Source organism: Saccoglossus kowalevskii, chromosome 19 (assembly GCF_978046115.1).
Source record: "Saccoglossus kowalevskii chromosome 19, keSacKowa6.1, whole genome shotgun sequence".
In the NCBI taxonomy this organism is placed as follows: domain Eukaryota; kingdom Metazoa; phylum Hemichordata; class Enteropneusta; family Harrimaniidae; genus Saccoglossus; species Saccoglossus kowalevskii.
The window spans coordinates 33,022,077-33,094,165 of NC_140659.1; the positions used below are offsets into that span (position 1 = coordinate 33,022,077).

Genomic DNA, 72,089 nt, shown 5'->3' on the forward strand with positions numbered 1-72,089 from the left:
GCAAGTCAGAGATATGGCACGAGAACCAGATTCATTGAAACAAAATGGCCACCAGTTGGTCATTTTGAATCTTATCTGAAAAACAAAATTATTTGCATCAAAGTCCCATAATGTCTAATGTATATATCGAGTTTGAACAAAATTCATTTGTAAACAGCCGAGAAATGCTTGATTTTTAGGATTTTTCAGCACAAAAATGGCAGCCATTCGGCCATCTTGAATCAGATCATAAAACAAAATGATGTGCATCAAGGTCCTATAATGTCTAATGTATAATACTAAGTTTGAACAAAATCCATCTGTAAACACCCGAGAAATGCTTGATTTTGATGATTTTTAGCACAAAAATGGCCGCCATTCGGCCATCTTGAATCAGAACGTGAAACAAATTGACGTGCATATGTATAATATCATATATGATGTATGTGTGAAGTTTGATTGTGATTGTCCAGGCATTTCTAAGATACAGGTCCGGATGCACGCATAGACGCACGCACGCACGGACGTCAAAACATAAGTCCCCGTTTTCGGACTGCGTCCGAACGGGGACTAATAAAGAGATCACAAACAATTGCTACCCGGTATGTTTAATCTTAATCTCTTATGCAGTGATGAACATTGCTTGATAACAATCAATAATTTTTATTCGTTTTAGACTCAACAACTGGTCACCCATCATTGCACCTGTCTGTTACCTAATATACAAACAGTATCTCACTTTTGTTTACTAGACACAGAAATTAATACAATTCAAGTACATACTGACTTTGTGGCAATATGTTTTATGACAAGAATATCACAGTCTGACATAAAATGGAAACATTCAGATAATACAATAGTAACTTGTTTCAGCTTTAATCTTATTGATGAGAAAACGGAATGGGGATCAGCTGTTTGGTTTTTCTATCCCCACTCGCATTCAGTGAACCAAATAGACAGTATGCATTTCATCAATGAATGCTAATAAGTATGGGTTTCCTCCCAACTCAGCAATTTGAACTCGCAACCTGAAATAGAAAATAGAGATTACATCAACATCAGTGAAAATAATAATTGACTTTGGTATTTGAACGTGTGATGGTACTATTTTGAAGTTAATTTTTAAGTTTGACAGGCATGACTGAGAAAAAAGACCATCATGACTGTTTGTATCAGCATTGTACAAAATCAGTACAGGCATCTCAGAAATCACTTGTTGGGTACCACAGGAAAGTATTCTGGGATTCCTGATGTTTATCATGCACTTCATTTATAAAATATTTTGAATACTACACACAAGCTAAATCATTAGATAATATTGAAGATAATATAAATGACAAAATGTGAATGTCACAGTCCCCGTCATTTAATTATAAAATAATACATGGAACATCTGCAAACAGTTGAATTAGTATGTATTCTATGTGGGTACAACTCATCATAAAGTGGTTTCCCTTAATCTAGTATTGTACTGATAACTGACAAATTCCATTGACCCATGTCCAAAATCTCAGATTACACAAGTGCAACCAAACTATGTCTCATGCATGTATACATGCTCAAGAAACTGCATTCATAAATCTGAGTAAACCTTGATGTACCTTTGTTAATTCAGGTCTACAGTTTTCACTGAGATTTGTAATGGTACATGTACCACCCATTTATCCACTAGCCCTTACAACAATGTGTCAATGTGCCTGGCCAAGATTTATAAACAGTAACTTGCAAAGTGTTTTCACTGATCTTCAACTTTGTGACCCAGTATTTCAGTGATGGCTCTTTATATTGGAATGCAATTTTTACAGTTTAAAGATATAATATACAACAACATTTCTGACCACTTTTTAGCTCCACTGTCATCACAGATGACCCAGCGGAGCTGTTGGTATAGGGGTCTCTCCAGCATCCCGCATGAAGTTTTCCTTTAAACAACTTCTTCTTCAAAAGTACTTGACCAATTACATTCATATTTGTACCAAAGGTACTTGGGGTGGTCCTCTGTCAGATTTGTTAAATTTGTGTCAAAATATGGAATTTTGGATTTTTAGTGAATATGTTTGTCATTTTGGGAAAAATGTTATTTTCGACAACTAGTCCAAAACCGTAAATCCAAATGCTTTCATATTTCCGGCAATGATACGTGGGGTGGTCCTCTGTCAGATTTGTTAAATTTGTGTCAAAATAGGCAAATTTGGATTTTTAGTGAATATTTTTGTCAATTTTGGTAAAAAATGTTATTTTCGACAACTAGTCCAAAACCGTAGGTCCAATTGTTTTCATGTTTGCAGCAAGGATACGTGGGATGGTCCTGATTTGTTAAATTCGTTTCAAAATATGCAAATTTGGATTTTTAGTGAATATTTTTGTCATTTTCGGTAAAAAATGTTATTTTCAACAACTAGTTTGAAACCGTGAATCCTAATGTTTTCATATTTCCAGCAATGATACGTGGGGTGGTCCTCTGTCAAATTTGTTAAATTTGTGTCAAAATATGCAAATTTGGATTTTTAGTGAACATTTTTCTCATTTCAAGTTTAGCCTCAATAATGTTTGTCCAATGAAATGCACTATCCTTATGAACACTACAAAAGTTCATAATTGCAACTGCAAGCAACTGTAACTCAAGTGCAATGTTCTCTGAATGACTGACTATGAATATTACAACCACAATGCCACTTTACTGATTCTTGTTCCATGATAATGAAGACAGTGGAGCTATTTCGACCGTCGCTTGTTTCAGGATTTCAGCATTAATTTTTCATAAAACCAAACAAAAACCAGACAGTAGTCCATTTCTGTCACTGATTCAGATCAAGGTCATGACATCACTGAAAACCCTAGCATTACAATCTAAGCTAATTATTTATTCTGAGCATGTTCAGTTGTTCTCTCAGTGTTGTAGGGAGAGGTAATTTTGGGTGAAAATCATGAAAAAGACCCACTTAGGATTTTCAGATCTGGTAAAAAAATTACGTGCATATTCAACAGAGACTTGTTCATCAACCTGCCAAGTTTCATCGATATCTGCTGGAGAGTTTCTGAGAAAATGTTAGAGATGTCACGGATGGAAACCGGAAATAAGAAACTATCCTCCCTTTTTCAGGCTGCGTCTGAAACAAGGACTCATTAATGTATTTTCTTGGTTAGATTATTTTTTACACTTCGTGCCCAATAATTACTGTAATACATGTTGTATGTACTTGTATATTATTTCAATACTGTAATACATGTTGTATGTACTTGTATATTATTTCAATACTGTAATACATGTTGTATGTACTTGTATATTATTTCAATACTGGATTTATACTGAAGAAACCAAGCTGTTCAACCACCACAATTCACTATATACTTACTTCTCTTCCAGATCCAAAAGTACAGACTTAGTATAATCAAACGAGCCAACCTGTAAAAATAAATTATATTATCAAGACATATGATGGTTCATTAGGCCACACTGATTTAATTTTATGGATGACATCCAAAACTAATGCGAGAGGGCGAAAAAAAAAAAAAATCGGCAAAAAAAAAAAATGCTGCTAAAACCACAGGATTACGGAGCTATTATTACGAATTTAACCAGTGTATCAAAAAAAACAACAAGTCTTTATTTGTAGGAGGCACATGTTGATGTACACATTTCGTACTGTATTACTGTCACAGGTATCATCACCTTTGACTTTGAAAAGGCAAGAGGATAAGGCAGATGTTAGCATTGCCAAAAGCATACACATCAACTCAATAATAAAGAAAAACTTACTGTGTTGTCTTGAAAAAAACATTAATTAAAAATGAACAATAAGTTTGTCAACAGCAACCTGGAAATTCACTTCTTTGACATTCAAACTACAGCTTTTAAAGTGACACTTCAGATAGACTAAGTGTAGACACAAATGCTCTAGAACTACTTCAACTATGTAACAATATATAAGAGGCTCGATATTGAAAAGAAAACACCAATGTCACCCCGTAAGGGGACTTCGGCCAAGGAGCTTCTGCTGCTTTTGTTGCAGTTTTGTCGACTTCAATGCGGACAAAGCAACCGAACTGATTTGTCGCCTGACCGACTTTTAGGCCACCATACACCTCCACTCCTCTCCCATTTCTCTCATCATTGCAGAAGAAACGCGGGACAGCCACTCTGAATAATATGTTCTCAAAGTTGTCTGGGCGAAACTCGCTTGCCGCCACCGACCTCTCGTACAGCTGTGTAAATGTCTCCCTGGCCAAAGTCAATTGCGTACCAGTCTACAACAATCCCTCCGTTTCACCTCTGAACTTTTATGCTCGCGTATTTTGGTGGTGTGGTCGCCATGTTGGATCATTTATGGCAAAATTTGCATGTTTTGAGGCAATCTCTTTCCCATAGGTCTTTGTGCTTTACGTAACGCGCATCTAACTGTGCGGAGTTTGGTTTTGAGGTAGTGTAAAACGAGTTTTACGACAAGTCGGCGCTTTGCAACAATATGAGTCGGCAAGTTACGGACAGAAAACCGATCTGTGGAGACTCGTCGTCGGAGATTTTTTTTTTTTTTTTTTGAGAACATGCGAAAACTAATGCGCGCGCGGATGTCATCCATAAAATTAAATCGGTGTAGCCTTAGGTCAAATTTGGGGAAAAGAGATGAATATAATCACATAGTATCTCTTAGTACTAAAGTGTGGTATGTGAGAAGGCATGTGATTGGCAGAATGTTTGTTTTGTTTTCACCCACTCTACTTCAATCAATGAGAGCATAGCTCAATCATGCTACAAGATGCCTGTCAATCAATACATGAAGAAATTCATGGGTCAGTTGCCAAGCTGCTGCCAATAATGCATGTCTCTTGATGCGAAAGAAGAATTCATGAGATGTTGTGAAACCTAGACATTTTATCCAGGATTACATATTTCTAAAATGGAAGCTGAAATCGTCATGGTTACCTTATCTAAGAACTCTATACAGTACTTCTTTATGTCGTTATCTGTTGTGCGTTGTTTCAATATACTCATGACTTGTGTATTTTCTGGCTGTGTTTTGATTGCATGGATAAGAGGGAATGAGAATTTGCCTTCTGTTAAATCTTCAGCATAACTTTTATTCTCTTTGTACTCTGGGGATTTCAAATTTGCATAATCATCTCGGATTTGGAAATATAGACCAAGATTTTCCCATAATGGCTTGAAATCACTGTCAATAAATAAATAAATAAATAAATAAATAAATAAATAAATAAATAAATAAATAAATAAACATCATAATCAATATTTGTTCCCAAAGCCACCATGTCACTTTTTTTGGAGATACAGTTGTAAAATTATAATAGTTATTTAGTAAATGTGTGAACGGAGTTAATTAAAAGGCCTACCATTTATTCTCACTGAATATCTGCATTAACCTAATTCCTAGTCCAAATAACCCACCAGTTTCTAGAATTAAAACGAAGTGAACTGTAAATATTCTTGTAATGTTAGGCATGAATTATGCAGGGTTGCATGTGATTTACCAGTGAGACACATGATTTACCAGTGAGACACATGATTTACCAGTGAGACACGTGATTTACCAGTGAGACACGTGATTTACCAGTGAGACACATGATTTACCAGTGAGACACATGATTTACCCGTGAGACACATGATTTACCCGTGAGACACATGATTTACACGTGAGACACATGATTTACCAGTGAGACGCATGATTTACCAGTGAGATGCATGATCTACCAGTGAGACGCGTGATTTACCAGTGAGACACGTGATTTACCAGTGAGACACGTGATTTACCAGTGAGACATTATTCATGCTACAGTGATATGCGTGATCTACCAGTGAGACACGTGATTTACCAGTGAGACATTATTCATGCTACAGTGATACGCGTGATCTACCAGTGAAACACATGATTTACCAGTGAGACACGTGAATTACCAGTGAGACATTATTCATGCTACAGTGATACGCGTGATCTACCAGTGAAACACGTGATTTACCAGACACGTGAATTACCAGTGAGACACGTGAATTACCAGTGAGACACGTGAATTACCAGTGAGACGCGTGATTTACCAGTGAGACACATGATTTACCAGTGAGATTTGTGATTTACCAGTGAGACACATGATTTACCAGTGAGACGCATGATTTACCAGTGAGATGCATGATCTACCAGTGAGACGTGTGATTTACCAGTGAGACACATGATTTACCAGTGAGACGCATGATTTACCAGTGAGATGCATGATCTACCAGTGAGACGTGTGATTTACTAGTGAGACACGCAATTTACGAGTGAGACACGCAATTTACCAGTGAGACACGTGATTTACCAGTGAGACACGTGATTTACCAGTGAGACACGTGATTTACCAGTGAGACACATGATTTACCAGTGAGACACATGATTTACCAGTGAGACACATGATTTACCAGTGAGACACGTGATTTACCAGTGAGACACGTGATTTACCAGTGAGACACATGATTTACCAGTGAAATTTGTGATTTACCAGTGAGACGCATGATCTACCAGTGAGACACATGATTTACTAGTGAGACACATGATTTACCAGTGAGACACATGATTTAACAGAGACACATGATTTAACAGAGACACATGATTTACCAGTGAGACACGTGATTTACCAGTGAGGCACGTGATTTACCAGAGAGACACATGATTTACAAGAGAGACACATGATTTACCAGTGAGACACATGATTTACCAGTGAGACACATGATTTACCAGTGAGACACATGATTTACCAGTGAGACACATGATTTACCAGTGAGACACATGATTTACCAGTGAGACATATGATTTAACAGTGAGACATATGATTTAACAGTGAGACGCGTGATTTAACAGTGAGACGCGTGATTTAACAGTGAGACGCGTGATTTACCAGAGAGACACGTGATTTACCAAAGAGACACATGATTTACCAGAGAGACACATGATTTACCAGTGAGACACATGATTTACCAGTGAGACACATGATTTACCAGTGAGACACATGAATTACCAGAGAGACACATGAATTACCAGAGAGACACATGATTTACCAGTGAGAGAAAGCCACAAAGGTTTTTTCTAGGCAAGCATAAAACAGCATGAATAACGAAAATTACAGTAATTACAATTTCTGTTTTTTGTAACTATTATCTGTAACTATGACTGGAGCAGACCTAAGACACAGTTATCTGTACTCACTTTTACAACTATGACTGGAGCAGACCTGAGATACAGTTATCTGTACTCACTTTTACAACTATGACTGGAGTAGACCTGAGATACAGTTATCTGTACTCACTTTTACAACTATGACTGGAGCAGACCTGAGACACAGTTATCTGTACTCACTTTTACAACTATGACTGGAGCAGACCTGAGATACAGTTATCTGTACTCACTTTTACAACTATGACTGGAGCAGACCTGAGATACAGTTATCTGTACTCACTTTTACAACTATAACTGGAGCAGACCTGAGATACAGTTATCTGTACTAACTTTCACAACTATGACTGGAGCAGACCAGAGATGCAGTTTTTTGTACTCACTTTTACAACTATGACTGGAGTAGACCTGAGATACAGTTATCTGTACTCACTTTTACAACTATAACTGGAGCAGACCTGAGATACAGTTATCTGTACTAACTTTCACAACTATGACTGGAGCAGACCAGAGATGCAGTTTTTTGTACTCACTTTTACAACTATGACTGGAGTAGACCTGAGATACAGTTATCTGTACTCACTTTTACAACTATGACTGGAGCAGACCTGAGACACAGTTATCTGTACTCACTTTTACAACTATGACTGGAGCAGACCTGAGATACAGTTATCTGTACTCACTTTTACAACTATGACTGGAGCAGACCTGAGATACAGTTATCTGTACTCACTTTTACAACTATGACTGGAGCAGACCTGAGACACAGTTATCTGTACTCACTTTTACAACTATGACTGGAGCAGACCTGAGATACAGTTATCTGTACTCACTTTTACAACTATGACTGGAGCAGACCTGAGATACAGTTATCTGTACTCACTTTTACAACTATGACTGGAGCAGACCTGATATACAGTTATCTGTACTCACTTTTACAACTATAACTGGAGCAGACCTGAGATACAGTTATCTGTACTCACTTTTACAACTATGACTGGAGCAGACCTGAGATACAGTTATCTGTACTCACTTTTACAACTATGACTGGAGCAGACCTGATATACACTTATCTGTACTCACTTTTACAACTATAACTGGAGCAGACCTGAGACACAGTTATCTGTACTCACTTTTACAACTATGACTGGAGCAGACCTGAGATACAGTTATCTGTACTCACTTTTACAACTATGACTGGAGCAGACCTGAGATACAGTTATCTGTACTCACTTTTACAACTATGACTGGAGCAGACCTGAGACACAGTTATCTGTACTCACTTTTACAACTATGACTGGAGCAGACCTGAGATACAGTTATCTGTACTCACTTTTACAACTATGACTGGAGCAGACCTGAGACACAGTTATCTGTACTCACTTTTACAACTATGACTGGAGCAGACCTGAGATACAGTTATCTGTACTCACTTTTACAACTATGACTGGAGCAGACCTGAGATACAGTTATCTGTACTCACTTTTTCAACTATGACTGGAGCAGACCTGATATACAGTTATCTGTACTAACTTTCACAACTATGACTGGAGCAGACCAGAGATGCAGTTTTTTGTACTCACTTTTACAACTATGACTGGAGTAGACCTGAGACACAGTTATCTGTACTCACTTTTACAACTATGACTGTAGCAGACCTGAGATACAGTTATCTGTACTCACTTTTACAACTATGACTGGAGCAGACCAGAGATGCAGTTATCTGTACTCACTTTTACAACTATGACTGGAGCAGACCTGTGATACAGTTATCTGTACTCACTTTTAATCACCATATCTTTGTATTCTTCTTCAGTAGGACATACATATGCATCCCTCCACCATATATCCATACCTTGACCTTCATGTAATGACAATAATTGTTCTGAAAATAAAGATACAATACAATCAATTTAATGTATGATTGTACATTGTGCGACAGAAACCTGTACCATAGTTTATAAAGGCATAAACTCAATTCAAATATTATTGTGATTGGCTCAAGAGTTGGATTGGCCCAAGATATGCCAATATGCTTTCATCTTATCCATATGGGATGCAACCTGCCCACTAAATCAAATGTTAACTCATTATTATTAATTTATTTTCACTATTGTTTCACAGAACCATTGCTGGATTGGAATTCTAACAGCCAATTTGAATTTATATACTTTTATATTCATAAAACATTTAGTATTGACACTAGGTGAGTGAGGTGTTAATAAATACCATATTGGACACCATGGCAACCATCTTATACTTTAACTCATCAAACTGTTCCAAGATATCCTGGTAAGCTGTATGTTCTGCGGAGTAAGCCATTTACTTTAATACTAAGATTTTACTCATTAACCAATGTTTTATAAATTAATAAAGTCATAGAGAATGGAGTGGTTGCATTTTTCATTGCTGTGGGAACTATCAGTTGACATTGTATAAGGAAAACGCATATTTAGAAAAGCAACATGAGTGAGTTACATACTCATCATCCAGACTTTTATAAGAAGGCAAGGGACCCTTACTTGTACAACACAACCTGGTTACCAGGCTACCAATATTTATTATAATAAACAAGCAGTCTCTCAGCTGAGATAGCTCCGCTGTTAGGAATGCGCAATTAAAGAATTGAAGACATCACAGGTTTGTACATTGTCCTAGATCATCTTTGTACTAAGTTTCATTGAAATGGAATAATTAGTACTTTAGATATCAGTGTGATAGCTTAAAACTGGTTAATTATGCAAATTATTAATTAATATGTACAGATTGTAACCCACAATTATTCAGGTCTGTCTATTGTCCTACAGCATCCATGTACAAAGTTTCATTGAAATGTGATGATTAGTACTTGAGAAATCAGTGTGAAAGCTGAAAATTAATTAATTATTCAAATTAGGTAATTAATATGCACTGATATTACCCTAAAAACTATCAGGTCTGCCTATTGTCCTACTACAGCATCCATGAACAAAGTTTCATTGAAATGTGATGATTAGTACTTGAGAAATGAGTGTGAAAGCTGAAAAATTAATTAATTATGCAAATTGGGTAATTAATATGCACAATTATTTACCCTAAAACTAATCAGGTCTCTGGATAGTCCTAAAGGATCTACATGTATGTACCAAGTTTCATTGAAATGTAATCCTCACTACTTATATCAAATGCTGAAAATTAATTAATTATGCGAATTAGGTAATTCATATGTACTGATATTACCATAAAAACTATCAGGTCTGTGCAGTGTCATATGACATCTATGTACCAAGTTTCATTGAAATGTGATGATTAGTACTTGAGATATCAGTAGAAAAACTGAAAATTGACTAATCATTATGCAAATTAGGTAATTAGTATTCACGGATTATTACCAAAAACTAATCAAAACCTAGCATTAGTTCAGAGCATCTATGTACGAAGTTTTATCAAAATCCAATGAGTGGTTGTTTAGATATCAGTGGAACAGTCATGCAACCGCTAAAAATTAGCTAATTATCATGCAAATTAGGTAATTAATATGCACGGATTTTTACCAAAAACTAATCAAATCTGCACATATGTTCAGAGCATCTATGTACCAAGTTTCATCAAAATCCAATTAGTGGTTCTTTAGATATCAGTGGAACAGTCATAGAACAGCTAAAAATTAGCTAATTATCATGCAAATTAGGGAATTAACGAGCATGGATTTTTACCAAAACCTAATCAAATCTGCGCATTGGCCCAGAGCATCTATGCATCAAGTTTCATCAAAAACCGATGTATGATTCTTGAGATAGCAGTGGAACAGTCGGACACACATACACACACACACATACTTGTATTGCTATATGTTCCGAGGACTTAACTTTTAATATAGTTGCGATATGAACTCGATTAAAACGCGTTCCTATATAGGGTTGAGTTTTAATTGGAGTTTAATTAAACTCAATTACAATGCAATAAAATGGAGAATTGCATTTTAATTAAGTTTAATTAAACAAGAGTTGAATATCCCGTGACTGAACATAGAAATGTTTGCGAAGCTTAGGTTTACTATCGGGGTAAGGTATGGTACAATTATATTAATATAACGTGAACCATACCTTCCCCCGATACTAAACCTAAGCTACGCAAAACGTATTAATAATCGAATTAACTATTAATATAAATTATGTTTTCCGAGAACTATGAAAAAGGTCCTCGGAAGGTGTGTATGTCCTCGAAGTTGCTATATATCTGTATTTTTGTCCTCGCAACATATAGCAATCCAAGTACACACACACACACTAACTGCAAAGACTCCCATTATGTACTTCACACATGGGAGTCAAAAACAAGCAGCCTGTCGGCTGAGATAGCTCCGCTGTTAGCAATGCACATTTCAATTAAAGAACTGAAGCTATCATTAGCAAATGAACAATATGTATAGTATCAAAGCAATCGGACTTGCTGTATTCAACAAGCATTCGAAAATATCAGTTTTTACCAAAAAAGACAAAATTAATCATTAAAATTAGAGAATTGAAGATATCATCATAAATGAACAAAACTGAGAGAGGTTTACCTGTAGTACCTATATATGTAATAGCAAAGCAATCAGACTTAGGGTTTTCAACAAGAAGTCGAAAATATCACTTTTTACCAAAAATTACAAAAATATTGACCAAAATTAGAGAATTAAAGATATAATCACAAATCTAAGTGTAGTACTTGTATGTATAATATCAAAACAATTGGCCACACAATTTTCAACAAAAAGTTGAAAATATCACTTTTTTCAACAAATGATAAAAATAATCACCAAAATTAGAGAATTAAAGATATCATCATGAAATGAACAAATCTAAGTGAGGTCATCCAAGTTACATATACACCAAATTTCAAATCAATCAGGCATGTGGTTTTCAAGAAGAAGTAAAAAAGTAGCAAGTTGACTCAGACGATGGACGCCAACAGACAATCACTCATATGATAAGCTCCGCTTGACAAACTGGAAAGAGGAGCTAAAAAGAATGTACCTGTATAAACTTGTGTAACTTGAGCATTATTCAAATTAAGTAGTTTTTGTAATGCAAGAAAGAAAACATAGTTGGCACAGTTAATTGTATGTGGAATGCCATATATGTTGTGAGCAACTGGAATTCCACGTCGCAATTTTGAGTTGTCTTCAATGTCATCAATTCTGAAAAAAAATTAAAATATTAGAAAGAATAAGAAAAATGAACATATAGCAATGGACAAATCTCAGTAACCCCCTTCAATTTATTTATTTAAGGTAGAGATGCAGTTTACCTGACAGGTATTTTAATTAGTTAATTAGGAAACCAAAATGACCTCCCTTGTCCACAAAACTATATATTTTCGGAAAGCTTATTGTATGAATTTTAAAGTTTTGTTTTTTATGGACACTGTAGTTTGAAATATGCACAAAAATGGCTTTTTTGGACAAAAGTGATTTAAAAACAATTAGCTGCTAAACCATGCTTCTGTTTCCTGTCAAAATTGGTTTATGGGTACATGTGTTTACTATGAAGAAAGCGCCGTCTTGAAAACTGTCTACCAGTTGTCAATTTTGTAGGGCAGCAGCTCAAATTTCACTACCGGGTACTTCAAGTTTATGCATAAATTAACACCCAGGCTAGTTGTCTGTACGATTGCTGTAACACTATTCAACTAAAAACAATGCCCCGATGGCGTTTTGAAGATAAACACATTGTCAATCATTTGTGAAAATTTCAAAAGAAAAGGTCAAAGCATCTAGGAGCTATTTTTTTTTAAAGTTCTGGAATGTGCACTAAAAAGGAAGCTGAGATAATTGCTAATTTGCATAACAATTCACTCAGTAAGAAGTTTGCTAATGCTCATAATTAAAATGGCTGTTACAGTTTCAAATTTAAATGTATTATCGTTTTGTAAAAAGTTAAATACAGTGCATAATATGGAGATCCCGTCATTTATTTTTTTCACCATGTTTTTTTTTATATTATTTATGTACAGCCTTGCTAAATCTTGCTAAGCATTCAAAAGAGATAATTTTGCACCTGTTATTGAGTATGTTCCACTATTCACAATTCTACACAATTTCAACAGTCTATAGCCAAGACTTTTTGGATAATAAAAAGCAAAAAAAAAAAATGTCACTCCAAAGTGCCCACGATCCTGCATCTCTACCTTAATTAAAGACTAAGTTTTTCAGAGAAGGTAATTAGCATATTTACACCAATATTGACAGTAAAGCAATTGTGATCTAAGACCAAATACCTAACAAATATTACAATAAAGACAAAAATAATAGGGAGAATTTGAACTTTAAAGCTTGAACATATATATAAGCAAGTTAATAATGAAATTAAATCGGCACCGTATTAGAAGATATAAACACCCCAAAACTCCACTTGCTGAAAGGCTATGCAAAACATGTAAACCATTTTATTACTTTCTATAAACTTTACTCATCTGAAAGAACATCAGTGTTTGTCAAATTTGATAGAGTGAGCTAAAATTTCCATGAATTACAATGTAGATAATTGACAACAATTTACAACGATTATAAATACATCAAATCTACATTTACTGAAAAAAGTGATAGAACACATAAAAAGTGCAAATGAAAATTGAAAAATGTCAGAAACTTGCTTAACATACTGGCTCTTCTAAATACTATCTATTTTAAAGTGTCAGCCTGTATTCATTTATGACAAGAGTGGTGATTTGCAAAAATATTATGTATTCTGCTTCTCAAATTTTATCCTTGGTTGAACCCCTCCCCTCAATACTAAAACAACTCACAGTAAACTAGCATTGTGAAGCATCTGTACAACTTCACCAATCACATGTAACTTCTCTTCAGGTATATTCAACCAGTGATTAAAACCCTAGAAAGAAAGTGAAAAATATGAGAATAGAGTGATTAATATGGCAAAACCAGACTATTATCAGATCCATAGCAAGCAGCATAGTCGTACGTTCTAGGCATGTACCACGAAATCTATCCATGCATGCTCAAAATCTGGCAGAAATGCATGATTTTGTTGCATATTTAACAATAAAATCAGTTGGTCATCCATAGTTGTCCCCAACTGAGTTTAACTTTAAAACTGGGTTCAATTATATTTGATTGAAATTAAAAAACAAAGAAGAATGTAAAGATGGCAACTGTAAAATCATTTTATAGCTGAAAGTCATCCAGTCTTATATTGAATTTAGTGAGAAAGTCATTTCTCAAACAATCAAACCATTTAAATAGACTTATTAAAAATTAATACCAAATTAACTGTGTTTATTTGATGCAGCCTAATCGTTAAAATAAACTGGTGCAGAATCTAAACTAAATTAGCTTGAATAAAATTCTATTAAAATATAGATACATCTTACTTGTGTTAACTTCATGCGAATTTCTTTTCCAGGAACTTGACGAAGGTAATGAAACGGTTCAAGTAATATCTAAAAAAAATTAAAAAATCAAAGAAAGCTTAGAAAGAACTCCTGTGTGCTGAGAGTATTGAGGACACATTAAAAATTAATTCAAAATTACTTGTACATGAGATATTGATGGAATAGCTGAAAACTAATTATGTAAATCAGGTAACTAATATGAACAGAACAGAACAAAAAAATTTATGCTAATTTGAGAATTAATATGAAAAAATTTTAACCCAAAATTAATCAGGCTGTCTATTTATGTACCAAATTTTATTCAAATGTGATGATCAGTAATTGAGATATCATGTATTAATTATGTTAATTAGATGATTAATAAGCATAAATATTTACTAAAAATTAATTGGGTCTCTGCATAGTTCTCTTTAAAAGTTTCATTAAAATCCAACTCGTGGTTCTTTATATATCAGTGGAACATTATGCAAATTAGGTAATTAATATCCAATTAAAAATAATCAGGTCTCTGCATAGTCCTATAAGATCTATATAGCAAGTCTCATTGAAATATGATGATTAGTACTTGAGATATCAGACGAAAAGCTGAAAATTAACTAATTGTGCTGATAAGGTGATTAATATTTTAAAATATTTACCCAAAAGCTAATCAGGTCACTGCACAGTCCTTAAGTAACTATGTAGCAAGTTTCAGTGAAATGTGATAATTACTACTTGAAATATCAAAAGCTGAAAATTAATTAATTATACATATTAGGTAATTAATATGTACTAATATTACCTTAAAAACTACCAGGTCTGTGCAGTGTCCTATGACATCTATGTACCAAGTTTCATTGAAATGTGATGATTACTACTTGAAATATCAAAATCTGAAAATTAATTAATTATGCAAATTAGGTAATTAATATGTACTCATATTACCCTAAAAACTATCAGGTCTGTGCAGTGTCCTTAGACATCTATGTACCAAATTTCATTGAAATGTGATAATTAATACTTTAAATATCAAAAGCTGAAAATTAATTAATTATGCAAATTAGGTAATTAATATGTACTCATATTACCCTAAAAACTATCAGGTTTGTGCAGTGTCCTATGACATCTATGTACCAAGTTTCATTGAAATGTGATGATTACTACTTGAAATATCAAAAGCTGAAAATTAATTAATTATGCAAATTAGCTAATTAATATGTACTGATATTACCCTAAAAACTATCAGGTCAGAGCAGTGTCCTTAGACATCTATGTACCAAATTTCATTGAAATGTGATAATTAATACTTGAAATATCAAAAGCTGAAAATTAATTAATTATGAAAATTAGGTAATTAATATGTACTCATATTACCCTAAAAACTATCAGGTTTGTGCAGTGTCCTATGACATCTATGTACTAAGTTTTATTGAAATGTGATGATTAGTACTTGAGATATCAGTCGAAAATTGATTAATCATTATGCAAATTAGGTAATTAATATTGCAGATTTTTACCCAAAACTAATCAAATCTGCGCATTAGTTTGGAGCATCTATGTGCCAAGTTTCATCAAAATCCAATGAGTGGTTCTTTAGATATCAGTGGAACAGTCATAGAACAGCTAAAAATCAGCTAATTATCATGCAAATTAGGTAATTAATATGCATGGATTTTTACAAAAACCAAATCTAATCTGCGCATTGGCCCAGAGCATCTATGCACCAAGTTTCATCAAAAATCAATGTATGGTTCTTGAGATATCAGTGGAACAGACACACACATACAGTCAAATTTTACATGGACGTTAGGATGAGAAAGTAACCTTTAACCCTTAGTGAGCACATCATGTTAAATGCAGTTGTCAAAGTCACTGCCAAGATTCAATTGGACAAAAATGGATAACCTAAGGCATTCAACCCATAATGGATGAAAGGACACTTTATGTTACAAATACATGCAAGGTGAAAATCAAGATCATACATTATCAATACCAGTAAATTTGTCGCGCGAGAGATTGAGAGAAAACCTAACATGAACTGTTCAATATTCTGAGAACATATTTATTTTACCCCAGATTATCACACAGGCTAAGAAGAATATGAGTTTAGATACATCAACATGTGAAACATGATCAGTATTTAAATCCTGGAAGAGTATATAATATGTGGTGAAATGTCACAATGTGATATCATGTGCAAATGAACATGGTACACTGTTCACCACTGCTTCAAACAAACTATGACAGCTTCCTCAGATCACAGGTACTGATATCCTATTTGTGTACAGTCTTTAGTTTTCATGGTACGTAAATAGTAATTTGGAATCAGCCATGGTATAATGCAATACAATTGTATTCACATCAAACATGGAAAAATTGTTCTGGTCTACATTTCATTTCTTACTTTTCCATTCCTAGGCAAAATTAAAGTAAAGGTCTGATTTTATATTCAATCCTGTGTATGAGTGTCTTACAGTGTATTTAAGAAAGAACACAGTAATCTATTATGTTTTGGACCAAGCTGCTCAAATCCATTATGTCCAATAGTCTGAATGATGATGTAATTTAATTCACTGGTAATATAATATTATTGGTGAGCAATGAGACTTTACGTTGAGCTGACTAACCCATAGGTGCTTCTATTTGATGACAAAAAAAGTGCATTACAATTGCCAGAGATGCCCCTAAGTAGTTTGATCCAAACATAAATTATGTCAGAATAGTGACAGACTACAATGATGTCTCGTGTCTAGAGTGATTATGGCATACAAAATATACAAAAAATTTAGATTTTAATTAATTAAAGTAATTTGATGTTGACGTCCGAAAATTTGCATTGGGCATTGAGAATTCAAGTGCTATTAACATGGAAATATACATGTTATATATAGATAAAGTATTACAGTTATAAAGTAACATGTGTTGCATGCCAATTATCATAGTATGAATAAAACACTACCACACCCGCACCTGTTGTAACTTGCTCTGATCGGTGAAGAACGGGATAAAGTAATTCTGTTTCAATTTATCAAACGGTAATGAAGTGGGTCTCTGTGGCCTTGGTTCATCCATTCTAGCAGTTATCGATGTAATCTATGAAAACTGAGCAGCTCTGTGGTAGACAACTACTGATATGTTATCCAATATATGTGAAAGACTTTGTGAAGGCATGGAAGGTATTACAATGCATGGTGGAAGGTGAGGAGGTTGGATATGAGAAGGCATACCAAGACAATGACATCATTTATATGCAGAAACAACTGTAGTAACATGTCAGATGCCAGAGAATTACTTGGGTCAATAACCTTCTGGTTATTGAAGAATAGAATTGACTCTTGTATGAAAGACATTGCCTTTTCAGCTAGATATGTTACCATAAACAACAAATAACAAGAGACTTCATTGAAAACACATCTTTGCATTTATTTCATAAAAAAATAACAATTCAGGTTTTAAATTTAATTTGCTCTTTATGTCAATTTGAAACCTAATGTGTTTTTCTCTCCCTCCCTGTTGCTGTGGTGCAGTGCCCTCATAGGCTGTGCCTGGTGTTTTTCTCTCCTTCCCTATTGCTGCGGTGCAGTGCCCTCATAGGCCGTACCTGGTGTTTTTCTCTCCCTCCCTATTTCTGCGGTGCAGTGCCCTCATAGGCCGTACCTGGTGTTTTTCTCTCCCTCCCTATTTCTGCGGTGCAGTGCCCTCATAGGCCGTACCTGGTGTTTTTCTCTCCCTCCCTATTTCTGCGGTGCAGTGCCCTCATAGGCCATACCTGGATTTAATCCTTCCATAGCTTGTATAATAATATAATTTGCATATGCAGTCTTTTACAATAGAAACAAATTAAATAATATAGGAATGTAAAAGCACCTGGGCTTTGGCAATGTAGCAATATTGCCAGATATATTTAGAAAATTGTGGATTGAATTACTTTAAAATTTAGTAAAATTATTAAAAATATGTCTCTGAAACTGTAGATTTTGATGACCCTCTGACTTATAGGGGATAATCTGTTGGTTAATACTAATCCAAATTTGTTACCTGTGACATGTATTACTATTCTCATATCAAAACTCAAATAAAGAGTCCAGTATCATAAGCATGATTATTTGTTATGGCTTTATGAATTATAATGTTAATCCTGAATGATCTATGTACATTTTTATTATATTTATTTTAAAGGCCCTTCAGGCTTGAAAGCTCTTTGTTATTGTAGTGTTTATTATTATTATTGCGTCACTATTTTCAAAAGACTTCTTTTCAAAAATGGCTGCACCATTTTGGCTGAAAATTGAGATATACATTCTACATGTTCTACAAAGTGATTTTTTCAGATTTTTGATTAGTAATGTGGTGTGGCTGCCATTTTGGATTTGGTAAAACCCAGAAGTGCTTAATTACGCCACTTTCTGAGGGTTTAGGATTATTACATTTTTTTGTACAGTATCTATATGGACTATGTGGAGTAAGATTCGTAAAAAAAACGGTCAAGTGACTTCAGCTGCCATTTTTAATTTTCAAAAAACCTTTTCAGATTTTCAAGTAATCACATGGTTTGGTCGCCATCCTGGATTATGTAATTTAAAGTAATTGACCAATTGCCCATGATCTGTTTGTCCAATCAGTGTGCAATTTGGCAGGTGTCTACTTTACTAGTAAAGTTTACTCTGTACAAATCATGTGTCCAGGTCAAATGGTTTAGTTGCAATCATAGTTTATGTGAAAAAAGTGAAATTGGCTATTTTTGATTCAAATTTTGTTTTGCATATCATTTGCATAATCAGTATTGAAGACAAATTCCAAAACATTCATTTTCTTGGCCATATAGCACACTACCCAAATTCATCTTTCTATTCAAAAAACCCAGCCCTTCTGGGAAAGAAGATTTTTGAATGTTTTATTACATTTTTTTCATACAATGCATAATGTATACTGAATGAGCAATACATAATACATTAAGATAGTGATTTGCAAATAAAAATCTGTTTTTTTTTTTAATTGGACACATTATACAAGAGACAAACATAACAGCTGACCATATAAGGTCATGTGACTTTATAAATAGGCATATCTCAAATACTGTTGCAGATAAGAACATGCAGCCAGAGACAATATTGGTCGCACTGGTCAAGTGATATGAATAATTTATCAAATGACCATATATGGTCAAGTTAGCTTATTAATATACACAACTGTAATATTTCTTTTGTAGATATATACATGCAACCAGTACCATAGTGATGACATTAGACAAGAAATAAAGAATGACCATATAAAGTCATGTAACCTTGTTAATATGCACAACTTCCAAGGCTCAAGCATTGTTGCAGTAAGGAACTTGCAACTATTGCCATAATGATTAGATGATGAATAACCATTGTGTAACCTCTTTGATATGCATAACTGTATTAGTTGAAACTCTGTTGCAGATAGGTGCATGCAGCCAGTGATATTATAATAGCATTGGACAAGAGATATGACAGACTAATATACCAGATGGTCATATATGTATATGTGACTTTATTTGTATGTATATCTGCACTGCATTGTAGTGATACAGTATAACTAACATAACACATGACTGTATAGATTGCACAAATCAAATTTTCCAACATCTTTATCGGTCTTTTACTTGAAAGCCATTATTTGCTGCTATGTATTTATATTTTTTGTTTTATTTTTTTAGACATTTAATACCACCTTTAGAAGATATTCCTACAAATAAACATAGGCTACATGCTGATATGATGTATGTGACAAAAATATGAGACTGTACATGGGTCTGAGAAATATAGTATGGCCAAAGCAGAAGCTTACTAGTAATAGATGGCTGCTACCTTATAGAGAATTGAAGATATTGTCATGAGATGGACAAATCTGACAGAGGTCCACCCAAGGTATCTGCATACTGAGCATTAAAGGAATAGTGCTTGGAGTTTTCAAGAACAAAATTGAAAATAATATTTTTTACTAAAAATGACAAAAATATTAGCCTGTGGGAATCCTAATAAACAAGATTTAAAGTTCACAACTGGCGATTCAGCAATTTTAGGAATTGTCAACACGTCCATGTTGGCTGCATGATTTTGTAAAAAAATTAATTAACTGACATTTATTCTGTAGTTACATTTTATGTATACTATAGGGTCCATAGTATCTTTTCTTACTGATTTGACTACATTGTGTACTTGATGTTTCCCATTACTGTATTCTCCAGCTTAATCATCAGATTATTTGTAAGCATAAGATTGTAATGTGAATTTTGTTCATTAATGGAATACTGTGTGATGTCATGTGTACCGGATGTAACTTAGAATATAGTAATAAAGTGTGAAATAAAGGAATCTCATGAATTAATGTTACCTCAACTTGGAAACAGTGTGATTTTAGTATGTACATGTATATAGGGTATTTATTTTAAGTTTCTGCCCTGTATAATTTCACAAAAATAAGTACATGTTTAGAGGCTTTTTTGAAAATCTATACTTGGGTACCAGGTCTGACTTGAACTACCCCCCCCCCCCCCCCCCCCCCCGGTGTGATGACAGTATCTTCAGGGCCAAAGTGATTCAGACTCCCATATAGACTGTATGCCTCGAACTGTTTACTAGTACTTACTTATTAGTCACTTATTAGTCTGACTGTTATATACATGTACACATGTACAACCCAGAACAAGCTAAAAGTCAGTTGCTTGATGCCAGGAGAGCTGCGAAACTAATAAGTATATGTTGTCAAGTTCGAGAGTGTGTTTTTACGTACAGTGTCTCGAACATTTAACAACACGTTGAACAGGAAGTCCATCTTAGAGTACAGAAGATGTTTCAGTAACTTAAGAATTGTTATGCATATCAAAATCCTTTATTGGAACAGAACATGTTATATATTCACCAAAAAACAAAGTTGCCATGATCTAGGCAAACAGCGAATTGGAAACAAAAGAAATCATCCGATCATTTGCCTTTCGAGCAAAAAAAGGTCGAGGCCAAAAATAGGATAGGTTAATTTTAGAAGCGCGCGGGGAAAAAAAATGTGGGACGTGAATCACCCTAGTGATGAAAAATCAGTGATACATGTAATAACCACAGTCCCTGTTTAATAACCAAGAGATGAGAGACTATTTACCTCAACGATAGCTACGGTAATTGCGACCAGTGTTCCCTCTAAGCCTTATTTTCGCTCAATTTTCTCAGATTCAATTGTAGTTTCTCAGTGAAATTTTGTCTTTTGAGAAACTTTCCATGCATTTTGTATGCAGAAAAAACATTTCAAGGGGAAAATGGGCAAATTTTCACAGTATTTTCAAGATTCAAAAAAATTAAAGGGAACAGTGATTGCGACTCAATCGATATTTGATTCCAGGAAACACGGTGACCAGTGAAGACCAAAACAACACAAACCTTTGTGTATTTTTAATAGAGGACATGGACTCATTCTTATTACAGACTCCTGGGGACAATTGTTTATATGGTGTAATTCACTCTGGCGTGGGAATACAGAAAAGTCAAGGATAATTAAAAATGGTGACAAATGTCAAAACACTATTATGCTAATTAGCTTTTTCGACGGCGTTTTTGCTTGGCGGTAGCTACAAGAATTTGAACCAAAACGTTATCGGCAAGACTCTGAAGATGAAAGTGACAGCAAGGCAAATAAACATGTGAAGCAAAAAAGACTGCTTCGAGCCGTAGCGTAAAATGGGGGACAAAACCATTATTGACTTTTGAGGGGAAAGGAAATCAATCAATTTGAGGGTGTCACAATAAGCGAGGGAGAAAATAGTTTTTGTACTATGAAAAATGAAGAACTTTAATGTACTTTTTGTACTTTGGTACAACGTCATTTTTGTTTGATTACCTAATGCTTTTGGGTTCATGTGCTGCAAGTTACAGAGCACATACCTAAGCCGCCGTCCCTCAGCAAATAATTAAGCCAATGCATTTTCGGTGTTGAAATTGCGAAACTATCTGTTTTTACGTAATCTGGGAAGTTCGAATTACTAAACGAAGTACAGAACGACAAAGCTGAGAACCAACACTTACCAAAAATTATATCTCAAAAGTGAATATTCGTGGCGTATTTTATGTCTAACCAGACCGGAAGTGGGAATTTGTTACCACTAAATATCCAAACATATTTTAGTATAAGGTAATAATTATAAAAAGGTTAGCGCAAGAGTATGGCTTTTACTTCCACTAGAGTCGGAAATCTGGAAACAGTCGACAGTATCAGGATAGGTGGACGTGGCTACAACACAAGAAATACCTCAAATTTACTCAAATACGAGTAATCAATTTCAACAAAATAAACAATAACTGTCTATTTCAATAAAACACAAATTCAAAACAGAAAATGTGTTGATAAATTTCACTCAACTCAGGATTCAACTACTGTAAAATGCTTTATTTTCACTTGGATATAATTTTAATGATTCAGTGAAAATAAAATCATGCGAATATACCGGTACCTTTTTTTCTATATTTTACATTCAACTTACTCGTCAAAAATCAGTGAAAACAAATTCCATACAAAACACCCAAAATGCCTTTTCAGCAAATATCAATTCTAGCTAAAATAAAGCATTTTACAGTATCAACTCGACTTCACAGTTCACACACTTTGACGTTCTATGGTTAACCTGGTATGTAATTTCTATTTTCTGTGCTCGCTCACCAGGCATTGCCTGCTACATATTAATAGATTAATTAAGTCAAGATCCCTCAGGGCAGATTCAAGTAATGAAATGTTTGCGGTTGTAACGTCCACAGTCAGCTCATACAAGTGATACTAAAATAAATGCGATTTACAGATATTTACTACATTGGCGCAGCCATCTTGAAAAAAATGCTTGAAACTAAATACAAGATAGCTGCCCCCCTTATATAATAAATATTGGTAAATTAATCGCAGAAAAAAATTAAAATGCGATCAAACTCAAATTATGTAATTGTGGCATTAAACAATACTCACCCTTTCTTGATTGCCATTTCGCTCAAGTAAATTCCCGCTGTCATTTCCACTCACGTTGCTCGCCATTTCTTACGTGACTCAGAATTTAGATTGATGAATTGATGATGACGAATTAAATGTCAACAGCAAAAATAGCAGTATGACTATGATCCGAAATTTACTTTACAGTAAAGGGTGAACTACAGTGCGTCACAGTTATCAATGTCGAATCACTAACGTGGCTAAACGTGATTATTCATTTGGAAATGAGTAAAAATAAAAAAATAAATGTATTCATGTCAACAACTTTCTTCCAATGGGCGCAGCCATTTTATGAATGTGTTTGCTCGTTTCTTGTTGTCTCCAAAGGGTGAAAGATTTTGGAGATTAGAAAGGACTCACCGTTTTGTTAATTAATTTTTTATGTTCACGAACTTATATTCAATAACATTAATTTGTCATGGTCTGATCATAGGCTAAATAATCAAGCAACACGAGGTATTAATATAATCGCGGAAGGTAGTCACGTGACATTTGTTTTCAAAGGTCATTCACATCGGTGGGAGTACCGGCGGCGTGATTATGGAAAGAGGCGGTGGAGATACCGATCATACTTTCCATGTTGACGACACTGAACTGCTGAATGACAAATTGGGAGAAACGCATATTTGTACAGACTGTTGCGATGTACTAGAACGCAATAGGTAAGTATCGGGTAACTCCGTCTTTGCCCTGAGCACAGTCCTGTAGGTTGGCACCCGGACCGAATGATCAGCGGAAGAAGGCCAACCTGCAGGACTCCAGAAGGAGCACCTACACTTTATGCAATTTTTTTTTTAAATTATGCTAATTTATTTATGACATAGCAGTGTCTGTGCTCATGAATATTCATTAATTTGTGGATAATAATAATAATAATATTTTATTAGCCTTTGGAGCGGCAAACAAAGAGAAGAAAACAACCAACTCATACATATTTGAAAAAGGAAAGAAGAAAAATCACATTAAATTCAAACTTTCTTTTCTATACTTATACAATTGAGTAATAAATACTCTAACTTCCTTGGATACAATATTCCCCAAATTATTGTTGACTTTCCACAATATGTCGCTAAAAAGTACATTAAACTTAAAATTAATTCCTCCAGAAAGAAAGTTATTAATAAGTGTTGGGTCTACTTCAAGGTTTTGAACTTTGTACATGAAATCTCCATAAAATTTGTGTCTTAAATGATAAGTTGCTTTGCATAAAAATAGAAAATGATAAATATCTTCTTTGTCGTCATTACATAGCTTGCACATTCCATTCCTTTTATATTTGTCCCATGTTATTTTATTACCCTCTAAATCCAGTGAGTTAGATCTGACTTTAAAATACAGTGATATGCCATGATGATCAAGGGGATCATTTATATAGTTTTCTTTTTCCTTATTTCTTTTAACCCAACTGTAATGTTCCAGTGATTTCATATTAGATATTTGATCTGCAAACGTTTTTACTTCATTTTGTTCACTTATTTTATAAAAGCTTTTGAGCCAGTTTATATTGTTAGGTATGTTTAACCCATAGACATGGTCTAATCCGTTAGTTTCAAGTACTTTGTGCACATATGTTGGCCAATTCCAAGTAAGCTTACGGTTGTTTACATACGACTTGTGCAATTCTGTGAAAACAATTTTGGTCCATCTGGTGTTATTCATTTCTTGTAATCTGTTCAAATATTTAATTCGAAAAGTATCAAGGGTGTAGCTCAAATCAGCCCATCCTAAATCCCCTAATACAGCAGAGCAAGCAACATTTCTGTTGACTTTAAAAAGGAATTTGCCAAACTGATATTGCAGACTTTTTAACTTTTTCCTATCATCGTTATTTTCTAAAAACCATACACCACATCCATAGCTAATAGATGGTAAAATTATACTCTTCCACAATACATCACCATACTCAAACCTATTGTAACTATTGTGTTGATTGATGATGGCTTTACAATATGCTATTAATTTCATCCCCTTCTTGTAAATTTCAGTAAATTGTGCATGGTCCTTTATAGTTTTAGAAATAACTATTCCCAAGTATTTATATGTGTTAGTCTCTTCTAGTAACAGATTTCCTAATTTCCAGAGTGTGCCTTTTCTATGCAATTTTTTGCCAAAATACATTACTTGGGATTTGTTGCTGTTGTAACTTAATTTCCAATTGTCTGCAAATTTTGCTGCTATGTCTAACATATTTTGTAATTCATCTGCATTATTTGCGATGAGGACAACATCATCTGCCCAAAATAGTCCAGGAATTATCTTTTTACCTATTTCTACCCCTAATTTTGAATCCTGCAGCATTTTTGCAAATTCATTTATGTAAATTGAAAATAGTAAAGGACTTAACACACATCCTTGTTTGACCCCTTCTGTAGTTTCAAAATAATCCGTTTCTATGTCGTTAAAGTTAACTTTGTTAAAAACATTTTCATACATATCATTAATTATATTCCACAATGTTCCTCTAATTCCTGCATTCCACAGTGAAACCCTAAGTCCATCTCTCCAAACTCGATCAAAAGCTTTAGAAAAATCTAGGAAAGCAACATATGTAGAATTGTTTTGAGATTTTCGCTGAGACACAATACCTTTGAGTGTAAAGATATTGTCTTCACAGCGTCTGTCCTTTCTAAATCCACCCTGAATCTCACCTAATATGTTATTATCTTCCACAAATTGTTTTAATTTAGTTTCAAATATTTTAGCATAAACTTTTGATACTGTTGAGTTCAGAGTAATGCCTCTATAATTATTTAGATCTTTTTTATCACCTTTTTTATGGATTGGTTTTACAACTCCTTGTTTCCATTCGTCTGGGATTTTCTTATTATTCAAACATGATTGAAATAGAATTGTCAAAGACTGAACAAGCGATTCACCACCATTCATGATAAATTCATTGACTATGTCATCTGGGCCACACGCTTTTCCAGATTTGCAAAATTTTATCGCATTTCTGACATCATCTTGGTTTATTGTAATTGTGTGAATTTGTCTGATATTATTATTATCATCATTATTGCTGTTTATTTCATTTCTCCTAATTAATTTCAATTTCTCTAATATTTCCTTATGGAATCAATACATTCTAAAAGGGGCGATATATTATTTTTGGGGGAAGAGTTAGAAAGGGGGACGAGCAATCCATAGGGGGTCAATACAAAAGAAGGGACCCATTTGGAGAGCAGCATTGATCCTCGTCTCTGTTGTTGCACGTGACCTGCAGCTGTCAACTGTGTTCGTACTTCGACTGGCTTCCATGTGACGTAGTTTCTTGCGTTCTGTTTTTCTGACTTGAGTTCTTGATATACAGAAGTTGCTGTTAATGTTTGTTTTCTCTTTCATATCTTGTCTTGTAGGAGTGTCCTGTCCGCGATTCAAACTTGCAATCTTTGAGTTCCCAGCTCACTGTCTTGTCCACTGTATTACGATTTAAGTCCTACTCATAGGATCAATGTTTTCACTAGCATTCAAAAATCGTACTAACTGTACTGGATTCGAACCAGCTATCTCTCACATTGCCTACATTGTACATATCCACTGAACCATATGGGAAGTCATACATGCATGCAAATGAATGATTTGTTTTCATATTTAGCTTTATTGCAAATTAGTGTTTGCGAAAAAAGACTAGCAGGCATGGGAATTGAACCCGGGTCCCCCTGATCACTGTGTAGACAACTGAACCACAAGACCACAATTGATTGACTGGATGTGTTTGCATTTGATAAGACTATATAGTGTGTATATATATATAGAAATACAACATATTTCTATTATTGAGTTACAATTGTCCAAAAAATTGCCAATTTTGTGTTTTTACTTGTGTAAACTATATGCATGCCATAACCCGTTAGTGTACATCTTGCCAATTGGGTGTTTGCCATTTGCGTTGCCCATACCTGACCCGACCCTAGCCCTAATGCCAAGACACGTTCCTGTTAATAATTCCGTTACAAGGTTGTTAAATTGCGAGAATAAATGTGTCGACAAATATTTGATACTTATTTAGGTGTAAGAACTCGTGTTTGACCAACTTCCACCATTGCAAGTTGTTAAAATAATGAAATAAATATACTGGTATCATTGGATATTTGATTTAATTGTGAAACTTTCTAACAAAATGTTAACTGCTGGCTTCGAACCCTCAATCAACAATTCCGCAGACACAGTATAAATTCCACAACACCACAGAAGATATTCGTCTGTTGCCTGAATTGTTTTCGTAATATAGGGAACGCCATCGACACTTTAACAAAACTTACCTTGACTTGGTTATCTCTTGTGGAAACTGTTGAACAAATTGCTCGTCGTCCATTTTAAGACGCAAGTTATTTTATTATTTATTCATTCAGTTTTGTATGGTGGAGTTTTGTAAGGTTTATTATTTTTTCGCGACGTTCTTTGCTTACTTGTTTATGGTTTGAGAGATTTCAGTTTATTTGATTTACGTTTTTACGGTAGCTCTGAGCGGGACTCGAACCCACTGTCTTTTCAAGCTAATTTTGTTTTATTTTGATGGCACGCTTGTGTACCACGCCACGACGTTGGTCATTAAGTGGTGTTCATTTTTCTAACTACTCCAGTGTTCCGATGAGTTGAACGAAAAAGCCAAAACGATTGCTCGTTTCTGATTGCTTTGGTTCTGGTGAGTGTGTATCTAGTGTGATTCGAACCCATGTCGTTTGTATTGGGCGTTTTTTTATTTCCCATGTTGGCTACGTCGTAATATGCAACCACTTCCTCGTTTTATTGTGATTTTGAGAGTGTTTAATGATGTCTTCCTCGCCCATCACGCCGTGACCCAGTTTCAACCACACGGCCATTTTGCAACAAGAGCGTGACCCTCAGCGTCACCCGACTGACTATATGATCGTTCTGTTCAACTGTAAAGCTAGGATTTATTACCGTTATTATCATTATATTGTCACATGATTTGTTTTACCTTATGTGTAATGTCTTAAGTATCTTTATTGTAATTTGTATATACCAATTCGTATATACCGAGGAAACGACCCCGATTGAAGGTCATGAATTTTGTGACGTCACCAATTCGTGTGTAGGTACGGCTTCTAGATCCGTGCCCAGGATTGTACTTAGGGCTAACTCCGTCCGTGCACGCAAAGGTTCAGGTGTTCATGAGTGCACAGGCGTGCACGCACTGAACGCTGGCAATCCAAATAAATCGATCAGTACTATTATGGTTATTGTTATTATAAAATTATGGTATTCAATAAATGAAATAGACTAATAGTTTAAAACAATACCCTATTTTTTTTTTTGAAGGACAAGAAATTAATCAAAGTAATTTTTTAATTACCTTGGGATTGTACTGATCTGCATCAGCCCCAACGGAAAGTCCAAAGAAACAATGATTAACTTAAAACAAAAGGGCCAAAAAGCCATGTTCTCAGTTATTGACAAAGAAACAAATTAGAAACAAAGTTAAAAATAACTACATTTTTTATATCACTATTCAATAAACTGATCTGACCAATATTAGTTTATGGCAGTGATATCTGGGGAGATGAAAGTAATTACAAATCTGACATCGAGTATGTACACCTACTGTCGGTTTTTACTTGTCTTAAAAAATATTCCAAAATGGGCATCTAGGGAGAACTTTGCAGATACCCATTAGATATATCCATCAAGAGACAAATGATCAAATATTACAATTGCATAATGAATACAAATAATACCCTTTTTAAAGAAGCTGCAGATTTAAACAAGAAAATTAACAGTAAATGGTACAACATGCTAATATCAATCAAGCAGGATTTATTACAATCTGATTAAAATCTGATGTAGTGTACGGGCTTTAATTATTTTAGCTATAAACTTGCATTGTATTCTATTTTTTATTTGAGTGTGTTTGCCACCTGACTCTGCCCGGTGACGTCATCATGTGCGCTATAGAAGGAGGTCTGTGATTCGTTGACTAAAATTGTCGATAGTGGGTCTCATTGAAATCTCGTTACATAGGCATCAGGTCAGATACACGTAGGGCGGAGTTAAAAAAAAAATTACAAAATCAAAATCAAAGTAAAATAATAAAATAAAAAGTCATTAATAACAAAAGTAATAAAAATTAAAATAAGTTTATAGCCAAAATAATTAAAGCCCGTACACTACATCAGATTTTAATCAGATTGGATTTATTACGGTAACATAAAAAAACAAGCCATGCATGGCACAGTCCCCGTTAGTTATCAAATTTAAGATATATAGTTTTGTTTATAGTAATATAGCTGGAATATAACCATGTCAGGAATATGATTTTTTAACATTAAAATTATTTGCATCAAGGTCCTATAATGTCTAATGTATATACCAAGTTGCAACGAGAACCGTACCAGGTTTTCTAGACAGGGAACCAAACACATGTTTTTGTGTTACGGCCCTGGCAAACAGGATAAACCGACTTCCCCGACTTCCGTCTCCAGGTGGATTACTGCGACTGTACTGGAGGTCTATAATACACTATCCTCCTCAACACAGACCTTGCAGAGACACCAAGTACGAGAACATGAGGTCCGTGCGATTGCTAACTCACTAGCGCTAGCGTCAGGTACCCCCTCAAACACATTCTGAGGGCAGGCTTCTGGAGAACGCAGAACGTCTTCATCAACTACTACCTAAGAGACACCCAATCTATTGAGCAGGGTCTCTTCAGGTTAGGGCCTCTGCACATAGGCGATAAGTCAGTCTTGGCATTTTTGCGGGCAGTTTTTCTGTTCCACTAGCACTTCCTGGAAGCTCCCAGGTTTCGCTTCTGTCGACCTACGCCCTCATGCGAACTGTTTCGGTCCTAATTCAAGCTTATCACCCCCGAATTCGGCTTGGGTCTAGCTTTCTCGGGCACACCGAACCCTGTCACCACAGCAGCATTGGCTTCTTGCTTCGGGGACAGCACAGGCAAGGTAAGACGCCACCCTTCTTGGGTCTTAACTTAGGTTTTTGGATTTGTTTTCATCCCGGACTGGGGAAAAGTCTTTCATCGTTCTCCTTTTTTTTTCTCTGTTTGCTCGGAAAAACCCGCCACCTATCGGTGTCTGACTCTGCCTACAGTTCAAAATAGTCATTTTGACTGACCAGAGTCTATGGTGGGTAATTGAACGTAGTGAATTTAGTTCATACCCACCATAGACTTCGGATCCCCCCCAACCTCCCCACTCTTTTCGTCGCGTTGGTCTAAGTCCTCGAGGCGGAGAGAAAGGAACCAGAGTGATGGACGGCTACCTGTGGCGCTGCCAGGTGGCCTCGGTCACGTGGGTTCGTGACGTAAGGAGTAAAAGAATCTTGAGGTCATGGGGCTTCCCCTGACCAGGATTCTATCTCTCCGTCACCGGCAGAATCGCTGATTAATGCCTACAGTTCAAAATAGTCATTTTGACTGACCGGAATCTATGGTGGGTATGAACTATGTGAATAGGCGGGTTCGGAGAACCCTCGCCTAATTTTTTGAAAACGTAGCAAAAGTAAATAAAAATTTCACTGTTTTGACAAAAACCAACAAATTCTCCACAATCATGAATTCAGATATAACATCTCTTAATATCATGTTCGCAAAGTACATAGAAAAATATTTATGTATATGACAGCAACTTCCAGACCGAACACAATAAGCCAAGTTTATATAAAATTTGGAAAAAAATGAAGTTAATCTTAATACCGGTAACCCTTGTTATGTCCAAATTTCCATTAAGCCATTTTCTCCTGAAATACTCAACCTTTGACCTTTCATTTCAATATAAAACTGGAGGGAATATATCATTTCAATTTGATATAGCAGGGAATATATCATTTCAATATGATACTGGAGGGAATATATCATTTCAATATGATACTGGAGGGAACATATCATTTCAATATGATACTGGAGGGAATATATCATTTCAATATGATACTGGAGGGAATATATCATTTCAATATGATATAGCAGGGAATATATCATTTCAATATGATACTGGAGGGAATATATCATTTCAATTTGACATAGCAGGGAATATATCATTTCAATATGATACTGGAGGGAATATATCATTTCAATATGAAACTGGAGGGAATATATCATTTCAATTTGACATAGCAGGGAATATATCATTTCAATATGATACTGGAGGGAATATATCATTTCAATATGATATAGCAGGAAATATATCATTTCAATTTGACATAGCAAGGAATATATCATTTCAATATGATACTGCAGGGAATATATCATTTCAATATGATACTGGAGGGAATATATCATTTCAATATGATACTGGAGGAATATATCATTTCAATATGAAACTGGAGGGAATATATCATTTCAATTTGACATAGCAGGGAATATATCATTTCAATTTGATACTGGAGGGAATATATCATTTCAATATGACATAGCAGGGAATATATTTCAATTTGATACTGGAGGGAATATATCATTTCATTATGAAACTGGAGGGAATATATCATTTCAATTTGACATAGCAGGGAATATATCATTTCAATATGATACTGGAGGGAATATATCATTTCAATATGATACTGGAGGGAATATATCATTTCAATATGATACTGGAGGGAATATATCATTTCAATTTGATACTGGAGGGAATATATCATTTCAATATGATACTGGAGGGAATATATCATTTCAATATGATACTGGAGGGAATATATCATTTCAATATGATACTGGAGGGAATATATCATTTCAATTTGACATAGCAGGGAATATATCATTTCAATATGATATAGCAGGAAATATATCATTTCAATTTGACATAGCAAGGAATGTATCATTTCAATATGATACTGGAGGGAATATATCATTTCAATATGATACTGGAGGGAATATATCATTTCAATATGATACTGGAGGGAATATATCATTTCAATATGACATAGCAGGAAATATATCATTTCAATTTGATACTGGAGTGAATATGTCATTTCAATATGAAACTGGAGGGAATATATCATTTCAATATGACATAGCAGGGAATATATCATTTCAATATGAAACTGGAGGGAATATATCATTTCAATATGAAACTGGAGGGAATATATCATTTCAATATGACATAGCAGGGAATATATCATTTCTATTTGATACTGGAGGAATATAAGTTAATTTCTTATTTTTGTAGCTTTATAGTTTCTAGTCATGTTGTATTTTGTATATCTTAGTTTTAGTTTTTTAGCTCCACTGTCATCACTGGACGCATCCCGCGTCCAGTGTCCCGCATGAACTTCTTCTTCAAAAGTACTGGACCAATTACATTCATATTTGTACCAAAGGTACTTAGGGTGGCCCTCTGTCAGATTTGTTAAATTCATGTCAAAATATGCAAATTTGGATTTTGAGTGAATATTTTTGTCATTTTTGGTAAAATTTTTTATTTTCGACAACTAGTCCGAAACCATAAGTCCAAATGCTTTCATATTTCCAGCAATGATATGTGGAGTGGTCCACTGTCAGATTTGTTAAATTTCTGTCAAAATATGCAAATTTGGATTTTTAGTGAATATTTTTGTCATTTTTGTAAAAAATGTTAATATTTTCGACAACTAGTCCTAAACCGTAAGTCCAATTGCTTTCATATTTGCAGCAACGATACGTCGGGTGGTCCGTCCTCTGTCAGATTTGTGTCAAAATATGCAAATTTGGACTTTTAGTGAATATTTTTGTCATTTTTGGTAAATTTTTTTATTTTCGACAACTAGTCCTAAATCGTAAGTCCAATTGCTTTCATATTTGCAGCAAGGATACGTGGGGTGGTCCTCCGTCAGATTTGTTAAATTTCCGACAACAAGTCCGAAACCGTCAACCAAAATGCCACTTTACTGAATCTTATTCTATGATAATGAAGACAGCGGAGCTATTTCTACTTGTTTAAAAGACTACACTGCCTACCTTTCTGCATCAGTGTTTATTCAATAAATACTTAAACTATTGATTATCACAGGGATAGAGGGACTAATATTCTTTTCTCCTGGCTTTCCATCACTACCTATAAATAATGACAATTCAGAAAAAAAATTATTAAGTCCATTTTAGATAAAGTAGGAAAGTGAGGGGCAATGCGTTTGTCAGTGCATCTCAATATGGACCTCCATTGTTTGTTTTGCAGATAGGATTCAAAATGCTGGATTGGTACTCATTGTGTATCAACAAATGCTGTTCTGAAGCTTTATCTCTAAAACATGCCTTGACCGATAATATTCAAACTTTTTTTTATTCCTTTCCGAGAAAGTCCGAAAACCAGACGTAGGGATTGGCCTCTGTGCATGTGTCACATATGCTTGGCCCTATTTAATTCAAAATTCGCATACATCAGACGTTATATGGGACATATTTACATGCAATTGGTTCATAACCAATTCAAGATGGCCAAATGGCAGCCATTTTTAAGCTAAAAATGCATCAAAATCACACATTTTCAACATTCCAAAACTGGAAGTTTAAACTTCACGAATACATTAAAAATCAGACAAATGCAGGTGTATTTTTGTCACATCAAACTCAAAATGGTTGGCTGACTGGTGATCATAAAACGATTGCAGTTCCATGGAGTTCCATGTACATGTCAGTAATGTGATATCTATGAAAAAACAAGGACTGTGTCATTTGACAATGACTTGTTACAAATATTTGAGTATTAAATGTGACAAGCTCTCTGTGAAGAGTTTGCGATGATAAACAATCACAGTTTCACTTATTCTGAGATATTTAGAGTCCATACACTTAGTTACCAACACAGTGATATATTTTGCAGTAAACTGGAACATTATAAATTGCAAAATTAGGGAATAATAGTTTACTTTCCAGTAATGAATCATAATCTAAAGCATCCAACTGTGGTGAAATGTATTTTGATAGTGTTTCTAAAAAGACATATCTAGATGAAATTTCAGGGACTGACTGGGCAGAATTTGACCAGCCCAATAATACTTATTGATACTCCCAGAAAGGAAATTGTCGCATGTTTTGTTCACATTTATTTAAAATGTTGATTCCAGTTTTAATGTGAAATCACTGTCGTGAGAGAAATGTACTACCTAGAGTAGGTTCAATTTTGAAGCTGTCTATTTTAATAATAATTTACTTGAAAAATGAGGCTAAAACTGGAAATGTGTGGTACTATAGATACTTTCGGGGCTTGTCAATAGCCATTCAGGCATGTCAATTGACTCGTCCTCAACTTTAGGAGTATAAATTATTTATTGTAATTTATTTATTTTCTATTTAGAAATCTTTTAGATCTACCATGGGATGACATTCTTGTTGGACGCATAATTCCATTTCTCAGCCTATCCGAGATATTTCAACTACAGCTAGTCAGCAAATTATCACTACAACTGATCAGACACTATTTCTCAAAATGTTCCATATTGGATTTCTCAGAAGTTGCTCACAAAGTGAAAGAAGCCATGTTCCATCGTGCAGTGGAGAATTCTGTATGTTTAAGGGTACTGATACTAAAAAACTGTAAAGATTTTCTAAAAGATGAAAACTTCATACCAGTTGTAGAGCAGAACCCTCAGCTTCAGAAGATTGACTTGACTGGATGTTTGAGTCTGACAAGTCAGAGTATACAGGCTATTGCAAACAGTTGTCCAGCACTGCATTACATTTCTGTGCATGGATGCCACTGGGTGCAGGCTCCAGCTTTGGCTGTCCTCGCAATGAACTGTGAGTGTCTACAATATGTTGACTTGACAAGCTGCTGGGAACTTGATGATGAAACTATCTTGGTATTAATAATATCTCATCCTGGACTGAAATATCTTTCTTTAGCAAAAATATATGGCATAACAAATGTTGTAATCGACATGCTGGCAAGAACTTGTTCTGCTTTTGAACATCTTAATATTCAGGGTTGTTGGAGGATTACAAATTCAGTCATACGGTAAGTTTTATTTTAAGCTTTATTCACAAATAGAGGCACTGTGCTTTATTATTCCCCATTCAGGTGCAGCCTGGAAAAGGGACTACTAATTCGGGTTTTTAATTTACCGTCTTCAAAATTGTTTCAGAAATTCTGCAGCAGATATCAATGAAAGCAGGTTGATGAACAATAATCTTTTGACCATGCAACAATTTTTTTTCCAGATCTGAAAATCCTAAGTGGATATTTTTCATGATTTTCATCAAAAATTACCTCTCCCAGCAACATTGACAGAACAACTGCGCATACTCAGAATAAATTAATTACTGTAAAATACTTTATTTTCGCTGAAGGAATGATTTAGTTAAAATAGAATCCAGAGAGTATACCTTTTTAGTTCCCGTTCGGACGCAGTCCGAAAACGGGGACTTATGTTTTGACCTCCGTGTGTGCATGCGTCCGGACCTGTATCTTAGAAATGCCTTGACCAATCACAATAAAACTTTACACATACATCACACATGATATTATACATATGCACATCAATTTGTTTCACGATCTGATTCAAGATGGCCGAATAACGGCCATTTTTGTGCTAAAATCATCAAAATCAAGCATTTCTCGGCTGTTTACTGATGGGTTTTGTTCAAACTTGGTATATACATTAGACATTATAGGACCTTGATGCACATCATTTTGTTTTACGATCTGATTCAAAATGGCCGAATGGCGGCCATTTTTCTGCTAAAAATCATCAAAATCAAGCATTTCTCGGCTGTTTACAGATGGATTTTGTTCAAACTTGGTATATGCATTAGACATTATGGGACCTTGATGCAAATAATTTTGTTTTTCAGATAAGATTCAAAATGGCCGACTGGCGGCCATTTTGTATTAATGAATGTGGTTCTCGTGCCATATCTCTGACTTGGTTTCACTGATTATGTTCAAATTTTAAATATTCATTATACATCATGTCATAGATAGACAGATATATTGGTTTGACGATCCTATTCAAAATGACCAAATGGTGGCCTTTTTTGTGCTAAACAATCATCAAATATCAAGCATTTCAGGCACTTATGGATGGATTTCGTTCAAACTTGGTACATATATCAGACATTACAGGTTCCTGATGCACATCATTTATTTTTCAGATCGGATTCAAAATGGCTGACTGGCGGCCATTTTGTTTTAATGATTGGGCTTCTAGAGCCATATCTCTTGAATGCTTTGACTGATTATATTCAAATTTTATATATTCGTTATACATCATGTTATATATATACATGTATTCAAAATGGCTGATTTTGAATGCTGTTCCAGAGCAATTTCTCTCAATATGGACAAGTACTTGTTTGACGATCAGATACAAATTTCAATCATTTTAATGTTAAAAAAATCATATTCCTGACATGGTTATATTCCTGCTATATTACTATAAACAAAACTATATATTTTAAATTTGATAACTAACGGGGACTGTGCCATGCATGGCTTGTTTCCTATATTTTACTTTCAACTCGTCTTAAATCAATCAAAATAAATTCCATACAAAACACCCAAAAAGTCTTTTCAGTGAATATAAATTCCAGCTAAAATAAAGTATTTTGCCTTAGATTAGATCTGTAAGTTATTATATTACTGTTTATATTTTGTTCGGCTCAGTGGTTTCCTTCACTAGTTAGTAGAAGAACTAGTAGCCATATTTGATTGCAGGAACTTCAAGAAGGCAGCATAACAGACGTGTTTGCAAAGGTAGGTTCTCCATTTTCAGTGAAATTGAATGTATTGGGGGTGAGATTGGTGTACATCCCGTGACATACCGATGTGTAATAATAATAATAATAATCTTTATTGATAAATGTAACCTTAATTCAGATATTGTTCGTGATACAATAAAGTTAAATGTTGAACATTAGAGAACAAAAACACAAAACAAAGCAAAAACATTTTTTTTTTTTATTAGATTTAATGTAGTTTTCTCTCATTAAGAAGCCTTGGTATACAAATTTGGCTAAATTAATTAACATGTTTTTGTCTTTTGTTTTAAGTATATTTACTAGTTTTTCTTGCTTGTTTTGATTGGTCGGTGTTGCAAAACATTTGTTTAGGCTGTCTTGTCTTAATGCATCATAGTGTGAACACGTTAGGAGGAAATGTTTTTCATCCTCAATCTCTCCATTCTGGCGTGGTTTGTGTATCTGCCTTTCTCAATTTGTGGAGTATGTGCACTTATCCTTAATTTTGTCAATGCTGACCTATGGAATGGATTTTTGACTATTTCAAGATAACTTTCTCTTTAATGCATCTGTAAGTGCGTAGTTTGTTTCTATGGTTGCCTCCCTTTTTGTCATCGAATAGAAATTTATCACAGTGACTTTGAAATGTCTGTTTTATGTTCTCCTTGACTGTGGTAATAAGTTTGTTAATAGTTTTAGGAGTGTGGTTTTTCCAGATGTCATCCTTGTTTACCAAATTTAAAGTTTGTTTGATGCTTGACACCCAGTTTGGTGTGCCAGCTTTGTCTAGAGTGATACCTAGTCTATATGCCTCATTTAGAAGAGTGTATTCTGGCTTCTGTGATATTTTTATCCAATATTTTACCATCTGAATTGTACTAGTAACAATGAGAGGGTAGTGACCCAACTCCATCAGGCATGCTATGTTAGATGATTTGCAATTTACTTTTAAGAGAAATTTAATGTGTATTTTTTCTGCTGGGTTATTGTTGTTGAAAATATTTTGTTTTGATTTAATATTGTTGCTTGACCAGATCTCAGTGCAGTACAGTAAAACTGGTTTTATAATAGTCACACAAACAGTTACCCTGTCTGTATGTGTGCCTGTCCATTCCACTGATATCTCAAGAACCGTATGTTGGTTTTTAATGAAACTTGGTGTATACAATGTAGATGCTCTGGGCTAATGCGCATATTTGATTAGGTTTTGGTTGAAAATTTTCAGCTGTTCCTTTACTGTTCCACTGATATCTAAAGAGCCATTCATTAGTTTTGATAAAACTTGGTACATAGATGCTCTGGACTAATGTACAGATGTGATTAGTTTTGGGTAAAAATCCATGCATATAATTAACCTTATTTGCATAATGATTAGTCAATTTTTGTCTTTTCCACTGATATCTTAAGTACTAATCATCACATTTCAATGAAACTTACATAGATACATAGGACGATAAACATATGTGAAATATTAATTACCTAATGTTCAGCTTTTGATATTTCAAGCACTATTACCGGTACTTCATTACTTTTCAATGAAACTTGGTACATAGATGCTCTAGAACAATCCAAAGACCTGATTAATTTTAAGTAAAATTGTGTGCATATTAAACAACTATAATTAGTTAATTTTTGGCTTTTACACTGACTAATTATCTAATTATCCCATTTCAATGAATCTTGGTAAATAGATTTTCTAGGACAATGCACAGACCTGATTAGTTTTAGGTTAAAATTAGTGCATATTAATTATCTAATTTGCATAATTAGCCAATTTTCATCTTTTACACTGATATCACATGTACTAATTATTCCATTTCAATGAAACTTGGTACATTGATGCTCCAGAACAATGCACAGACCCACTCAGTTTTGAATTATAATCAGATCATATTAATTACCTAATTTGCACAATAAATCATAATATTTGGTTATAATCAAATTTCAATGAAACTTCGTACATAGATGGTCTGTGACAGTACTTATCTTAACAATGAATCTTGGTACGTATGTACACTAACACAATGTGATGATCTAATTAGTTTTAGATTTGTATACATCTATAATAATTATCTAATTTGCATAATAATTTACTTTTCGCTTTCCACTAATTTAGGTAGGATTAATCATCACATTATAATGAAACTTTGTACATGTGCACCCTGAGACAATATGCAACCTAAATCTATGCATAATAATTGCTTAATTTGTATAATAATTAATTTGGTTCATTGAGGTAATCCACAGACATGATTAGTTTAATGTTGATAAACATGCATATTGATTATCTATTATTAGTCCATCTAAAAAAATCAGATTTAAATTGAATTCATCGCAGAGGTGCTCTAGAATAAATTAGACTAAAAACCATGAATGAAAAATCAAATGTATTTTCTGTATGTATAATAAATTTTGATAATGTGAATCACATTTTTTTCATGTTATGCATCTCAAATAGACAAAAATTAGTTGCCAAGCTTCTCGTTTGAAAAGCAAATCTTAAATTTTGAATTAATTTTAATGTGTCTCCAATACTCACAGCACACGGGAGTTCTTTCTAAGCTTTCTTTGATTAGATATGTTTTGACAGGGATATAAATGTCACTGTGTAAAAGTTGTTTTATTTTAAAACATGCTTTCAAAGCCCTATTTGCTAAATCATCTTGTGCTGTATGGAGCTTGCCTGAACTACTTAATTTGACTCCCAGGTAAGAATAATTAGAAACTGTTTCATGTTCAACATTATTAATATGAAATTTATGCTTGGTGAGTTTTTCCTGTTATATTGAATATAATAACTTTGGTTATATTGATATGTTGATGATATGTTGCCATTTTTCACAATAAATACCTAAAGTTTAAAGCATTTTGAAGACCTGTGTTTGATTTAGATAACAGAAGTAGATCATCTGGCAGGGAAGATTACTATTTAGTAAAGAAGGAGAATCAGTGTTTGAATTTTCTAAATATTCTTCAATATCGTTGACATATATTAAATAGTAATGGACTTGTTGGACGCCTCTTTGGAATGGGAATGCTTCTGTTAAGCCATTTTTTAATTTTAATTTTATACAACTCGATGAGCTACTAGTAGTGCAGATTGATTGGATGATTTTGTGAAATTTTCCTGAAATACAATTTTTTAAGAGTTTGTACAAAAGACCTTGACGCCAAATTGAATCAAATGCCGTTTCGAAATCTATGAAGCAGGCGTAAATGTATTTATTTTGACTAGTGTGTTTTAATACAAATATATGATCGCTTGTAGTAAACTATTAGGGTTGTCCAAACCCGTTTCTGTACCTAATCATATCTACCAGAAAGTCCATGAAAATAATAAATTCCATTTATTACTCGTTAGGCTTAACTACAGATTAACTACAGGCCTCTCCTAAGGGGTCACTATCAGGATGCTCGTGAGGCCTGATCCAATCATTCTCACAAACGTTTCCGCTGCACCAACGGGCTGCCGAAAGCTTGTGGTGAGGTGGGCGTTTTTCTACAGACTTTCTGGTAGGTATGATTAAGTAAACAAACAGGTTTTTACAACCCTAATAGTTTACTACATCACCTACCAGAAAGACCGTGGAAATAATAAATTCCATTTATTACTAGTGAGGGAGGTAGGGAAGCTCCGACAGCTGAAATGTATATTTTTCAACACAAAAAAAAAGGTCAAAAAACTGAGAGAAATCAAAACTACTCACTAACAAAGAGTCTTGGCCCAGGATAAAACCACTTAGGCGACTTTCAGGGACTGAGTGCCTCGAAAGTAGACCCCCCAATATGGGGAGGCTTACTAATGCCGGTCGACTGAACAATGAAATAGGGTCCCAACAATTTTAATGCATCAAAGCAGTGTATTGCTGGGGTTTGATAGCGCCAAACAAAACCGGCAGCGTCAAGCAAAGGAGGCAATCTGATTAAAATCTGATGTAGTGTACAGGCTTTAATTATTTTGGCTATAAACTTATTTTAATTTTATTTTTTATTACTTTTGTTATTAATGCCTTTTTATTTTATTACTTTACTTTGATTTTGAGATTTTTTTTTTAATTTCGCCCTACATACATCTGATCCGACGCCTATGTAAGTCCCGTTCAAATCTCGCGTAAGTAACAGCCAATCACAGCCCTCTTTTATACAGGCTGTCGGTTGCTTACTTTTCAGTGTAGCGATACTCTACGTGCAATCTTTCTGTACATTATATTTTGCTCACTTGAATAAACCATTAATAGAAAATTGCTAGTATATTTTTTTTTACAAAAGAAATTCCACAGCATTTTACAATTTTTTTCATTACATTAAATATTTTGTTTCACTTCTAACAAATATGTACACTTCCTGATAAATCTTCGCCAGCCAAAGTTCGTTTATACAGTCATCACTTCAATTTAACATCAAACACTGAGCATAATTATCTAGAATGGAAGCAAACAAATAAGTAAATCGTAATGATTAGAACACTGTAAACAATTGTATAACGGTCACCAGCCCACGGCATCAACGCAGAAAACTGGAGCAAACAAATATTTCCTGATCAATTGCGATGTGTTCCAAATAAAAAATATTTTATTCCAGTCCAAATCAGCTCAATCACTTTAATAAAGAGTTATTGTATAATGTACAGAATGTTGATACATTTTGATGAATGTTTACAGCTACGGCTTCAATACTGTAGACGATTTTGGCCCAATCGTCAACAAAACATCACCTGTCTCCAGGGTAAGCGACTGACGCTCGAGCCAAAAGAAAAAACTGTTTACATAGTGACATACTTCGTGTTCGCCTTATCCATAGGCTCCAGGGGGGGTCGTAACGCCATTAGACCAACGACAAGTACCAGTCAGGAGGATTAGCTTCCGTAACACCAATCAATGTACGGTCTCCATCTGGATTCATACAAATGTCTGGTGCCGTCCGACTGTGCCAAAGCGAGGAACTTGGACAACTTTGCAGAAAAGCCTAGTGCTTGGTTTATTGACAGCCTCCACGCGTGAATATGGAATAGAGCGGGCTCATCGGTAGAGTGCCGTCCGGCTGGGACAACAGATCCGGGATATTCGGCGACTCAACTGGAAGTTCCAGCAACATTGGGAGCCAGACCTTCACAGGTCAATTGGGCGCCACCCAAGTCAGAAGACAGGTGGGCTTGAGTCACAACTTCTCCAACACTTGGCTCCCACTTGGAAGCGTAGATGGATAGAGCGTCCATGGCGAAAGCGCTCGTCTCTGAGAGGAGTGACACGTACGCCGGGAGCTTGGCATTCCAGTGATTGGCAAACAGAACTATCTGGGGCCCATCCCAGAGACAAAACTGCGGGTCCGCCACCCATTAGGGAGGGGGGGTCTGCCACTCGGTGTTCTGAAACTGGATACGTCTCGAGAGGGCGTCTACAGCGCTGTTGCGTATCCCTGGGAGGTGGTAAGCCGATAGCTCAACCGGGTTATCCAGGCACCAAAGGAGAATCTCCTCCGCTAGCTTCGACAACATGGGGGAACGTGTCCCTCCTTTCCTTGACACTACTAAGGTGTTGTCTGTCCAAAGCAGGACTCTGTGATGGTGTGCGACTCCCTGAAAAATTTCAGACAGTAGGACGGTCTGCAACTCCAACCAATAGATGTGGCGGCCTAAATATGCAGACGGCCCCATCCCTGGGGCGACGCATCTGTAATGAGAGTCAGCGAGGGAGTCGTCGGATCTAGGGGAGTTCCTGTTTCCAAGTACCATGTGTCGTTCCGCCAAAGGAGGGCAGACATTGCTTGGTCCAATGATCGAACCCCTGAACGTCAGGTTTCGCATGTGGATCCTGTAAGCACCTCTGAATTGGATGAGACCGGAGAGCCAGACGACGAACTGAAGTCATCAGTTCGTGTATCGACACCAATCCCGACGACAGGAGTTGGCTGGTGAACTCTACAAGAGAGTTGCATCGCTCCTGCGACGGCAAACAAGCCCTTGATCCATGTCGAACTGCATACCCAGAAAAACCAGGCTGTAGGATGGTATTGGGTTGGACTAGGCAATATTTATTGAAAAGGCCAACTCATGGAGGAGAATCTGCGTCAAAAGCATGTGCTCCACTAAAGCCTCCCTGTCTCAGTTGTGTAATAACCAGTCGTCAAGATGTGGGTTTGGATAGGCAGACGACCAGTGTAGCAGCTGGGTCACCTGTCTTAGCACACTGGTGAAGACATACGGTGCCGTGCACAGACCGAAAATAAAGGCGGTAAACTTTGCCCTCAGATGGGAATCTGAGATATCGGCTGCATGAGTGGTGAATCATAATGTGGAGGTAAGCGTCGCTCATATCCAGCAATGCCCGCTGGTGTTTCTATCCGGAAGCGCTTAAGTTCCACAAACCCGTTCAGGCGACTGAAGTCTAGAACTGGACGCCACCCCCCAACTCTTGGGAACAAGGAAGATGTGGGAAAGAACCCTGGCAATAAATACGGGGCTTGCTACTTCCTGTCGGATCGTCCCCGCCTTGACCTCATCCCTCGACAAAAGACCTGAGGGAGGGTGAGGACTCAGAGGAGGAGGAGACTGAAGAGGAATCTGATACCCTGCGCCAAGCTGGTATGTGCTACATAAGGCACGATCCCATTGGAAGGAGCGGACGGGGATTTGGAGCTAGTGCTACCCGAACTCCAGCCTCCAGTATGTTAGGACGAAGAGGGGGAGACTGAGCCCGAGGACTCTGGGGAGGGAGACCCGGAGTCGTACCACCATCCATGTCCAGGCAGTCGGCGAACCTTCAAAGAGACTTCGCGGCCCCCTGGTCCCCAGAAGTGTCAGAACACCCACCACCAACACCACGTTTCTTGGGCTTTCTCTGACGCTTCCCGCTACTAGTCTTTTTCTGCCCCTTCGAAGGAGACTATGAGCGCTTTGATCCTCGCTGGTTGTGGCTCAGAGCGGAGGACTTACTGCCTGGGCTGCCTTGTAGTTTTAGTTAGAACCATTGACCAGAAGGACTAGCTACTTTGGCCAACAGGGACGATTGCTTAAATTGGATACGCTGATCCTCAGCAACCGCCAAACCATTCACCGCATCCACTAACCGTCCACTAAATAGCCGGTCACAGATTAGGATAGGCGCACAGACCCAGAACTGCCTCACGCTCAGCCGAAACCGCTCCTGTCAAGAGGGCAGTATGGACTTACAAGATATCACACATAGCGACTCTCTGCGTCGCCAGGGACTGGCCCATCTGCCGAGGATCGAGGCTTGCTGTTGAGCTGACGCTCTAACACTAAAGAAGCCCATTCTATAAACTTGATGGGTCTAAGTTCCGCCCGTAAAGCCCTATGCACTAGTAGGCATTGGTGCCGGTCAAATGACCACGCAACGTGGCCTTCTCGATCTGCACTACCCGCCATAACAAAAGTATGGGTACCGGGTTAAGGACAGGGAACCTATGGAGAGACTGTGGTACCACGTGTCCAACACCGGGACCTATCAACGGTTCACATAGCCCCAATGGGATATCGATTCACCCAACGGAAGGCATTGGACGTGACCGCTCCGAAACCAGGTTTAAGCTGTTTGTCCTTTTCTCCCGAAGGGTACCAATCACCCCTCCATCACCCTCTGAGCCTCCTCCATAGCCTGGGTCACACGAGGCACTCAGGGGAGTTGGCCAACGGGCGTACAAGTCTCGCGGCCATCACTGCCTGGTTCACAAGCTGCAACCTTAACTGCATATTAGTAAGGGACAGCTGGGCTCCGGTTGGTTGGGTATCCTGTGACTGCCCCGACAAAGATGAGACGAGAAACGACAAAGCGCTCACCCCCCCTCCTGTTGGAGAAATGGTAGCTGCACCCCATAAGAGGGTTGCATACCGCCCTGTACAGGGGTACCAACACTGGAGTCCCCTCGCAGAGTCATAAGTGGGGGCACTCTGCACGGCTTGGAAAGACGCAGGAAACAATGCCTGGTTAGCCCGAGCCTGGGGGGGGGGGGGTATGGAAGAGGACGCGCAAGGCGATCCGTTCCAGGGATAGAGCCCCCTTTATTAAAAAAGTGGATGCTCCCTTTCCCACTGATGTGAGTTGTCCCCCCACTGACCCTCTAAAGGAGAGATCACTAGGAGAATGGGACACACTTGACCCTAGCCCTGGTGGTGGAGGTACAGGCAGTATCTCAGCTTGTGCTTGTATCCTGACACAACCGAGCGTGAAAGGCAATAAGCGGGACCCAAACAGGCATTGTTTAAGGCAGAATGAGCATGTCTTGCGTCCCGACTGTTGTGTCGGGACATACTTTGTATTTTTTACGACTTAGGTGCACTGCAGTTTGAAAAAATTACGAAAAATGAGATAGTGAAAGAAACAAGAAAATTCACCGCGCCAGAATTCAGAATCTGGGTGACTAAAAACTGAGCCAGCGATTCAACTAACACAGGTAAAAAATGGGTCCCCTAATAATGGAAAGCCTTTACCGTAATGGAGTCGATCACCAACACTAGATTCCTAGATAATCTCAGTCATAAAACTGTAGCCTGCACTCTTGTCCATGCGTCACAACGGAGCTGAAAAATATCTGTACTTCTTGGTCGCGGAAACAAGAGAGAATGAACGGATCAGGCCTCACGAGCGTGAGCATCCTGAGGGTGACCCCTTAGGAGAGGCCTTTTTTCTACAGGGAATGCTACCTCCAGGTGTTCTTTGTGAACAGGGTATATTCCCTAATATTTTCCGATCTGAGCTGTATTCTGTAGTGAAGCCTAACGAGTAATAAATGGAATTTCTTATTTCCACAGACTTTCTGGTAGGTGATGTAGTAAACTGTGGGATGAATCCTATTTGTTCTTTGATTAACAGCCTGTTTTTTTCAATGTGTTTAAATAATCTATGTTGATCTAGACAATGTATGATGACCTACATATGCACGCCAATTTTCGCTATGATTTGATTAAATATGGCTGAGTGGCAGCCATTTTGTCCTTCAAATTTGCTCAAACGTGTCCGGAACTGTTTCTCAGAGCTGAACAAGGTGATTTCAATCAAACTTTGTATGGTGATCATGCATATTAGGTTATAGGTGCACATCATATTTTTTTCAAAATCCAAACCAAAATGGCCGCTCACGGCCAATTTGTTTTCTTTTTGTGCTGATTCCTCTGAAAAATATGGCCCGATTCAGTTCAAAATGTGTACTGCAAAGTAACACAACATGTTTTGTCTTGAGATTTGATCAAATTTGTCGAAATGGTTGCCATTTTGTCAAAAAAATGTAAAATCATATTCATTTATTAGGTTACAGTGCAGGCAATATTTTTTTTGGAGATACTTGTTACCCGACTGGCTGTGTTTCTCTTTCATGCTGTTTCCTCTGTAAGATATACTGAAATATGACTAATTTTCACTGGGTTTAAATTTCACTGATTAAGCATTTCAGGCATATTCAGTGGGTTTTAAATACACGGTTTTATCATTTACATAATGTGTTCTATGCTCAATTTTACATATTCACTGGGTTTTAATTTAGCGCATTTACCAGTCAGCGAAATAAGCAAAATTAAAACCCTGTGAATAATAAATCATTTTACAGTAGTCCAATTCAGTTCGAAGTTTCCACGTAGGTACTATAATAAAGAAAGTAATCTATAATCTGTGTTAGTGATAAAAAACATTGATCTTTCATTTCTACATGTCACTTGTACTGAACATTTACATCTACTACAGCTACTACTTAATGGGGACTATGCATTATCAATGCTTGTTGTAAATGAATAAATAGAAATCAGTGTTCTCCCCAAAGCATTGCAGTGTAGCTGGGCCGCTACTCAAAGATTTACGTTGATACTCTGGGAAATAATATAATTTTGCCGTGAAATAGTGGAGTTTTGCTGCAAAGTAAGTGTTTTGCAGTGAAATAATAGAATTTTGCCACGATGAATTAAATATATGTTGTCACTTGTGGGCCACCGTAATCCAGAGACATATTTTCCTAATCAGCTATTTATTTCCATACTGATTAAGGGATACAGTTTAAATGTTTAGGTAGCACAATTAACCATTTTGAGCAGGAAAATAAATAACAGGGTCCAACGTTTCTAACGGCGGCCATATTTTTTTTTACTGTTGATATTTGGTATGCAAATTACCAGCATACAAATGTATGCACAAAGCTATTAAGGGAGTAGTAAAACAAAGAATTAGGGAGGGACTGGGTCAAATTTATGTAATTCTCAATTTAATAGTTATTATTATTTTTTTCAAAAAGATTTGAATTGTATATAATTGTAACCAATTAACAATATTTACTAATATATTTTTGGCAATATATCCCATTTTAATTACTAGTAACTAAATGTGTTTCACTGTATACAGTAAATCTTGTTGTCGTTTTTTTTAAATATAACCATACATTATGTTAATTAGTATGCAAATTAGCCACAGCCTGGAGACAATTTTCTGGGAAGAACACTAGAAATAAAAAAAAATAGGATCAGAAGATAATGTATTCACAATGAAAACTGACTAAACTAAATTTGTTCAAATGTTGCAACAATACTATGATTAATATCAATAATTATACAAGCTAAGCTTAGAGAGATATATAATGAAGATAATTCTTGTTTTTTTGTTGCTCAAAAAATATTTAGTTCAACAGATACTAATCTCTATAATCACTCAGATTGACACGTACCTATAAGTGTTACTATTATACTTATTTTAACTATCAACTTTTTTTTATTTTTTACAGTGGTCCTGTAAACTGCTTCAGTTTCGTGAGAGACATATTTGGAAGTTGCAGAATTTTGTAGCAGTTTACATTTTTTTAGGTTCCTACAACAAAGTGTCAGTGACTTTATTAAAACGTTATCGTACACAAATGCCATACAATTTTGAACATTTCTAGTAGTGAAAATTAAATGGTTTACAGTATTATATACTCTTTGATATTGATTGAAATTTAGTAATATCACTGCACTAAGAAGACTTCAAACAATTACTGTAACTACCGGTAATCCATTGAAGATTTTGAGCCGACCGACCCTCATCAATACTGACTTGCTTAATTACCCGGTAGTCCTTGTTTTAGGACTGCGTCAGACTCTAGTACAATACTAAATTATGGGAGATCACTTTATGATGAATTGTACCCACGGTTAGTAATACCAGTAGGTACTTTTCATCAGGGGTGCGGTTACTATCAGGTATGCGGTTTGTAATAGGATTTTAACGGTACATATTAATTAAACTGTTTTTTTTTAACTTGAGTATTTTATAATCAAATGACGTGGAATGTGACATTCATGTCTTGTTTTAGGTAAAAAAAAAATTCGCTGTAAAGACTTTTTAAGTGTTTTCATGGAATTTATTTTCTCTGAGTTTAATGTAAAATATAGGAAAAAAGTGTTTTTGCCGAATTTTATTTCCACAGGATCAACCTTTCAGTGAATATAAATTCCAAACAAAAATAAAGTTTTATGCACTAGTATAAAAGTGAAGATTTGGATCACAAAACTTTGGGGGGGGGGGTGTGAAATTGAAGCCTTCTCATTTTTAACAAATGTTTTATTTCAAGAATTGAATTATAAAAAAAGATAGTGGTGTCTAATTGTTCATTCGTTTGATCAAGGTAATCTGGATAATGTCAAGTTCTAAGATATACATCCTTGACAAACATTCATGTTAAACACTGTCCAAAACGCATAGCCAACCAATGTGTGTGAAATAGCCCTGCAGTATTCTATTGGGTGGAAGGACGTTTCAGCTCTCTTCTGTAAAATAAACGATTTTTAGTACTTGAAATTTGAGTTACAAATAATGTTGCCGACATTAGTGAGCCATACAGAAAATTGGGGCGAGAATACATTTGCTAATTATAACACAGACAAGCCAATAAAGTTGTTAAAATGGTTATTGTCTGAAACTTCTCACACATTCTTGTCAACTTCACTTCAAACATCAGGTTGTATCTCAGACTACTATAGAACAGACTAGCAGCGTGGCTTTTCCTTTGGGCATAATAACGTGATTCATCAAATAATGCAAGATAGTTAGAAATATACACAGGGAGTAGTATTAGTTGGATCATAGTTAATTTTCTGTTTTCTTGGTTAAAGGGGAGCAGAGGTGTGGCTTTTGACACTCTGTACATGAAATTTGAGATCTATGAATGAATTCTGTCAATAAAAACAACTTGTATGTGCTGCGAAATGCCCTAAATATCGGGTATAAAACGGGCTGTGAAGCAGACGACAAACGTCCGCTTTTCCTGGTGTCATTTCGTCTCTAGAGGGCTAGTCAGATGATGTCATCAGTGAACACTGATAATTGAACCCATTCATGCTAGTACGTCAATCCGATAGAAATGCTACTATGAAAGACCTTGTTAACTGACTACTTAAAAGTTGAAACATGGCGAAATGTTGTGCATATGAATGCCATAACGATTCATGTTATGTTTCTCGAAATCCCAGATAAAAAATCATGTTGTTGGTTGCGAGAAATCGGCAGAAAATGAAGACACGTACAGCGCTCTAGCTATAGTAAACAGTGAGTAAATAAATATTGTTTGAGTTAAAAACTAAATTAGAAATACGCTAATATCACTTGAACAACAGTAATCATTTCACCCAACTTCCCACTTTTAATCGACTGCTTATCGCTTAATTTCCGACCGCACTGTATTTTCCGACTGGAAAACGACCGCATTTTTATCGTAATTTTTCTCTCACCGACTCATTGAAAACGCTGACCGGTCGCCCAAACACTGGTCACTTGCACAGGAGTGATCGAAATAGTGGTTTTGAGTGATATAGTTTGGGGATACAACGGGTACTAACTATTATTAAATTCTGAACCACTCTTCAAATCTATACCACATTGTATCGTTCGTGGACGAAACTTCACCTGTGTCCAATATTAAATAACTGACTTTGCGTAATTATTACGAAAGCGATATATATTACAATGTTGAAATTTTTAGAGCCGGTACAACATTGTAAACAAATTTGCGTAATTAGAAAAGCAGCGCACTAAGTAAACGACCTCAAAATATACAAGTTTGCGTACAGCACCGTCAGAACTAATAACAATTTTACAAGATCGACGCGCGGAGCGTAATAGAAAAAGATTGCTATGGTAACGCGCCTGTTCAGTGCGTGACTTGAGGGTCAAACTTCGGTCAACACACACTTGATGTCAGCATCGCCGCGCAGTAAGTTACGCAATGAAGTACTTAAAGTTCAATTGTGTCCCAAAATGATGTTGTTGATCACCCAGTCTTTTGCAAAATATTATAACTGGTTTCCAAACTTTTGGTGCAGCCAGATGTATTTAACTTTGTGGCAATATAATCTTTTTAATTTCCCAGTCCAGTTGTGTTGAAACATTTTTGGGGCAGTAAGTAACGTCAGAATATTGTTTAAAATAAAATATTCCATTCTAATCAAATCTAGGTCAAAGGTTCAAATTGCATGCATATAATTATAGATAGTTAAAAACTAAATATATTTGAATTTTTGACGGCTTTTCAACGTTTGTGCAAACCAGAATAAAAAAAGGTAGTGTATACAATAACAATATGACTGAGATATCATTTGCTTACAATATTGTACCGGCTCTAGTATTGGACAGTCACACAGATGAAGTTGTTCGCGAATGATACAGAGTGGTATAGATTTGAAGAGCCGTTCAGAATTTATAATAGTTAACACTCGTTGTATATCCACAAACATTTTGACTACTCCTGTGCCGGTGACCAGTGTTTGGGCGAGCGGTCGGTGTTTTCAATAAGCAAGCGAGAGAATAATGTGGTTGTTTTCCGGTTGGAAAATACAGTGAGGTCGGAAAATAAGCGATCGTTTAAAAAGTGGAAAGTTGGGCAAAATGAGTACTGTGGTTCAAGTGATATTAGCATATTTCTCATTTAGTTTTAACTAGTCAAATATTTATTCACTCACTGTTTACTATAGCCAGAACGCTGTATGTGTCTTCACTTTCAGGTTAGTTCTTCCGCCGATTTCTCGCAACCAGCAACGCAAATTTTTATTTGGGATTTCGAGAAACATAACATGAATCGTTGTGGCATTCATAACACAACACCTCTCCATGTTTCAACTTTTAAGTGGTCAGTTAACAAGGTCTTTCATAGTAGCATTTCTATGGGATTGACGTACTAGCATGAATGGGTTCAGTTATCAATGTTCACTGCTGACATCATCTGACTGGCCCTCTAGAGGCGAAATGACGCCAAGCAAAGCGGGCGTTTGTCTGCTTCACAGCCCGTTTTATACCCGATATTTAGGGCATTTCGCAGCACATACAAGTTGTTTTTATCAACAGAATTCATTCATAGATCTCAAATTTCATGTACAGAGTGTCAAAAGCCACACCTTTGCTCCCCTTTAAATAATCTCCACAAATTTCTATGTTTATTTTCCATGTTTCTGTAATTATACAAAAAATGAGAACAGAGATAATTATCAGCTTTGTAGTGAATATTAAATGACTTCAATTACTTTAATAGTTGTGTGAGCATATCAACTTTTTAAATAAATCTATCCACAAAAAATACGAAGCATCCGCAAAAAAAGAACACTGTCAACGCTGCTATTTGACAAATCTGGGAATAATGAGAAATATTACTTTAAATTTGCTTATCATGCATTTATAAATTTCGTAGATGAAAGTAGGAAAAATTTAAAATGCCGTAACTCGTCCACAAATTGACTGATTTGAACAGAAACGATGACGATCTGGCTAGAAAGGCTAAATCTGCATCTGTGTGTTCGACACAAGAATGACATTACGAAAACATACAAAGCAGGTAATAAACTACCAGCAAAGTCTGCTGTGGCAAGCATAGCACCAGTGTAATCCAGAATTCACACCTACATAATAGGCATAGTGGTCAGAGATACAACCTGATGTTTGAAGTGAAGTAGATGAGAATGTTTGAGAAGTGAGTTTCAGACATTTAACCATTTCATCACCTTAGCAAATGTCCTCACCCCAATTTTCTGTACCAATATTTATATTTTTGTTATTTCAGATTACTAGGCGATTGTTGCCCCAAATTACGTAAACTAGAAGTTTCAGATTGCCGTGATATAAATGAAGCCAGCTTAGCTCGATTACGAGTGAAGGGAATTGATATTGATGTGAGAGCGCCTCCTGGAGGTAGAGAACCACACCCAGCTGTCTTGCCATATCCAGCATTGTTCCATCAGATATAAAAAACATGGGCTGATAACTTCACAATAGCAGTGCTAACAAATTTGTACATTTGTCAAAATATATGTGGTTATCAATAAAGTTTACAATCAAGTCTTTTAATGGATTTTTTTGTTTTTTTATGTTGACAATAAGAATAATCTTTATTGCATCATTTATCATATCCTTATTTTGATTTGGAAATTACAACAAAAACAAAAAATTGAGGAAGTAGCAAAATAGAAAAGGATTTAAAAAAAAGAGAAATAGCTGGTATTTTTTTGTAATGCTTGGCACTGAAACAATTAGATGTAGCTTGCTAGTTTTGTTATTTTTTGGCTGTTATTGCTTGTTGTAATCAATTGGTATTTATGTTGTTGCAATGTATTAAACTGATTTCCTTCCATATTTCAGTTCTTTCATTTTCATACAGCATGCATTCAATTATGAAGCTCATTTCGTATTCAATCTCATTTTGGTCGCAAGCAGTGCACTTTCTGCCACTGCAAGGAATTTTTTGGTATTGTCCTTTCTCTATTTCTAAACTATGGGCGCTAATTCTCAATTTTGTTACAACTGCTCTATGTTTTGCAGCTTATTATTGGTGCTCGAAATGAGTTGTGATCGAATTTGAATAATTCAGGATTCAATTCTCAATCCCATTTTCTAATATTTTAATTTTCTACATGTATATGGTCATCATTTTCAAATTGGGTGCATATTAGCTTGCACAACATTACAATTATGGGTGCATGTAAACAAGTTTGTCACTTCTTTGTACAAGTTCATGTTTGACTTGTGCTTCATTCTCTAATTTCCCCACCATGAATACATTGCAAGTGTCATTGAGTAATGCCATAAAAATTAAACACTTTACTTACAAATATTGCAAATTTAGTCATTTAATAAATCTGATTTTTGTTGATACTAGTACAGTCATTTATTCACTCAATTCATGCAGAAACGATTTACCTGGTCACAAAGACGACATCCATATTACACTTGCAACAGGGACAACATTACTTCATATGTTTACAAAACAACACAACTTTAGGACAGTGATTTATTTTCAACTTTGAAATTAAATAAAATTACATCAAGATAATGTATTCTATTCAAAAATTAGCCCACTAAACATCAATAATGCACTGTAAAATACACATCAAAAAACACTACTACAATGATTAAACCATTTTGCATATTTACACAAAATTTAAATTGAAGAGACTGACAACTACCAGCGACCATTAAAAAAGAAATAGTGTACAATAGTGTGCATAAGGGTCCTGTCATAGGAATACCATTTATAAATTCACACCATTTTAAAATTGTACAGTTTGGAAGAAATTGAGGGCTCACTGTCCATATAGTGCATGACAATCTGTTCAGTTTTGCATGGTTTGGAATTTGATTTTTTTAAAGTAATAGTTATTTACCAGAGTAATATTTAAAATGACATCGTATATCTAAATCCAGTTCTACGCAAATGCCTAAAAACTACCGGGGGTATGCATGTGGAGATGATTTCTTCTTCCACAAATAAACATCATGTATCAAAGGCGTACGATATAATGGAAATGTGTTAAATATTAGTATTGTGAAAATCATCCATTGATGTTAAAATCTGGTAGATCTTCATCACTGTCATCTAAGGAGTAACTATTTAGTAACGGAGAATATGAAGGACTGCCTGCAACCTTTGAAGTTGAAAAATCAGAAAGAGAGAATAGCTCTTCTGTGCAAGATGAATTTTTGGACTCAATATCATCTACTAATGTCACATCACTTTCACCAGTAGCTTGCTCACCTATTTGACTGGGTTTTGTACTTTCAAAATCTGTAAAATATAAAATATCACATCACTAATTATCGGACCAGTTTACTGACATTAACACATGCCCAATATCACATCACTGATTATCAGACCAGTTTACTGACATTAACACATGCCCAATATCACATCACTGATTATCGGACCAGTTCACTGACATTAAAGCATGCCCAATATCACATCACTAATTATCGGACCAGTTCACTGACATTAACACCTGCCCAATATCACATCACTGATTATTAGACCAGTTCACTGACATTAACACATGCCCAATATCACATCACTGATTATCAGACCAGTTCACTGACATTAACACATGCCCAATATCACATCACTGATTATCGGACCAGTTTACTGACATTAACACATGCCCAATATCACATCACTGATTATCAGACCAGTTTACTGACATTAACACATGCCCAATATCACATCACTGATTATCGGACCAGTTTACTGACATTGACACCTGCCCAATTTCACATCACTGATTATCAGACCAGTTTACTGACATTAACACATGCCCAATATCACATCACTGATTATCAGACCAGTTCACTGACATTAACACATGCCCAATATCACATCACTGATTATCAGACCAGTTTACTGACATTAACACATGCCCAATATCACATCACTGATTATCAGACCAGTTTACTGACATTAACACATGCCCAATATCACATCACTGATTATCAGACCAGTTCACTGACATTAACACCCGCCCAATTTCACATCACTGATTATCAGACCAGTTCACTGACATTAACACCTGCCCAATATCACATCACTGATTATCAGACCAGTTTACTGACATTAACACCTGCCCAATTTCATATCACTGATTATCAGACCAGTTCACTGACATTAACACCTGCCCAATATCACATCACTGATTATCAGACCAGTTCACTGACATTAACACCTGCCCAATATCACATCACTGATGATCAGACCAGTTCACTGACAGTAAAACATGCCCAATATCACATCACTGATTATCAGACCAGTTCACTGCCATTAACACCTGCCCAATATCACATCACTGATGATCAGTTCACTGACATTAACACATGCCCAATATCACATCACTGATTATCAGACCAGTTCACTGACATTAACACCCGCCCAATTTCACATCACTGATTATTAGACCAGTTCACTGACATTAACACATGCCCAATATCACATCACTGATTATCAGACCAGTTCACTGACATTAACACATGCCCAATATCACATCACTGATTATCGGACCAGTTTACTGACATTAACACATGCCCAATATCACATCACTGATTATCAGACCAGTTTACTGACATTAACACATGCCCAATATCACATCACTGATTATCGGACCAGTTTACTGACATTGACACCTGCCCAATTTCACATCACTGATTATCAGACCAGTTTACTGACATTAACACATGCCCAATATCACATCACTGATTATCAGACCAGTTCACTGACATTAACACATGCCCAATATCACATCACTGATTATCAGACCAGTTTACTGACATTAACACATGCCCAATATCACATCACTGATTATCAGACCAGTTTACTGACATTAACACATGCCCAATATCACATCACTGATTATCAGACCAGTTCACTGACATTAACACCCGCCCAATTTCACATCACTGATTATCAGACCAGTTCACTGACATTAACACCTGCCCAATATCACATCACTGATTATCAGACCAGTTTACTGACATTAACACCTGCCCAATTTCATATCACTGATTATCAGACCAGTTCACTGACATTAACACCTGCCCAATATCACATCACTGATTATCAGACCAGTTCACTGACATTAACACCTGCCCAATATCACATCACTGATGATCAGACCAGTTCACTGACAGTAAAACATGCCCAATATCACATCACTGATTATCAGACCAGTTCACTGCCATTAACACCTGCCCAATATCACATCACTGATGATCAGTTCACTGACATTAACACATGCCCAATATCACATCACTGATTATCAGACCAGTTCACTGACATTAACACCCGCCCAATTTCACATCACTGATTATCAGACCAGTTCACTGACATTAACACCTGCCCAATATCACATCACTGACTATCAGACCAGTTTACTGACATTAACACCTGCCCAATATCACATCACTGATTATCAGACCAGTTCACTGACATTAACACCTGCCCAATTTCACATCACTGATTATCGGACCAGTTCACTGACATTGACACATGCCCAATATCACATCACTGATTATCGGACCAGTTTACTGACATTAACACATGCCCAATATCACATCACATCACATCACTGATTATCAGACCAGTTCACTGACATTAACACATGCCCAATATCACATCACTGATTATCAGACCAGTTTACTGACATGAACACATGCCCAATATCACATCACTGATTATCAGACCAGTTTACTGACATTAACACATGCCCAATATCACATCACTGATTATCGGACCAGTTTACTGACATTAACACCTGCCCAATTTCACATCACTGATTATCAGACCAGTTTACTGACATTAACACATGCCCAATATCACATCACTGATTATCAGACCAGTTTACTGACATTAACACATGCCCAATATCACATCACTGATTATCAGACCAGTTCACTGACATTAACACATGCCCAATATCACATCACTGATTATCAGACCAGTTTACTGACATTAACACATGCCCAATATCACATCACTGATTATCAGACCAGTTCACTGACATTAACACCCGCCCAATTTCACATCACTGATTATCAGACCAGTTTACTGACATTAACACCCGCCCAATTTCACATCACTGATGATCAGACCAGTTGACTGACATTAACACATGCCCAATATCACATCACTGATTATCAGACCAGTTCAGACATTAACACCTGCCCAAAATCACATCACTGATGATCAGACCAGTTCACTGACATTAACACATGCCCAATATCACATCACTGATTATCAGACCAGTTTACTGACATTAACACCTGCCCAATTTCACATCACTGATTATCAGACCAGTTCACTGCCATTAACACCTGCCCAATATCACATCACTGATGATCAGTTCACTGACATTAACACATGCCCAATATCACATCACTGATTATCAGACCAGTTCACTGACATTAACACCCGCCCAATTTCACATCACTGATTATCAGACCAGTTCACTGACATTAACACCTGCCCAATATCACATCACTGATTATCAGACCAGTTTACTGACATTAACACCTGCCCAATTTCATATCACTGATTATCAGACCAGTTCACTGACATTAACACCTGCCCAATATCACATCACTGATTATCAGACCAGTTCACTGACATTAACACCTGCCCAATATCACATCACTGATGATCAGACCAGTTCACTGACAGTAAAACATGCCCAATATCACATCACTGATTATCAGTGCAGTTTACTGACATTAACACCTACCCAATATCACATCACTGATTATCAGACCAGTTCACTGACATTAACACCTGCCCAATATCACATCATTGATTATCAGACCAGTTTACTGACATTAACACCCGCCCAATTTCACATCACTGATTACCAGTCCAGTTCACTGGCATTAACACCTGCCCAATATCACATCACTGATTATCAGACCAGTTCACTGACTTCAACACCTGCCCAATATCAGGTCACTGATTATCAGACAAGTTTACTGACATTAACACCTGCCCAATATCACATCACTGATTATCAGACCAGTTCACTGACATTAACACCTGCCCAATATCACATCACTGATTATCAGACCAGTTCACTGACTTCAACACCTGCCCAATATCACATCACTGATTATCAGACCAGTTTACTGACATTAACACCTACCCAATTTCACATCACTGATTATCAGACCAGTTCACTGACATTAACACCTGCCCAATATCACATCACTGATGATCAGACCAGTTGACTGAGATTAACACATGCCCAATATCACATCACTGATTATCAGACCAGTTCAGACATTAACACCTGCCCAAAATCACATCACTGATGATCAGACCAGTTGACTGACATTAACACATGCCCAATCTCACATCACTGATTATCAGACCAGTTTACTGACATTAACACCTGCCCAATTTCATATCACTGATTATCAGACCAGTTCACTGACATTAACACCTGCCCAATATCACATCACTGATTATCAGACCAGTTCACTGACATTAACACCTGCCCAATATCACATCACTGATGATCAGACCAGTTCACTGACAGTAAAACATGCCCAATATCACATCACTGATTATCAGACCAGTTTACTGACATTAACACCTACCCAATATCACATCACTGATTATCAGACCAGTTCACTGACATTAACACCTGCCCAATATCACATCACTGATTATCAGACCAGTTTACTGACATTAACACCCGCCCAATTTCACATCACTGATTACCAGACCAGTTCACTGACATTAACACCTGCCCAATATCACATCACTGATTATCAGACCAGTTCACTGACTTCAACACCTGCCCAATATCACATCACTGATTATCAGACCAGTTTACTGACATTAACACCCGCCCAATTTCACATCACTGATTATCAGACCAGTTCACTGACATTAACACCTGCCCAATATCACATCACTGATTATCAGACCAGTTTACTGACATTAACACCTGCCCAATTTCATATCACTGATTATCAGACCAGTTCACTGACATTAACACCTGCCCAATATCACATCACTGATTATCAGACCAGTTCACTGACATTAACACCTGCCCAATATCACATCACTGATGATCAGACCAGTTCACTGACAGTAAAACATGCCCAATATCACATCACTGATTATCAGACCAGTTCACTGCCATTAACACCTGCCCAATATCACATCACTGATGATCAGTTCACTGACATTAACACATGCCCAATATCACATCACTGATTATCAGACCAGTTCACTGACATTAACACCCGCCCAATTTCACATCACTGATTATTAGACCAGTTCACTGACATTAACACATGCCCAATATCACATCACTGATTATCAGACCAGTTCACTGACATTAACACATGCCCAATATCACATCACTGATTATCGGACCAGTTTACTGACATTAACACATGCCCAATATCACATCACTGATTATCAGACCAGTTTACTGACATTAACACATGCCCAATATCACATCACTGATTATCGGACCAGTTTACTGACATTGACACCTGCCCAATTTCACATCACTGATTATCAGACCAGTTTACTGACATTAACACATGCCCAATATCACATCACTGATTATCAGACCAGTTCACTGACATTAACACATGCCCAATATCACATCACTGATTATCAGACCAGTTTACTGACATTAACACATGCCCAATATCACATCACTGATTATCAGACCAGTTTACTGACATTAACACATGCCCAATATCACATCACTGATTATCAGACCAGTTCACTGACATTAACACCCGCCCAATTTCACATCACTGATTATCAGACCAGTTCACTGACATTAACACCTGCCCAATATCACATCACTGATTATCAGACCAGTTTACTGACATTAACACCTGCCCAATTTCATATCACTGATTATCAGACCAGTTCACTGACATTAACACCTGCCCAATATCACATCACTGATTATCAGACCAGTTCACTGACATTAACACCTGCCCAATATCACATCACTGATGATCAGACCAGTTCACTGACAGTAAAACATGCCCAATATCACATCACTGATTATCAGACCAGTTCACTGCCATTAACACCTGCCCAATATCACATCACTGATGATCAGTTCACTGACATTAACACATGCCCAATATCACATCACTGATTATCAGACCAGTTCACTGACATTAACACCCGCCCAATTTCACATCACTGATTATCAGACCAGTTCACTGACATTAACACCTGCCCAATATCACATCACTGACTATCAGACCAGTTTACTGACATTAACACCTGCCCAATATCACATCACTGATTATCAGACCAGTTCACTGACATTAACACCTGCCCAATTTCACATCACTGATTATCGGACCAGTTCACTGACATTGACACATGCCCAATATCACATCACTGATTATCGGACCAGTTTACTGACATTAACACATGCCCAATATCACATCACATCACATCACTGATTATCAGACCAGTTCACTGACATTAACACATGCCCAATATCACATCACTGATTATCAGACCAGTTTACTGACATGAACACATGCCCAATATCACATCACTGATTATCAGACCAGTTTACTGACATTAACACATGCCCAATATCACATCACTGATTATCGGACCAGTTTACTGACATTAACACCTGCCCAATTTCACATCACTGATTATCAGACCAGTTTACTGACATTAACACATGCCCAATATCACATCACTGATTATCAGACCAGTTTACTGACATTAACACATGCCCAATATCACATCACTGATTATCAGACCAGTTCACTGACATTAACACATGCCCAATATCACATCACTGATTATCAGACCAGTTTACTGACATTAACACATGCCCAATATCACATCACTGATTATCAGACCAGTTCACTGACATTAACACCCGCCCAATTTCACATCACTGATTATCAGACCAGTTTACTGACATTAACACCCGCCCAATTTCACATCACTGATGATCAGACCAGTTGACTGACATTAACACATGCCCAATATCACATCACTGATTATCAGACCAGTTCAGACATTAACACCTGCCCAAAATCACATCACTGATGATCAGACCAGTTCACTGACATTAACACATGCCCAATATCACATCACTGATTATCAGACCAGTTTACTGACATTAACACCTGCCCAATTTCACATCACTGATTATCAGACCAGTTCACTGCCATTAACACCTGCCCAATATCACATCACTGATGATCAGTTCACTGACATTAACACATGCCCAATATCACATCACTGATTATCAGACCAGTTCACTGACATTAACACCCGCCCAATTTCACATCACTGATTATCAGACCAGTTCACTGACATTAACACCTGCCCAATATCACATCACTGATTATCAGACCAGTTTACTGACATTAACACCTGCCCAATTTCATATCACTGATTATCAGACCAGTTCACTGACATTAACACCTGCCCAATATCACATCACTGATTATCAGACCAGTTCACTGACATTAACACCTGCCCAATATCACATCACTGATGATCAGACCAGTTCACTGACAGTAAAACATGCCCAATATCACATCACTGATTATCAGTGCAGTTTACTGACATTAACACCTACCCAATATCACATCACTGATTATCAGACCAGTTCACTGACATTAACACCTGCCCAATATCACATCATTGATTATCAGACCAGTTTACTGACATTAACACCCGCCCAATTTCACATCACTGATTACCAGTCCAGTTCACTGGCATTAACACCTGCCCAATATCACATCACTGATTATCAGACCAGTTCACTGACTTCAACACCTGCCCAATATCAGGTCACTGATTATCAGACAAGTTTACTGACATTAACACCTGCCCAATATCACATCACTGATTATCAGACCAGTTCACTGACATTAACACCTGCCCAATATCACATCACTGATTATCAGACCAGTTCACTGACTTCAACACCTGCCCAATATCACATCACTGATTATCAGACCAGTTTACTGACATTAACACCTACCCAATTTCACATCACTGATTATCAGACCAGTTCACTGACATTAACACCTGCCCAATATCACATCACTGATGATCAGACCAGTTGACTGAGATTAACACATGCCCAATATCACATCACTGATTATCAGACCAGTTCAGACATTAACACCTGCCCAAAATCACATCACTGATGATCAGACCAGTTGACTGACATTAACACATGCCCAATCTCACATCACTGATTATCAGACCAGTTTACTGACATTAACACCTGCCCAATTTCATATCACTGATTATCAGACCAGTTCACTGACATTAACACCTGCCCAATATCACATCACTGATTATCAGACCAGTTCACTGACATTAACACCTGCCCAATATCACATCACTGATGATCAGACCAGTTCACTGACAGTAAAACATGCCCAATATCACATCACTGATTATCAGACCAGTTTACTGACATTAACACCTACCCAATATCACATCACTGATTATCAGACCAGTTCACTGACATTAACACCTGCCCAATATCACATCACTGATTATCAGACCAGTTTACTGACATTAACACCCGCCCAATTTCACATCACTGATTACCAGACCAGTTCACTGACATTAACACCTGCCCAATATCACATCACTGATTATCAGACCAGTTCACTGACTTCAACACCTGCCCAATATCACATCACTGATTATCAGACCAGTTTACTGACATTAACACCTACCCAATATCACATCACTGATTATCAGACCAGTTCACTGACATCAACACCTGCCCAATATCACATCACTGATTATCAGACCAGTTTACTGACATTAACACCTACCCAATTTCACATCACTGATTATCAGACCAGTTCACTGACATTAACACCTGCCCAATATCAGGTCACTGATTATCAGACCAGTTTACTGACATTAACACCTGCCCAATATCACATCACTGATTATCAAACCAGTTTACTGACATTAACACCCGCCCAATTTCACATCACTGATTATCAGACCAGTTTACTGACATTAACACCCGCCCAATTTCACATCACTGATGATCAGACCAGTTGACTGACATTAACACATGCCCAATATCACATCACTGATTATCAGACCAGTTCAGACATTAACACCTGCCCAAAATCACATCACTGATGATCAGACCAGTTGACTGACATTAACACATGCCCAATATCACATCACTGATTATCAGACCAGTTTACTGACATTAGCACCTGCCCAATTTCACATCACTGATTATCAGACCAGTTCACTGCCATTAACACCTGCCCAATATCACATCACTGATGATCAGTTCACTGACATTAACACATGCCCAATATCACATCACTGATTATCAGACCAGTTCACTGACATTAACACCCGCCCAATTTCACATCACTGATTATCAGACCAGTTCACTGACATTAACACCTGCCCAATATCACATCACTGATTATCAGACCAGTTTACTGACATTAACACCTGCCCAATTTCATATCACTGATTATCAGACCAGTTCACTGACATTAACACCTGCCCAATATCACATCACTGATTATCAGACCAGTTCACTGACATTAACACCTGCCCAATATCACATCACTGATGATCAGACCAGTTCACTGACAGTAAAACATGCCCAATATCACATCACTGATTATCAGACCAGTTCACTGCCATTAACACCTGCCCAATATCACATCACTGATGATCAGTTCACTGACATTAACACATGCCCAATATCACATCACTGATTATCAGACCAGTTCACTGACATTAACACCCGCCCAATTTCACATCACTGATTATCAGACCAGTTCACTGACATTAACACCTGCCCAATATCACATCACTGATTATCAGACCAGTTTACTGACATTAACACCTGCCCAATATCACATCACTGATTATCAGACCAGTTCACTGACATTAACACCTGCCCAATTTCACATCACTGATTATCGGACCAGTTCACTGACATTGACACATGCCCAATATCACATCACTGATTATCGGACCAGTTTACTGACATTAACACATGCCCAATATCACATCACATCACATCACTGATTATCAGACCAGTTCACTGACATTAACACATGCCCAATATCACATCACTGATTATCAGACCAGTTTACTGACATGAACACATGCCCAATATCACATCACTGATTATCAGACCAGTTTACTGACATTAACACATGCCCAATATCACATCACTGATTATCGGACCAGTTTACTGACATTAACACCTGCCCAATTTCACATCACTGATTATCAGACCAGTTTACTGACATTAACACATGCCCAATATCACATCACTGATTATCAGACCAGTTTACTGACATTAACACATGCCCAATATCACATCACTGATTATCAGACCAGTTCACTGACATTAACACATGCCCAATATCACATCACTGATTATCAGACCAGTTTACTGACATTAACACATGCCCAATATCACATCACTGATTATCAGACCAGTTCACTGACATTAACACCCGCCCAATTTCACATCACTGATTATCAGACCAGTTTACTGACATTAACACCCGCCCAATTTCACATCACTGATGATCAGACCAGTTGACTGACATTAACACATGCCCAATATCACATCACTGATTATCAGACCAGTTCAGACATTAACACCTGCCCAAAATCACATCACTGATGATCAGACCAGTTCACTGACATTAACACATGCCCAATATCACATCACTGATTATCAGACCAGTTTACTGACATTAACACCTGCCCAATTTCACATCACTGATTATCAGACCAGTTCACTGCCATTAACACCTGCCCAATATCACATCACTGATGATCAGTTCACTGACATTATCACATGCCCAATATCACATCACTGATTATCAGACCAGTTCACTGACATTAACACCCGCCCAATTTCACATCACTGATTATCAGACCAGTTCACTGACATTAACACCTGCCCAATATCACATCACTGATTATCAGACCAGTTTACTGACATTAACACCTGCCCAATTTCATATCACTGATTATCAGACCAGTTCACTGACATTAACACCTGCCCAATATCACATCACTGATTATCAGACCAGTTCACTGACATTAACACCTGCCCAATATCACATCACTGATGATCAGACCAGTTCACTGACAGTAAAACATGCCCAATATCACATCACTGATTATCAGTGCAGTTTACTGACATTAACACCTACCCAATATCACATCACTGATTATCAGACCAGTTCACTGACATTAACACCTGCCCAATATCACATCACTGATTATCAGACCAGTTTACTGACATTAACACCCGCCCAATTTCACATCACTGATTACCAGTCCAGTTCACTGGCATTAACACCTGCCCAATATCACATCACTGATTATCAGACCAGTTCACTGACTTCAACACCTGCCCAATATCACATCACTGATTATCAGACCAGTTTACTGACATTAACACCTACCCAATTTCACATCACTGATTATCAGACCAGTTCACTGACATTAACACCTGCCCAATATCAGGTCACTGATTATCAGACAAGTTTACTGACATTAACACCTGCCCAATATCACATCACTGATTATCAGACCAGTTCACTGACATTAACACCTGCCCAATATCACATCACTGATTATCAGACCAGTTCACTGACTTCAACACCTGCCCAATATCACATCACTGATTATCAGACCAGTTTACTGACATTAACACCTACCCAATTTCACATCACTGATTATCAGACCAGTTCACTGACATTAACACCTGCCCAATATCAGGTCACTGATTATCAGACCAGTTTACTGACATTAACACCTGCCCAATATCACATCACTGATTATCAAACCAGTTTACTGACATTAACACCCGCCCAATTTCACATCACTGATTATCAGACCAGTTTACTGACATTAACACCCGCCCAATTTCACATCACTGATGATCAGACCAGTTGACTGACATTAACACATGCCCAATATCACATCACTGATTATCAGACCAGTTCAGACATTAACACCTGCCCAAAATCACATCACTGATGATCAGACCAGTTGACTGACATTAACACATGCCCAATCTCACATCACTGATTATCAGACCAGTTTACTGACATTAACACCTGCCCAATTTCACATCACTGATTATCAGACCAGTTCACTGCCATTAACACCTGCCCAATATCACATCACTGATGATCAGTTCACTGACATTAACACATGCCCAATATCACATCACTGATTTTCAGACCAGTTCACTGACATTAACACCCGCCCAATTTCACATCACTGATTATCAGACCAGTTCACTGACATTAACACCTGCCCAATATCACATCACTGATTATCAGACCAGTTTACTGACATTAACTCCTGCCCAATTTCATATCACTGATTATCAGACCAGTTCACTGACATTAACACCTGCCCAATATCACATCACTGATTATCAGACCAGTTCACTGACATTAACACCTGCCCAATATCACATCACTGATGATCAGACCAGTTCACTGACAGTAAAACATGCCCAATATCACATCACTGATTATCAGACCAGTTTACTGACATTAACACCTACCCAATATCACATCACTGATTATCAGACCAGTTCACTGACATTAACACCTGCCCAATATCACATCACTGATTATCAGACCAGTTTACTGACATTAACACCCGCCCAATTTCACATCACTGATTACCAGACCAGTTCACTGACATTAACACCTGCCCAATATCACATCACTGATTATCAGACCAGTTCACTGACTTCAACACCTGCCCAATATCACATCACTGATTATCAGACCAGTTTACTGACATTAACACCTACCCAATATCACATCACTGATTACAGATCAGTTCACTGACATCAACACCTGCCCAATATCACATCACTGATTATCAGACCAGTTTACTGACATTAACACCTACCCAATTTCACATCACTGATTATCGGACCAGTTCACTGACATTAACACATGCCCAATATCACATCACATCACATCACTGATTATCAGACCAGTTCACTGACATTAACACATGCCCAATATCACATCACTGATTATCAGACCAGTTTACTGACATGAACACATGCCCAATATCACATCACTGATTATCAGACCAGTTTACTGACATTAACACATGCCCAATATCACATCACTGATTATCGGACCAGTTTACTGACATTAACACCTGCCCAATTTCACATCACTGATTATCAGACCAGTTTACTGACATTAACACATGCCCAATATCACATCACTGATTATCAGACCAGTTTACTGACATTAACACATGCCCAATATCACATCACTGATTATCAGACCAGTTCACTGACATTAACACATGCCCAATATCACATCACTGATTATCAGACCAGTTTACTGACATTAACACATGCCCAATATCACATCACTGATTATCAGACCAGTTCACTGACATTAACACCCGCCCAATTTCACATCACTGATTATCAGACCAGTTTACTGACATTAACACCCGCCCAATTTCACATCACTGATGATCAGACCAGTTGACTGACATTAACACATGCCCAATATCACATCACTGATTATCAGACCAGTTCAGACATTAACACCTGCCCAAAATCACATCACTGATGATCAGACCAGTTCACTGACATTAACACATGCCCAATATCACATCACTGATTATCAGACCAGTTTACTGACATTAACACCTGCCCAATTTCACATCACTGATTATCAGACCAGTTCACTGCCATTAACACCTGCCCAATATCACATCACTGATGATCAGTTCACTGACATTATCACATGCCCAATATCACATCACTGATTATCAGACCAGTTCACTGACATTAACACCCGCCCAATTTCACATCACTGATTATCAGACCAGTTCACTGACATTAACACCTGCCCAATATCACATCACTGATTATCAGACCAGTTTACTGACATTAACACCTGCCCAATTTCATATCACTGATTATCAGACCAGTTCACTGACATTAACACCTGCCCAATATCACATCACTGATTATCAGACCAGTTCACTGACATTAACACCTGCCCAATATCACATCACTGATGATCAGACCAGTTCACTGACAGTAAAACATGCCCAATATCACATCACTGATTATCAGTGCAGTTTACTGACATTAACACCTACCCAATATCACATCACTGATTATCAGACCAGTTCACTGACATTAACACCTGCCCAATATCACATCACTGATTATCAGACCAGTTTACTGACATTAACACCCGCCCAATTTCACATCACTGATTACCAGTCCAGTTCACTGGCATTAACACCTGCCCAATATCACATCACTGATTATCAGACCAGTTCACTGACTTCAACACCTGCCCAATATCACATCACTGATTATCAGACCAGTTTACTGACATTAACACCTACCCAATTTCACATCACTGATTATCAGACCAGTTCACTGACATTAACACCTGCCCAATATCAGGTCACTGATTATCAGACAAGTTTACTGACATTAACACCTGCCCAATATCACATCACTGATTATCAGACCAGTTCACTGACATTAACACCTGCCCAATATCACATCACTGATTATCAGACCAGTTCACTGACTTCAACACCTGCCCAATATCACATCACTGATTATCAGACCAGTTTACTGACATTAACACCTACCCAATTTCACATCACTGATTATCAGACCAGTTCACTGACATTAACACCTGCCCAATATCAGGTCACTGATTATCAGACCAGTTTACTGACATTAACACCTGCCCAATATCACATCACTGATTATCAAACCAGTTTACTGACATTAACACCCGCCCAATTTCACATCACTGATTATCAGACCAGTTTACTGACATTAACACCCGCCCAATTTCACATCACTGATGATCAGACCAGTTGACTGACATTAACACATGCCCAATATCACATCACTGATTATCAGACCAGTTCAGACATTAACACCTGCCCAAAATCACATCACTGATGATCAGACCAGTTGACTGACATTAACACATGCCCAATCTCACATCACTGATTATCAGACCAGTTTACTGACATTAACACCTGCCCAATTTCACATCACTGATTATCAGACCAGTTCACTGCCATTAACACCTGCCCAATATCACATCACTGATGATCAGTTCACTGACATTAACACATGCCCAATATCACATCACTGATTTTCAGACCAGTTCACTGACATTAACACCCGCCCAATTTCACATCACTGATTATCAGACCAGTTCACTGACATTAACACCTGCCCAATATCACATCACTGATTATCAGACCAGTTTACTGACATTAACACCTGCCCAATTTCATATCACTGATTATCAGACCAGTTCACTGACATTAACACCTGCCCAATATCACATCACTGATTATCAGACCAGTTCACTGACATTAACACCTGCCCAATATCACATCACTGATGATCAGACCAGTTCACTGACAGTAAAACATGCCCAATATCACATCACTGATTATCAGACCAGTTTACTGACATTAACACCTACCCAATATCACATCACTGATTATCAGACCAGTTCACTGACATTAACACCTGCCCAATATCACATCACTGATTATCAGACCAGTTTACTGACATTAACACCCGCCCAATTTCACATCACTGATTACCAGACCAGTTCACTGACATTAACACCTGCCCAATATCACATCACTGATTATCAGACCAGTTCACTGACTTCAACACCTGCCCAATATCACATCACTGATTATCAGACCAGTTTACTGACATTAACACCTACCCAATATCACATCACTGATTACAGACCAGTTCACTGACATCAACACCTGCCCAATATCACATCACTGATTATCAGACCAGTTTACTGACATTAACACCTACCCAATTTCACATCACTGATTATCAGACCAGTTCACTGACATTAACACCTGCCCAATATCAGGTCACTGATTATCAGACCAGTTTACTGACATTAACACCTGCCCAATATCACATCACTGATTATCAAACCAGTTTACTGACATTAACACCCGCCCAATTTCACATCACTGATTATCAGACCAGTTTACTGACATTAACACCCGCCCAATTTCACATCACTGATGATCAGACCAGTTGACTGACATTAACACATGCCCAATATCACATCACTGATTATCAGACCAGTTCAGACATTAACACCTGCCCAAAATCACATCACTGATGATCAGACCAGTTGACTGACATTAACACATGCCCAATATCACATCACTGATTATCAGACCAGTTTACTGACATTAGCACCTGCCCAATTTCACATCACTGATTATCAGACCAGTTCACTGCCATTAACACCTGCCCAATATCACATCACTGATGATCAGTTCACTGACATTAACACATGCCCAATATCACATCACTGATTATCAGACCAGTTCGCTGACATTAACACCCGCCCAATTTCACATCACTGATTATCAGACCAGTTCACTGACATTAACACCTGCCCAATATCACATCACTGATTATCAGACCAGTTTACTGACATTAACACCTGCCCAATTTCATATCACTGATTATCAGACCAGTTCACTGACATTAACACCTGCCCAATATCACATCACTGATTATCAGACCAGTTCACTGACATTAACACCTGCCCAATATCACATCACTGATGATCAGACCAGTTCACTGACAGTAAAACATGCCCAATATCACATCACTGATTATCAGACCAGTTTACTGACATTAACACCTACCCAATATCACATCACTGATTATCAGACCAGTTCACTGACATTAACACCTGCCCAATATCACATCACTGATTATCAGACCAGTTTACTGACATTAACCCCCGCCCAATTTCACATCACTGATTACCAGACCAGTTCACTGACATTAACACCTGCCCAATATCACATCACTGATTATCAGACCAGTTCACTGACTTCAACACCTGCCCAATATCACATCACTGATTATCAGACCAGTTTACTGACATTAACACCTACCCAATTTCACATCACTGATTATCAGACCAGTTCACTGACTTCAACACCTGCCCAATATCAGGTCACTGATTATCAGACCAGTTTACTGACATTAACACCTGCCCAATATCACATCACTGATTATCAGACCAGTTCACTGACATTAACACCTGCCCAATATCAGGTCACTGATTATCAGACCAGTTCACTGACATTAACACATGCCCAATATCACATCACTGATTATCAGACCAGTTTACTGACATTAACACATGCCCAATATCACATCACTGATTATCAGACCAGTTCACTGACATTAACACCTGCCCAATATCAGGTCACTGATTATCAGACCAGTTTACTGACATTATCACATCCCCAATATCACATCACTGATTATCAGACCAGTTCACTGACATTAACACCTGCCCAATATCACATCACTGATGATCAGACCAGTTTACTGACATTAACACATGCCCAATATCACATCACTGATTATCAGACCAGTTCAGACATTAACACCTGCCCAAAATCACATCACTGATGATCAGACCAGTTCACTGACATTAACACATGCCCAATATCACATCACTGATTATCAGACCAGTTCACTGCCATTAACACCTGCCCAATATCACATCACTGATGATCAGTTCACTGACATTAACACCTGCCCAATATCACATCACTGATTATCAGATCAGTTTACTGACATTAACACCTGCCCAATTTCATATCACTGATTATCAGACCAGTTCACTGACATTAACACCTGCCCAATATCACATCACTGATTATCAGACCAGTTCACTGACATTAACACCTGCCCAATATCACATCACTGATGATCAGACCAGTTCACTGACAGTAAAACATGCCCAATATCACATCACTGATTATCAGACCAGTTTACTGACATTAACACCTACCCAATATCACATCACTGATCATCAGACCAGTTCACTGACATTAACACCTGCCCAATATCACATCACTGATTATCAGACCAGTTTACTGACATTAACACCCGCCCAATTTCACATCACTGATTACCAGACCAGTTCACTGACATTAACACCTGCCCAATATCACATCACTGATTATCAGACCAGTTCACTGACTTCAACACCTGCCCAATATCACATCACTGATTATCAGACCAGTTTACTGACATTAACACCTACCCAATTTCACATCACTGATTATCAGACCAGTTCACTGACATTAACACCTGCCCAATATCAGTT

The 72,089-nt window shown here is 36.8% G+C and overlaps 2 protein-coding genes across 6 annotated transcripts; one reads left to right on the forward strand and one right to left on the reverse strand.

The window, feature by feature from the left end:
• Positions 1-571: 571 nt before the first annotated feature.
• LOC100371847 (geranylgeranyl pyrophosphate synthase-like) lies at positions 572-24,155 on the reverse strand. Of its 5 annotated transcripts, none has more exons than XM_085493965.1 (10): positions 23,463-24,155; positions 17,466-17,607; positions 14,496-14,564; positions 13,911-13,996; positions 12,140-12,303; positions 8,923-9,024; positions 5,329-5,389; positions 4,904-5,150; positions 3,336-3,385; positions 572-1,007 (listed from the first exon to the last, which is right to left on the reverse strand). In XM_085493965.1, exons 2-10 carry the CDS (start codon positions 17,565-17,567, stop codon positions 920-922), a joined length of 969 nt encoding a protein of 322 aa, XP_085350091.1. In that variant the 5' UTR covers positions 17,568-17,607; positions 23,463-24,155; the 3' UTR covers positions 572-919. The 5 variants fall into 5 exon arrangements, with proteins under 5 accessions (XP_085350091.1, XP_085350093.1, XP_085350094.1 ...); XM_085493967.1 differs by lacking the exon at positions 17,466-17,607 and adding an exon at positions 15,298-15,388 and having other exon boundaries at positions 23,463-24,146; XM_085493968.1 differs by lacking the exon at positions 23,463-24,155 and adding an exon at positions 15,298-15,388 and having other exon boundaries at positions 17,466-17,496.
• LOC100372595 (uncharacterized) lies at positions 23,975-53,173 on the forward strand. Its single transcript, XM_085493969.1, has 2 exons — positions 23,975-24,145; positions 52,120-53,173. The coding sequence occupies exons 1-2, from the start codon at positions 24,024-24,026 to the stop codon at positions 52,301-52,303; spliced, it is 306 nt and encodes a 101-aa protein (XP_085350095.1). The 5' UTR covers positions 23,975-24,023; the 3' UTR covers positions 52,304-53,173.
• Positions 53,174-72,089: the final 18,916 nt, after the last annotated feature.

Coding starts and splice junctions, on each gene's coding strand:
- LOC100371847 (XM_085493965.1), bottom strand. CDS start 17,567: ATGGATGAACCAAGGCCACAGAGACCCACTTCATTACCGTTTGATAAA. Junction 5,390..8,922: donor CAAAGATATGGTGATTAAAA/GTGAGTACAGAT, acceptor TTTTAATTCTAG/AAACTGGTGGGTTATTTGGA. Junction 5,151..5,328: donor ATATTCAGTGAGAATAAATG/GTAGGCCTTTTA, acceptor ATTTATTGACAG/TGATTTCAAGCCATTATGGG.
- LOC100372595 (XM_085493969.1), top strand. CDS start 24,024: ATGGAAAGAGGCGGTGGAGATACCGATCATACTTTCCATGTTGACGAC. Junction 24,146..52,119: donor GATGTACTAGAACGCAATAG/GTAAGTATCGGG, acceptor TTGTTATTTCAG/ATTACTAGGCGATTGTTGCC.